Raw genomic sequence first — 72089 nt, 5'->3', positions numbered from 1 at the left:
TAGCCTGATTGAGTTTTAAAAGAATTAAGGAACTGTGGGAAAGGTTTGGAATAGATGGATAGAGACAAATTAGCAAATGGCAGAGGAGAAGTAAAAGATACAGGTAGTTTGGACTAAAGCTAAACTCCGAGGATTTCCAGCATTTGAGTGTTGCCTGGAGGAAAGAAAACAAGCCAAATAAGCCCCTTGAGGAGGAGTAGCTAAGAGGTGAAGAGGTACCTGGACAGGGTAGTGAAGCCAAAGGCAAAGCTTCAAGGAAGAAAAGGCTAATACTACCAAGTGTAATTTATTTATTTATTTATGTATTTATTTATTCATTCATTCATTCATTCATTCATTCATTCATTCATTTATTTATTTAAAAAGATTTTATTTATTTATTCATGAGAGAGAGAGAGAGAGAGAGAGAGAGAGAGGCAGAGACACAAGCAGAGGGAGAAGCAGGCTCCATGCAGGAAGCCTGATGGGGAACTCGATCCTGGGACTCCAGCATCATGCCTTGGGCCAAAGGCAGGTGCAAAACTGCTGAGCCACCCAGGGATCCCTACCAAGTGCAATTTAAAGGTCAACTAGATTTGGAAATAAAATGTGCCTTTGGATTTAGGGACAAGGCATTTATACAATGAATAATGACCTCTTTATTTTTATTTTTCGCAGGGATTTAGGTTTTTGTTCTGTTAAAAGATAAGCTGAGGCATAGGAAAAAAAAAATTTATGAGTTTCTTTAAGCAAGCATAGATTCCAATAGGGCAGCACCAAGTTGGAAGTGGTTAGGAGCAATCCACTGACAGGAGTTAGGGGCTCTCGTTTATAGAGAAGGTATGGAATCAAGGCAAGAAAACTATTTGCAGGGTTATATACAGTTTGAGGTGTTGCATGGTTTGGGACAGGAGAGCTCACTTTGTCTCCTTTACATTCTAGGTTGGTTCTCAGATGATTCTGTAACCCATGATCCAAAATACAATCCTAGACCAAATGGTTGAAGTTGAATTCATGCTGATATCCATGTTTTCTTTTCTGGGAATTCCAATCCTGAAAGAGTTTCATAACTCTGACTTGATTCTATCGTTTGGTTCCAAGAAATATTATTTTCTGAAAAGAAATTTCATACTTGTTAATCTATAAAGAATATCACTTTTATCTTTACTCTGTGAGTTACTAGTTAATCCAGTTGGTAGCCCTTTGGGAGTCTTTACATCTTATTGTCATTGTTTATACAATTTTGTAACAAAACTAGGGCTTCGCCCCACCCCACCACCAGTATTTCAATTCTCTAAAGAAAATACTCCCCAAATCAGAATTCAAATTTCCTTTGGAAGAAGTCATCTTAATATCTGAACTGTACTTCTAACCTTTAAAATATATTGTCATAGCTGGTAATCTTCCTACAGGCAAGTGGTAATTATTGGGATTTGTGAGCAAATAAAGCCATGCTGCACCATTAGTAATGGGTTTCCAATCTTGAACTAACTTGACCTTGTATGTTCTGTATAATGGCACATAGTAGAGAATAAACTGCTAAAGTAGAAAGAAAACAACAAAAAGAGAGGACAGGAACTTAATCAGTCAGACATGTTAGTGCCTTGAGGAACTAAACTGTCTCATTCTTCATGAACTGGATGATATTTCTAAAAGTGCTGCTCTTCCTCCTGGTCTTGGGATATTTCTCCTTGTCAGCTTTTGAAGCAAGGCACAGTCTTGTGCTTTTGTTGTGGTTGCTGTTATTGTTCCAAAGAAGTTGTCACATATTATGTGGCAGTCGTGAAATCTAAAACTAACACATTCTTACAAGTCGGTTCCTGGTTTCCTGATGCTCCCAAGAGCCTGAGCAGAGCTCTTTTGAAGTTTAAGTTATAAAGAACCCAAAACTGGTGCACCTGCATGGCTCAGGACTTGAGAGTATGCCTTTGGCTCAGTGCATGATCCCGGGGTCTGGGATCCAGTCCCACATGGGGCTCCCTGCATGGAGCCTGCTTCTCCCTCTGCTTGTCTTTCTGCCTCTCTCTTCGTGTCTCTCATGAATAAATGAATAAAATATTTTTAAAAAACCACTAAAGCACTGAAAACTAAGCGTGAGGGCATGTTAAAATCTGTCCTCAGGTGAAACCATGCTGGTATTTATGCCCATAGGTGTAGAACTTGTATGATTAGAAATGAACATCAACATGATACCAACTTAATTATCCAGTATCAATAAATAGCAAAATGTGGAGGCTATATTAATTTTTTTTTCCAAATTTGTACAGAGCATAACAACGTAGTACGATGTATTCCACTTTGTGATTAAAAAAAAACAAAAACAACAAGATAATGAAAGGAGAGAAATACTTGGCTGTCAGTTGTTAAAAATTGCATTTGGGATAAATTTTCTTCATTTTCTTTCTTATTCTTTCTTTTCCTGTATTTGCTAATTTCGCATTTCTTCATTTATAGTTTCTTTGGGGAAGATAGGGCCTTCCAAGTCATTTACTAATCTCTCTCAACAAATATTTACGGAGCATGTGCTACTTGTCTAGTGCTCTGCTAGGCTCTGGGGATACAGCAGTGAACAAAAGCCAACATTGCCCATAACATCTTGGCACTGGCAGGAAAGTGGTTAAAAAAAAAAAAAAAAAAAAGAACCAATCAAATCACTTCTGAAATAAACCTCAAATTGTCCTTTTGCAATTGCTACAGAGTAAGGGTATATAGGGGAATTGAATGTGACCAAACAAGTCAAGGAACACTGGCCAACTATTCTGAGGAATCTGCTCTACTAAGAGGGCAGTGGAAGAATACCTGGCAAATGGAGCAGATGCTGCAAAGGGGTAGAGTGAACACAAAAAAAATCAAAACAATTCTACTATGCTTTGAGCAGAGGAAAAATGAGGGCAAAAATCAAGCTGGTCTCTAACTTGAGTGAAATATACTACATTTCCCCAAAGATTTGTGCACATTATATTTAAGCACCATTGCATGTCTCTGATAGTGTTAGAAAGTAAAATGGCCAGTTGGTAAATTATGAAGAAAATACAATTGCAAGGCTAGTAGCTGGAGGCAAAAAATGTTTAAAAAAAAACAAATCTTCTGATTTTCAAGCCATGGATCCAATAATATTAACTCTCTTTATAATATAGCATAGTGTTTGTTGTATACTTCCATTAATTATGAACAAGCGATGCTTAAATGCGTTCAGTTTATTGGTGACAAATGACATTGTGAGTGACTTTAATGAACATGAAAATGTGTTCATGAAAAAGCAGTGTCTTCCCTCATTTTTGTCTTACCTGGGGTGTTGAATTATCCTAGAAATACTCTCACAAAGAGATTTGGAATAAACTGGATCTCTTTTATTCTTGTCATGTTTTTACAAAATGTTAAATCTTAGCATCTTCATCTTTATCATTATTATTATTTTTTAAGTAGGTTCTATGCCCAACATGGGGCTTGGACTCATGACCTTGAGATCAAGAGTCCCATGCTCTACCAACTGAGTCAAGCAGGTGCCCCAGTGTCCTCATCGTTTTATTAAAAACGGAGTTATAATCTTTTACTTTACTCACTAAGTACTAATTTGTATTTGTAACAATAATACCTAACTTTGGTTGAGTGTTTCCTGTGAGATAGGAAGCTTGTATCTGCTAAAATGATCTGATTAAAGCAGGTCCTATTAGAGTTTTCATTTATAGATGAGAACTTGGAGGACCAGCACATCGAGGACCCAGTAATTAGGTCAAAGGCCTTATAAATAATAAAAGCATAAGTAAGAATCACTCCCAGACAATCCAGTATTTGAGTTGAAGCTTTTAACAACTAAGCTTTTAACAACTTTTAACAGCTTTTAACACATCCTCCTCTTCCGAAAGACACTTGGTTTGGCTTTTTCATCTCAACTAATATGCTAACACTAATACATTGGTTCCTCTGATGCCACCAGATTTTGATTAACTCCAGTTTCTTCTCTGTCAACAAATCTGGATAGGCTTTCAGATGCAAAGAAATTGATAAATTCAGCCAATCATCTGCTTATAGTTGTAAGTGCTTCTCCTTGACTTGATTACAAAGAAATCCCACAAATGATTTTGTAGGAAACCTATCTTGTCTGCTGATAATTTGACTTGAAACAAAGCAAAAAAGAAGGAAAGCTTTTTTCTTTTTTCTTTTTTTCTTTTTTTGGCATATTAATCCTCAAAATGTACATCCTGCTAGGAAGCTGCAGGGTACTTTAAACCAGGTTATTTTAACTAAACATAAATACAGCACAAATTGGATGTCCCCTCAGGCCTTTGAACTGACTTGAAACTTAGGCTGTACCCAGGCCTTCAGTTTTATCTATGCATGTTCTTGGAATAAAGCCAAATTCTCAGCAGAAACACACATTTGCAGGCATAGGACCAGCTGCAGACGGTTTTGAAACTATGAGCACTAGCATTTTCTAAAAGCTGAAAAATACAGACGATCTCTGAACTTTAATTACTTGACTTCTCCAAAGCCACATGGAGAAACCCCCTATTGTCTATGCCTAAACTATTCATCGCTTGGGGTGTGATGGAAAAAAGATAGGTTGGAAGCTTGACTGGTTTTACAGTCCTGGTCTACCATTTAGCTGTGGCAAATTGTTGACGTTTTATTTTCAGTTTTATCATACCTTTATGTTTTCATGTGTCTGTTCCTGGAATAGCACAGAATACCAACTTATCATTGTTATGTTGAAGCTGACGACTTTGAATTGCCAGTATTTGGAAGTGTGTCCTGGATATTCGTTTCTCTAATAAGTTTTAAAACACCTTTCTCCCTTTGTAGGTTTCTTTCCTTTTTTTCTGGGAAACAGCCTTCCATCTTAGCTGTCGTTCTAATGATTGCATCATTTTACACTATCATTGTATGGAAGGTTCATCTTTCACAGCAAATAAAATGCTCAGATTCGTGGAGCATTCATAAAATAATCTTTCAAAGTTTTTTAAGCTGAAGTAATATGGCCTCCAGTACCTGAATCCTAAGAAGACTAGGAAGGTTTTGGAGTTAGGTGGGGTAAAAAAGTGTTCCCCATGTCTCATCAAAAGAAATGTGTGTAAACACTGCAATTAAGACAAAACAGATTTGCTCTTTTAAGTATGACAAGGGAAACAGGTATCTTGGCAAGTAATGTCTTCTGAATTCAGGCACATTTATTGATTTGTTTTTTCAAGATTAGCTTATCTTGCTGAGCTCTGCAACCGTATTGTGTAATATCAATCGGTGGCCCAAGTTTTATAGCATTGAGGATATATTCCCTTTCCTTGGGAAAGCATGAATAGGCTGAAAAGGATGGTCATCAGCCTACATCCAAAAACAGAGTGCCATGTCCTGCTTCAGCCATGTGAACACCACTCCCAAGCCTGCCTGTTTATAACACAAATTAAAAAAATGACAAATATCTTTCTTTGGAAGACTACAAAAAAGAATGAATTTGAAACGAATTACAGAAAGTCTGTCTATTTTCTGTTTCTGGGTTCTTGGCGCTAAATGTGATGCTGAGAAATGCAGACATAAGTATACGGGAAGCCTTTCAAATGAGCCCAGTAATTTGCAGTCACTTAATAACTTAAGATACCTGAACCAACACGGATGAAAAATTTTGGCTTCCAGCTGTGCTAAGTGTTCTGGAGCTTAACAGAACTTTCCAGCATATACAAAAAGACATTCGCATCTGAAACTTTGAGACACTGAAAAGAAGACCTTCAAAGTCTGATGAATTATATGCCAACCCAAGGCCCTTGTAGCAGCACACTAGCTCACATTTAGAGGGATAAATCAAAACATTAATCGGTCTTGTCAGTAAAGCAGGTGTTTTGGCTGCCTTTGTGGTTCATTTTCATGCAAAGGGGTTGTGGGATACAGAAATCACAAGGGACTGCAAATAAATGGCACTGACAGGACTGATCCCATCAGGCAAGGGGGCCCAAACCAGCCTGTCTTTTCATATTATGAAACATACCTAATAGCAGTTCCTCCTTAAACTCTAGCTCTACAATAGTCTGTTTGTGGGCTCAGGATTTCTCTCTCTCTCTCCTTCTCTCTCTCTCTCTCTTTTCTTCATCTATTTCTTTTATTTATTTGTTTGTTTGCTTGTTTATTTTTTTTTGATATGCCAAAGGCATTTCTTTTCTATTCGTGATAAACTTTCAGCAACCATATCAGGTGTAGAATTTTAAAAGAACCATGGCACACATGACTTGACAACAGATTTTTGTTTTTAAAAGATTTTAAAACCGGATTAACAAACTGTGTAATGTTGTTGCAATATGAAAGGGAAGGAGGAGGGGAAGAAACACATCTTTCATCCCAGTCCCATTTCAAAATTCAGTAACAACAGAAATATCATTCAAAAGGTCCAGCAACGGGATCCCTGGGTGGCGCAGTGGTTTGGCGCCTGCCTTTGGCCCAGGGCGCGATCCTGGAGACCCGGGATCAAATCCCACGTCGGGCTCCCGGTGCATGGAGCCTGCTTCTCCCTCTGCCTGGGTCTCTGCCTCTCTCTCTCTTTGTGTGACTATCATAAATAAATAAAAATTTTAAAAAAGGTCCAGCAACATAAGCAATTCTAAATGTATTGGTTTATTAGGAACTGTATATTTTGGAAGTGTGAGTAAATTGGTAAAGATAATTTAAAACTTGAAAATCTCACATTTTGGTCAATCTGACATCTCATAGAAGTTCTAATTTCTTATTTTGGGATTTTGTTAGATTTGGTAAATGAACAATCAACGATGTAGTAAAACATAAGTTGAAAACATAAATGAAATTACTGTTGAAAATTCTCTAGTACATCTCATGATTTTTCTCCTATATAGTAGTATACTTTTAGATAAATTCCAAAATTACATGCCAACTAGTTAATAAGCAATTATTGAGCACTTATTTTGCTCTGGAAATTATTTTAAGTACTTTATATGTTCAGTACTTATAACTGTATATGGCAAATAACATTATTATCCTCATAAGAAAATATAAGCACAAAAAAAAAAAAAAGGAAATATAAGCACAGAGAGGATAAGTAATTTGTTCTAGGTAAGCTGAAATTCAAACACAGACTGAACTCCAGAGCTCTTGTGCCCATCCACAGTGCTTTTCTGCCTCTACAGAGGAACTTACTAGATTCCTTGACATGAATATTTTGCATTGTGCAATAAGCACATAGGTTTTTTGCAATACAGATTTCTGTTTTTAAGGAAAACAAGCTAAGCAGGAAGTGAATTTCTTAAGCCAAATTATGTTTCCCACATGACTTTATATGGATCATAGAGTTCATAATATATAATAAAATCTTGCTAGAGAGTTCAAACTATTGATACAGGAGAGCTTGGTTCTCCTCTCACAGAGTCAAAGAATGAATCTCGCCGACAACAGAGAGTAAGCAAAGAGATAGAAGTTTATTAAGCAGAGAAACAGAGAAAGCTCTCAAAAATGAGAGGGGTCACCACAGGGTTGCAACTGAGAGCTTTTATGGTCTGTCTTTTATGGGAAACTGACCATGGAACTTGGTAAATTTCTTGTCAATATCAGAGTGGGTTTGTAAATATCATGTCGATTTTTAGAACAAACATGGTGGACTTGTATCAAACAAGGTGTTTCTTATTTATTTATTTATTTATTTATTTATTTATTTATTTATGAGAGACACAGAATGAGAGAGAGAGGCAGAGACATAGACAGAAGTGAGAAACAGGCTCCATGCAGGGAGCCCGACATGGGACTCGATTCCAGGACCCTGGGATCACACCCTGGGCCAAAGGCAGACGCCCAACCCCTGAACCACCCAGGCATCCCAACAAAATGGTTTTTTTGTAAATAACATGAGCCGGAACAAGGTGCTCCCTTCTCTCTGGTTAATCTCTCTTCCTCTACATCTGTGGTTTCTGTGAGCCTAGTAGCTATTAAAGGGGGGTTACTCTCTAACAATTTGGAGCTAGAGAGACAGGTTTCTTTTTATGATTTTACTGTCTTATCTCTGTTTCCTTGGGATGGGTAGGAAACTGACTCTAATGCCTTTCCGTTATCTTTCCCTGCCTAGCCTCATCCACCCCTAGCTTGTTCCTACATCACTCTTTCCTAATAACAATTTTAAAGAAAATCAATTTTTCTCCTTTCCTAGAATATTCTAGAACCAGTGGTTCAGGAACAGATAGTTGCCTTGGGTGACAAAGGTGGTTTGAAGAAACATTACTTCAGCTTGCATCCTGATATAAATAACTGTTTAATCTCTGTGTTAGCAAGATTGGCAAGAATTATCAAGATAAGACTTCTAGAGCAATAAATTTCCAAGGGAATAAAATGGGTCGCATCATCTGGCAAGTACATTAGTGCCATGCAGACAATCTTCATGAAAAATCCGCCTAAGTCAGGAATTTTCTTGCTGAATATAGATCTCCAGAGCAAGAGTAAAGTTATCTGCACAATAACAGTTGTTTACACGAAAATGTTTCGTGACATCAGTTTAAGAATACCTCATACCTATGATGTAGGAACAATCTAGGGGCAGATGAGGCTAGGCAGGGAAAGATAAAGGAAAGGCCCCAGAGTCAGGCTCCTACCCATCCCAAGGAAAGAGAGATAAGACAGTAAAAACAGAAAAAGAAACCTGGCTCCCCAGCTCCAAATTGTTAGGGAGTAACCCCCCTTTAATAGCTACTGGGCTCACCGAAACCCCAGATGTAGAGAAACGTTATGGAGGAGAGATTAACCAGAGGGAAGGGAGCACCTTGCTTGTGCTCATGGTATTTACAAAGAAACATCTTGTTTGTTACAAGTCCACCATGTCTGTCCTAACTATAGATGTGATACTTGCAAATCCACTCAATATTGATAAGAAATTTATCAAGTTCTTTAGTCAGTTTCCTATAAAGACAGACCAGACCATAAAAGCCCTCAGTGGCAACCCTGTCGGGGACCCCTCTCACTGTTGAGAGCTTTCTCTGTTTCTCTGCTTAACAAACTTCTCTAGCTTTGCTCACTCTCTGTTGTCGACGAGATTCATTCTTCATCTCTGTAAGACAAGAACCAAGCTTTCCCGTATCACCCACATCATACCATCACCATGAAGGGAGATGAAATTTTTGCCTAAGATCGATTTTTTGTTGTTGTTACTATTTCCCCATGTGACTCACCTCTCATTACCATCTCAGGTTGATTAACCTCTTTTAGTTGTAAATACAGCATATAGAATCATATAGCATTCACATCTTATTGGCCTGGATATATTTTCTCTTTTTTGGAAAGAATTTTTTTTTTTTTTAATTCATGAGAGACACACACAGAGAGAGGCAGAGACACAGGCAGAGGGAGAAGCAGGGTCCCTACAGGGAGCCTGATGTAAGACTCCATCCCGGGTCTCCAGGATCACGCCTTGAGCCAAAGGCAGGCAGTCAACCACTGAGCCACCCAGGCTTCCCAATAATTCTTAACACAAACATTCATAGATAGGTCTCAAAGGCCCTCTTTGTGTTGAAGTCATATATTATTAATTAAAATTGAATATGGAATTTGAATATTAGTTAAGAGCTGATGAACTTGTGCATTTTTCTGGAAGCATGATCCTAAGTTGCAGCATATTTCCAGAGAACAAGTATTTCAACGAAGCAAGAAAATCCAAAAGCAGTAAGTTTGTAAGACTCTGTTCTTAGCCATTCATTCTGTGTTGTTAATACATTGTAATACCCATGAAGGCAATCTAACAGTGACCCACAAAGAAGAAACTGCAACTATTATTGATAGTCATTTTTCTTCTTACTGATGAGTAAAAGCAGAGAGATACACTTTTTTTGTTGTTTGTTTTACTGGAGTAATATATACATAATATCTTAGACTTTTAATAATTTTTACATGTACAGTTCAGTGACATCAAGTACATTCGCATTGTTCTGACAGGTATGGCAACTATCCATCTTTTAAACTTTTTCAGCATTCTAAGAGATTAAGGATGATTTTTAAATAACACTTTGCATTCCCCATTTTACATATGGAAAAAAGTGAACTTTATTATTTTGGTTAAGGCTATAACTAACTAGTTGATGTTAGTGTACACCCTCCCTCCAAATAAAAATGTATTCTTATGTACAAATTACTTCTGAAATTGTGGTAGAAGATGACTCAATCTTAGCATTTATATCATTTAAGAATTTTTAACATGAGCCTGGCTTAAAATGACTTAATGTGAAAAATATATTTTGGGGGGTAATGGTCTTAAATCAGAAATAGGACTATGGTTTTCAGAGAATTTAATCCTTTGGTTAAAAACAAAGGTGAGAGTATATTAATCTGAAAAGCTTAAGAAATTAACATGAATATTCCACTAATATTATGAAAAAGCTGTTATTTTATTTCTTTACTTTGTTAAGTTTTATATTGTTACAATAGCTAATCTCATTAAATTACAGAGTGACTCCTCAATTAAAAACAAAAAAATAGTTTTCTGCACTAATAAAAATAATTATAGATAATACACAAGATGAGTAAAAGTGGAAAGAGAAGAAAAATACAGTCCATCCATACCATCTAAAAATGTGCTTTTAGGTGATTTTGTTACAATTTAAAAAAAATATATTATGTCCTGTATAAAAATTGTATCTTAACTTTTCTGGTAGCCTCATATTTTAAGCCAAAAATTAAAGTCAATATTCATATATTTCTATTGCATTATTTTAAAGCACACTATGGGCACATGAATTGTTTATCATTTATTCAAGAAACATTTCTTGAAACACATGATGTGTCCTTGTCCTGTAATTATTGCAAAAAAAATCTCCACTCTCTTTGTTGCTTACATAGCACACAAAGTATGGATATAAAGAGAATGGATCAAGCATTAGTTTACAATTCATGGTAATGAATTGAAAGCAGCCCTGAGGACTTTATGGCAGCATAAATATTTCTAAATATGATTTGGAATGCTTTCACAAGATGACATGTAGACACTTTGCCCAATAAAGTTGGTCAGGCAGAGATAAGATTTGGAAATTGTCTCTTCTGCAATCCGTTCCAGAAAGTAGCTTTTAAGATAGAAGGAGCAGAGGGGACTGCTGTAACGCCTTAGCATTCATTTTTACACATAGGATTTCTGCAGTCATGTTGACTTTCTAACTTTATTTTTATGTAAAGACAAATTGATCAGGGCTGTAGGAAGCAGAGTTCCTAACTCCACAAATAACCTCTGTAAATAATGCATCTAGGTAAATTCAACTACAACTTATATGAGTGTAGAGGAGATATACATTGATTTTTCTTCTAAATTTGAACATTCGGAGAGTAATATACATATAATAAGAATATTAATATGAATGATGATGAGTTAAAAAATCTCATCCATAATATCCATTCAGTTGGGCTACTGAAACACATTTTCTAGCAACATTAATGGCCAATTTCAAACTAAAGGTATCATATATTCTTAGCAAAACAATTTCTTTTGGGAAAGAAAGAACGATCAAGGGCAGTTTAGAAATATATTTACAAATGTTTGGCTCTCTTATGGGAAAATACAAATCTTTTAACAAAACAGTATTTCTCTCAGGGGTATTAAAATGTCTTAAATAGATCACATTCACAGCCATCACTCACTGACATAGAGCCACCTCATTGCCGGTTATGGTCAACTTACTCAACCAAGAACAACTTAGAGGTTGTGTTGTGGGCTGCACAGATATCCCAAGTTCTTGTTTTTAAATTGGGTCCAATGATAGCCATACATGGCAGTTTAATCAAAAACATTCTGCAGATACAGCTACTAGTCTGTGAAATTGGATATTAGCTATTGTCTGCCATCAAGAAGGCAGGGAACAAAAGGTCATACACCCTGTATACTAAAAAGAGGAACTACCAGATTGGCAACTGTATTAGTTTCTGAGGGCAGCTGTAGCAAACTCATTGGCTTAAATACACAAAAATCCATCATCTTATAGCTTTGGTTGCATCTACCAGCTTCTGATGACTCCAGGTATTCACTATCTGCTAGCTGCAGAGCTCCAGTCTCTACCTCTGTCTTCACATGACTTTCTTCTCTTCTCTGTGTCTTCTCTTATTGACACTTGTCATTGGATTTAGGGTCTACCCAAATAATCTAAGATGATCTCATGTCAAAATCCTTAATTTAATTACATCTGCAAAGACCCTTTAATAAGGTCACATTCACGTGGCCATATTTTTGAGGGAGCCACAATTCAACCCAACGCAACTACTATCACTGGTTGTGCGCTGTATTATGCTATTTACAGATTTAATGGTCATGTTATATTTTCTTTTGTAAGAGCTCCCTGCCTATCTTCTCCAATACAGTGGTGTGCAACCAACTCAACTATTTAATGATAACAATAATAGCTATGGCGGTTAATATATATTGAATTTCATTATGTGCAACACATTGCTTTTTAACCTATTAACTCCTCACACCAACTCCAAAAAGTATCATTATCTCAGTTGTACAGGTGAGGAAACAAAAACATAGAAATACAAAGTGATATGATGATGAAGGAGACAGTCAAGATCCCTGCTACCACAGAGTTTTCATTCTAATTTGGTAAACATACAGTTCCTCCGCTACCTACCTGCATCCAAGGACATGGGGCAGGCAAACTAGGAATGATTTACCTGGTTATACTCTGTGCAGGCAGAGCCAATGACTTCCTTTTTCACATCTTGCCCACGGGGGTAAAAGAGGGGGACCTCCAAAAGTGTGTTTTATACTCTTTTTTACCTATTTTAATGGGGAGAAGTTTCTAAATGTCAATCTCAGTTTAAACTGAGAAGTAATGATTAAATATAACATATCAAGAAGGGACATATAAGGGACCTTCACTTATTTCAAACTGGTCCCATAGTATGGTAAGAAGAACCAGGCTTAGTGCTAATATTATAATATAATATAATTCATTTTGATTTTATTTTCCAACAAAGAGATGGACTCATGCTCTTCACTTTTTGTTACATTTAGATGAATGAAAAAGTCTTCATGTCAAAAAAATAAATATTGTTATTTGCTGATATGCTTCCATTGAATAAGTTAAAAAGGTGGTATCAATAAAAACCAGTCATTTCATAAAACAAAGCACATGGATAGAGCTAAATGTGACAACATAAATATAGTTATATTAGTTATCTATCACTGCGTTAAAAATTACCACTGTTATTGTGGGTCAAGAGTATAGGCATGGCTTGCCTGGGTCCTTTGCTTCAACTTCTCTCACAAAGCCTCTGTTGATAGAGATACACTGCACTGTGTAGTAATGATACCCAGCAGGGCTGAGGCCTCATCTCAGGCTCAAGTGAGGAAGGGTTGATTCCTAAGCTTAAATGGTTTTGGGCAGGATTCTGTTGTGCTCTGTCCATTTGAGCATCTCAGCTCCCTTCTTGCTGCCACCTAGAGATCCCCCTTAGTTTCTTGGCACCTGGGCTTTTCTATTTGGCATCTTATTCCATAGCAAAAGCCAAGAGAGAGTGTCTTCTAGCAAGATGGAAGGCATGATCTTAGGAAGCACTGTAGTCATGGAAATAGCATGCCATGATCTTTACCATATTCTACTGTTTTGCAAAGGATCACAGATCCCACACACACTCATACAAAAGCCCGGACAACAGAAAGGGGAAACACCTTAGAGTCTTCCCACCTCAATAGCTTATATGGTGATAAAATATAAAGAGGAATAATTTAATTTGTCCTGAGGCACCTGGGTGGCTCAGTTGGTTGAGCATCTGCCTTCAGCTCAGGTCATGATCCCAGCATCCTGGGATGGAGCTCTGCATTGGGCTCCCTGCTCAGCAGGGGAGTCTGCTTCTCCCTCTCCCTCTGCTTGCTTGTGCATCCTGTCTCTCTCTCTCTCTCAATCTCTCATAAATAAATAAATAAATAAATAAATAAATAAATAAATAAATCTTTTAAAAGAGTTTCATTTGTCCTAGGAGTTCAAAATCTAGTAAGGAAAATATGTTAAAAAGTCTAAATACTGCAACATCTGAATAATAATATCTTTAATGTTGATGCATTCTCATTTCATTCTTGAGTTATGCATAATAGGTATAATTTCTGAAGATGTGAACAGCCACCAGCATGTCACCTTACTTATGCAAAAAGACTATTAAGCAAAGAAGGCTGATTGACTAGCAAATAAGCACATGAGACCTGAAACAATATTACTGGGGAAAATAAAGAGCCAAGAGCAGCAAGTATATAGTTTCCCTGTTGCTGGTTACACTCACAGTCTGCACATGGGGACGAGAAGCAGTGGGACGAGAATTCGGATTCTGGAGGAGATCCAGTTCTCTGGACTGAGAGTTTCTATGGCTTCATAGTAGAGGAAGTGCAAGGACTTCCACTAGCTTGCTCACAAGTGGCATCCAAGCCTTGAGCTTGTGGCTGCGTGATGGCTGTACCAGTGGCTTCCAGCCCTAATCCATCACCTCAGCACTTCATTAGAACACACTGTCTTAGCACTTAAATCTATCGCTGGCTTCAACTATTGACTGGAATGGATTTCAGTGCCCAGATATTCTGCAAGAGGCAAATTCCCCGTGCACAAGTTAATTCTTAAGCCTCGGTCAACCTTCTAGATCCCAAAGGATGGCCTCTGTGTTTCCCCATATGCAACCCTTACACCTCAACCTGTGTTAGTTAACACTCAGTGTTGTAACTTTGTCACTGATACACATGAGCCTGAGTTCAGTTTGAAAAGTGGTTATTTGGTCCACGTGTAGAAGGTTCCGCGTAATCTATATCCTACATAATTTTTTTGCAGAACAGATTTTTTTTAAAGATTTTTTATTTATTTATTCATGAGAAACACAGAGAGAGAGGCAGAGACACAGGCAGAGGGGGAAGTAGGCTCCTTGCTTAATGCAAAACTTGATCCCAGGACCCTGGGATCACGACCTGAGCCAAGGCAGATACTCAATCGCTGAGCCACCCAGGCATCCCTGCAGAACAATATTTTAATTTCAGAAGCTTTTATTATCCTAAAAATGGTTAATCACCCAAATATCATCCTTTCCCTTTACATTCTATCCCTGCTAGCAGACTCCACAGCCTCTAAAAGAACTATTCAATTTAACTTGAAAAATACATACCTTTATTTCTCTTCATGCCATTTTATTTCATAGCTTTAGATAACACTTTTTAATACATTCTATTGAATGGGGTTGCCTTATAGGTAGGAGTGTTTTATTATGAAGTTGTATTAATTCCTGATGAATAGCACTGTTTTTAGTTGGTCCAAGAGATATGCTTCTTATTCCAAGTTCTGTCTGAAGCCAATAATCCTAGAACAGAGTTACAATATATTTCTTTTTTGTCTTTTCTAAAGGTTAATGGTCTAGTTTCTGAAATTATCATTTAGGAAATGTTAACTTTATGTTAATTCAAATGCTTCTCCAAAAATATGCCCTGAAATAACCTCTTGCCATTTTTATTCTATATCTAGAAGAAAATAAAAAGGCTAAGATTCCCACGGTGGATCTTGCAAATGGAAAGAAAATGCATTAAACATACATTACTAAACTGAATAAAGGAAAGTTTGTGGGTTTTTGGGGTTTTTTTTTGGGGGGGGCTTTTTGTTTGCTGGAGTTACTTTGGCATATCTCAAGACTATTTCTTTTAACTGGAGAGAGTTAAAAATAACCATCAGTGTGCAGAGTCAACATTGTTGCCTTGGTATTTGTGCTGGAAAAAAAATATACCCACTTAGAAAACAAAGAAATGTTCGGTTGGTAATATGGAGCCTGCAGTTTGAGCGATGAAGTGTAGCAACTTAGAAGCGCAAAACCCAGAGAACTGATGACCCTCGGCTGGTTTGGAGTATAAATTTGAGGCTTGTGTCCTTTGAAAATTCATTGAAAAGAGATAAATGGATAGTGATCTTTTCACAAAGTTTCAGGGATCTGGGATATCAAGACAAAATATTGCCTGAGGGGAAAAGGTTAAATTTTCCAGATGCCTTAGCATTAAAATACGAGAGCAGGGAGGCAAAGGTTTTCACAATAATTGCTAACTACCCTTTTCTCTACTGTGAGACAATTTGTATTCTTCAGACATTTCCTGGCCCATTCTAAAGGGTAAATTCATTAAGGTCTACCCATTTTCTTTAAGAAAAAAAAAAAAAAGGAATACGCATAATATTTTGTTATTATTTCCTCCCAAATATTGTCGCTTAAATAATGTGTAGTAGTCTCAAAAAAAAGAGCAATTAGCCTTGGCAAGCAACATTCTTTAAGTCTGTGCTTTTCAAACTGGTCTAGTCCATGTCTCATTTTTGAAAAACAGACAAAAGAAATTAGAAGTAAAACCTGCTCACCTCTTATGCTTTGAATTTTCTAATTAGAATAAATACTGTGACTTCGAACAAATAAAAGGAAACAAATCGTGGGATGGGGCTTTTATGCTTATATGTGGTGTGTGTTATATAAGGTATATTGTATTCCCCTAACTCTCCCTGTCTATCCAACTTGATGCCCTGCATGAGGGTTACTGTGATGATACTATTTGGCTGGATTTCTCATTTTAGGTAGATACATCTAAACCACGAAGATAATTTGCATTTTCTTCCATTTAGATATTATATAACATAATACCAGGATGGATCCTGCAAGATGGATAGATAGTCAAAGAGCACCTGGAGCAAATCTCTAAGGTGGATCAAAGTTCCGTTAGTGTGTAGAAAAGAATAAGTGAGAAAAAAAGAAAAAAAGAAAAGAAGAAAAGAAAAGAATAAGTGAGGAAAAAGGTACATATGGAAAGCGAGCACCCAGAGATTCCATAAGAGTTCTCAGAATGCTATGATTAGAAGATTGTAGTGGTTTTAAAATAAGTCCAAAGATTCTTTGATAGCCCTTCCTTCAAGAGGTAGAATCTGATTCCCTTCCTTTAAAGTGTAGCTAGACTAGGATAAAGCTGAAGGAATGTGGTGTGATTTGGGAGATTAGGTCATAAAAGGTACTGTGGGTTCCTAGTCACTCACGTGTTCTTGAGTCACTCACTCTGAGGGCAACCAGCTGCCATATTATAAGAGGATGTTCACAGAGTAAGGAGTAGTGGCCTCCATCCAATAACCATGCAGGTAAGCCATCTTGGGAACAAACCATCCAGCCCTAATTAAGCTTTCAGATAACTGTAGCCCCTGCCAACATCCTAACCACAACCTCATGAGAAATGCTGAATCAGAACCGCCATCTGTGCCACTCCCAAATTCCTAACCCACAGAGACCATGAGATAATAAATGTTTGTAGCTCTAAGTCACTAAGTTTTGAGGTAAGTTGTTACACACAATATATAATTAATACAAGAACCAAGGGAATAGTAAGATTTAAAGAGAGATGGGTTAGTGGACAATGCCAAATGTGCTACAAGGTCATATAAGAGGAGGACCAGAAAGCATCCACTGGCTTGATCAGCTTGAAGGCTATATATATAGAAGGCAATATATAGAGCCGTTTGATGAAAAAATGGGAATGGAAGGTAGAAGAAAAACTATCAAGAAAATTTCTAAAATTTTAGAAAATGTGGCTAATGAGTCTGAAGAATGAATTTAAGAAATTTAGTTGCAAGGATCTCTAGGTGGCTCAGAGGTTTAACGCCTGCCTTCGGCCGGGGGCATGATCCTGGAGTCCCAGGATCCAGACCCTTGTCGGGGTCCCTGAATGGAGCCTGCTTCCCCTCTGCCTGTGTCTCTGCCTCTCTCTCTCTCTCTCTCTCTCTCTCTCTCTCATGAATAAATAAATGGAATCTTTAAAAGAAAAAAAAAAGAAAGAAATTTAGTTGCAGAATATGGGGGGGAGGGGGAGTGTGGTAACTGGGGTAGTGTCTCTGTTCCAGAGGATTTAAGATGAAATACACAAGAGAATATATTAATAACATAGGATTTGACATGTGGAGAGCCAAAATATGGAGTCTATAAATACCAGAGGGAAAAAAGTGGCAATATTCCTGGGAAGAGAATGTTGTAGAAAAGTGGTGGTGACCCACCAATTTTCATTTATTCATTCTTAATACAAAGGGAATATAGATTATGATTGCAGACAGAGATAGATTTGCACACAAAAAGTTAAAGTATGTCTATTCTATTGATTGCATTATTTCTGTAAAGTTTACAACTAATGTGTTTAAAAAAGGGAGACTAGGGGATCCCTGGGTGGCTCAGTGGTTTAGCCCTGCCTTTGGCCCAGGGTGCGATCCTGGAGTCCTGGGATCAAGTCCCACGTCGGGCTCCCAGCATGGAGCATGCTTCTCCCTCCTCCTGTGTCTCTGCCTCTCTCTCTCTCTCTAATAAGTAAATAAATAAATCTTAAATAAATTAATTAATTAATCAATTAATTAATAAGGGAGACTAGGAATTTTAAAATAGTGGCTTAGTGACAGAAGTCTCTCCTTTTTTTTTTTTTCTTATCACTTCAAACTTAACAGAGGTGCTAAGAGAAGTCATGATGTCATCAAGAGGGTGGAGTAGGAGACCCTGGCCTCCTTCCCCCCACAAAGAACAATTAGACAACAATCCACAACTGCACACAGCTCTGGGAGAGCTCAGGAGTCTATTTAAGAAGTTTCAGGGACACAGCAGAGCAAAAATCCCAAAAGGAGCTGCATCAAAAGGGTGGGAAGAACAGTTTCACTATGGCGGCAATGCCAACCCCAGGCCAGCACCGCTCAGAAGCAAGAGGGACCTCCTGGCACAAGAGACTTCTTCCAACCAGGAAAGTGAGAACGTGGTGAACAGCCAGCTTTCCCCGTTTTTCAGGGCACTGCACTAAAGCCTGGCTCACTTCTTCCTCACCCAGAGACTAGCAAAGCTGTGGAGAGACAGCTAGGAGTGAGGAAGATTGTGGGGGGGAACAGTAGTGGGAGCCATGGTGGGTCCCTCTGGCCCACTCAGCAGGAGATCCCAGCAGCCCACCCTGCTGAGGACCTGAATAGCTTTGGCCAATGTGCAGACCTCCCTCTTCCCTACCTTTCATCACCATCGCAGACTGCTCCACAGAGGACCTGGGCAGCTTCCACCACTCCTGAAACCAATGGCTGCCACAGCCACTCCAGATCCCTGCAGATTTCACCAATCAGATTTTTGCTCCAGAACTTTTCTTTTACTTGCAGACACCACCTGCCTCTGTCCCTTCCTGTTCCCTCTGCCACCCTCACACCGGGGCCTGGAATCAGTACCAGTAGCTAGGCCAAGCCTCTGTGACTGTGCATGCAAGATGCCAACTCAGGCCCTTCCACTGACCCCCATGGCCTTGTGTATGCCAGTGGCTAGCACTTGGGGTTGTGTGACTGCATGTCTGTGGCCCAGGGCCACCAAAGCTGCTATGGGCCTGGATCTGGCCCTACCTCTTATCCCTGGCCTCTGCAGCCATGTGCACACCCATGGCTAGTACCCACTGCTCTACCAGTACATGTCAACCACCCAGACCCACACAGTTGCTTGACAGCTGGAGATGGGCCCAACTAGCCTGCATCAACACATGTGCCAGCAACCAGCCCCTGCAGCTACATGCTTGCATGCTGCTTGCCCTGACTCCCATCACCAGCCACTACTCTCCTATCTGCACCTGCAGCTAGCTCCTGGAGTCATGCAAGTTGGTACTTATAGTGAGGGCTCCCACAGCTGCTCTCACACTCCCAGTTGCCCCCCTCCCTGTTGTTGGCCCCATCCCTTGCTACTGCACCTGAGCCTGCAGCTGGCCTTGCCACCATCACACAGGCACCTTCAGCCAGTTCCTATGGTCAAATGTGTGCAGACCATCAGCTCCAGCCACTACCACTGCCTGTTCTGCCCCCACTGAGTACATCAACAGCCCTTGCAGCCAAGTTCATGAAACTCATATGTCCCCCAAACAAAGTCAATGCAAAGGAATTTTCCTCAAGATAGATTATAATAAAACTGTAAAAAATCAAAGATAAAGTGAAAATCTTGAAAACAGCAAGGAAAAAGTATCTAGTCACTTGTAAGGGAATCCCTATAAGGCTGGCAGTGATTTTCTCAGCAGAAATCTTGCTCATCAGGAGAGTCTATGGATATATTCAAAGTACTGAAAGAAAAGCCTGCCAACCATGAACACTCTCTCTGGCAAAGTAGTCCTTCAGAAATGAAGAAATAAAGACTTTCCCAGAGAAACAAAAACTCAGGACATTCATCACCACTAGACCTCCCTTATAAGAAATGCTGAAAAGAGATTTTCAAGCTGAAATGAAAGGAGGATAATTGGTAACATGAAAATAAATACATGCAAATACATGGTAGAGATAAGCATATAATGAAATTCAGAATACTCCAATACTATGTGCTAAGCACTTAACTCTAATATAAAGGATAAAGGACAAATGTATTAAATATAGCTCTAGATACAATAATATTAATGGATACACAATATAAAAGTATGCAAATTATGATATCAAAAGCTTAAAATGTGGGGGGGCAGATAAAAGGGTATAGCTTTTATATGTAATAGATTTAAGTTGCTATCAGCTTAAATAGTATTTCTATAAGATGTTTCCTGTAAGCCCTATGGTAACCACACAAACACACAAAATCTACAGTAGACACACAAAAGAAAAAGAGAAGGAAATTTAAGCACATCACTGTGGAAAATCATAAAGTCACAAAGAAAGATAGTCATAGAGGAAAGAAAAGAGCAAGGAACTATAAAATAGCTGGAAAACAATAAAGAAGATGAAATTAGTAAACCCTTACCTATCAATAATTACTTTAATTGGCAGTCTAATGTACAGAATACTGATTATTGATAATCATACTATAGTGTATACCTGAATGCTCTGGAGAGAGAATATTAAGTGTTCTCACCTCAAAAAAGAAATGGTAATTATAAAATGGAATGGAAGTGTTCATTAGTGTTATGGTGGTAATAGTTTTGCCATATTTACTTGCAGCAAATCAACGCCTTGTACACCTTAAAATATATGCTGTTATATGTCAATTATATCTCAATAAATGCTTAAAAAGAGTAATAAGGAAGAAAAATAAAACTCATTTTTTGATAAAACAGACATATTTATCTCAAACCATAAATTATGAAGAGAGAATGACCATTTTGGCAAAGTCAGAAAGGCAGATAGAAACATACTAAGATCCTATAGTTGATTGAATAGTGGACCTCAAAACAATATGTTGGCTCAGAACCTGTGTATGTGACCTTATTTGGAAGTCTTTGAAGATATGATTAAATTAAGGATCTCAAGATTAAATCCAACTCCAATGATAGGAGTCCTTTGAAACCAAGGGAAAAAGACCAGAGGGAGAAGGTCATGAAGGCTAAGACTGGAGTCATGCTACCTTGAGCCAAATGCCAGGACCCACCAGAGCTGAAAGAAGCAAAGAAGAATTCTCCTCAAGAGACATAAGAGAAATCATGGCTCTGCTGACATCTTGATTTCAGACTTCTGGTGCACAGCGCTCACAGATAATATATTTCAGTTGTTTTAAATCAACAAGTTTGTTGTAATTTGTTAGAGCAGGCTTAGGAAACTAATATAGATTCACTCAGTTGTAGAATTCAGAAAAAGAACCGAAGCACATTATACAAATAATTGCCTACTCTGTGAACAATTGACCAATCAAACAGCAGTTTAAAAACTTGGTTCAACAGCTAAACCTTAGCGGAACTACTTTGGGAATAAAGCCTTAGGATTCATACAATACAGGCCTGAAAGAAGAGTTACAAACACAAGCTATATTTGCAAAGAAGCATTCTCAAACTTAGTGAAGTGGTCACTTTAATTAAAAAAAAAAAAAAAGTATAGTTAAGAAAGCTCAGGGACTTATGGTAAGAATTCAGAATAAAATAAAATATGAACAGGCAAAGCACAGGAAGAAAACCTAGGAACATAGAAGCATACATATACAAAACCATCAAGAAAATAAGCCCTTGGGATACCTGGGTGGCTCAGTGGTTGAGCATTTGCCTTTGGCTCTGGTCATGACCCCGGGGTCCTGGGATTGATTCCCACACCAGGTTCCCCACAGGGAGCCGGCTTCTCCCTGGGCCTGTGTCTCTGTCTCTCTCTGTGTGTCTCTCGTGAATAAATAAATAAAATCTTAAAAAAAATAATCCCCACTGGATTTAGCAATAAATGAATCATTCACTGCTGAAAACAATAACTGACATTGAAGATAGGATTGGAACAAAAAAATGTAGATGAATGATAAATGGCAATTATTATTTTTAAATGACAATTAAAAAATAGAGAACAATGAATGATAGGAAAGAAAGAAAAATGGTATTTCATTTTGCAAATCTGGTGTCCCAAAGAAATACAAAATAATAAATTACTAGACAAGAAAACAGTAAAATTATACTAAGATAAAATAAAGCAAAATCTTCCAAAATTAAAAAAAAATCAGCTTTCCAAAAATAAAAGATGTGAATATATAGATTAAGATAGACAACTATCATGAAAGAAACTGATACAGAACAATCATTAATATAAACACTGAAATATAGTTTAGTATATCTTACTACACTTTGAACAAATAGGAAAAAATAAATCTTCTGGAATCCAAGCACAAAAGATCTAGTCATATAAAAGAGGAACAAAATTATTCTGGGCTCCTGATTCCTTGTTGTATCATCCAACACTGGAAACAGGAAAGCAATGTGTACAAAGCCTTGAAAGTAGGAATATATAATTTAAATGTTCAATGTCAATTTATTTAAGCATTGAAGACACTATGGCAAAAGAACTAACAATGGGCATTAAATTAATATACCTAAATGGCCAGGATAAAAACAATTGTGGAGAACATGATTATACATAAAATAAAAATATTACGTGCTCTGAAAATGTAAGGATGATATGGCTAAGCTGATAGTAGAAGGAAAACAATGGAAATTATGGTGAACAGGATGACTCTTTGATCTCTCATAAATATAAGTTAAATGAAACCATTTAATGGTATAAATAAGGTTACATGTGTATTTTAATGCATAAAAATCAACAAAATAGGGAAACACAGAGAACAAAAAGAGAAAAGGAAATAGAAACACCAAATATGGGCAAACTTCCTACTTTGCCAATAGTGGGAAGTTAATAGGCATTGTCTAAAAAGGAGGTTAAATTAAAAAAAATTAAGAAAAAAATTAAATTAATATCAAAATCACAAAAGGAAATAAAAAAATAGGATAATCTAACATAGAATTTGAAGAGCCACAGCAAACACATATGTCAAACCACTAACTGTAAATAGACTACACTTCTTTATTAAAAGAATAACATTTTCAGGCAGCCCAGGTGGCTCAGTGGTTTAGCATCACCTTCAGCTCAGGGCCTGATCCTGGAGAACCTGGATCGAGTCCCACATCGAGCTTCCTGCATGGAGCCTCCTTCTCCCTCTGCCTGTGTCTCTGCCTCTCTCTCTCTCTCTCTCTCTCATGAATAAAAAAATAAAATCTTAAAAATATGTATTTAAAAAAAGAATAACATTTTCATGTTGGACTACAAAGCATAATTTTTTTAAGATTTTATTTATTTATTTATTCATGAGAGACACAGAGAGAGAGAGAGGGAGGCAGAGAACAGGTAGAGGGAGAAGCAGGCTTCCCACAAGGAACCTGATGTGGGACTTGATCCCAGATCCCTAGATCATGCCCTGAGCCTAAGGAAGATGCTCAACCGCTGAGACACCCAGGTGTCCCCAAAGCACAATATTTTATAGTGAACATTCTTAACACAAAGATATTTATATTGACCAAAAATTAATAAATGGTATATTAGTCAATTATCTATGCACCAAAACCAAAACAAAACAAGACAAAAACCATAATCAACAACAAAAACATAACCTCAGCATAATGGAGAAAAGTTTAGAGAGAAAAACAAGAAATAGATAGAAACACAAAGTAACAAATCTTAAGAGTCACTTCTCAGTATTAGAAAAATTATTATATCTATGTGTAAAAATGTCTGTGCATGTGTACATATTGGCAAAAGATAAGAATACATATTCTTTTCAAATTCCCAAATAATACTCAGAAGTTTATCATTTATTGGCCCCCTTACTAAATTCCAAAGAGTAAAGTTAACATAACCACATGCAATAAAACAGAAGTTAATGACAAAAAGGAAGGAATGATCTCTCTACCAGAAAATATAAAATTTTTCTTACTCATGACTTATATAAAATGCAAATCAAATTAAAATTGGAAATGATTCAGAAAATTATGTCACTTAAGATTTACATTTCTCAACCCATGAAAAACACAGCTAAAATAGTGTACAAAGGAAACATAATATATAATATCAAAAGCAGCATGCAATCAGTTTTGAATATTTGAAAAAAGATAAAATAACTGTGGGGAAAGAAGTGGCAAACAAAAAAAAATACAAAAAATAATTAAGTTTAAGCAGTTAAATATTAGAACCAATAAGTAAAGCCTGTTGCTCTTCTTCATGAATAAAATTGGTCATATGCATAAAAAGGGCAGTTTTCTAACTTTATCAATGACAATTTAAAAAATAACAAAAATCATAGAAATTAGAAGAATTCTAAATAACTAATCTTTTCAAATATTTTCAAATTACTTCAACAACATGAATGAAATGAATACTTTTCTTGGAAAATATAACCTACCAAAACTAACCTGAGAAAGTGGCCCTGGAAGACTACATACGTGATTCACCATTCAAGAAAATAAAGTTGCCAAATACCCATTACCCAGATGGTTTCACAAGGTAATTCTTCCAAAACTTCAAGTAATAAATAACTGCAATTAAACTTCAATTGCTCAGAGCACAAAAAAAGAATGGAAGAAAGGAGGAAAGAAGGAAGGAAGGAAGGAAGGAAGGAAGGAAGGAAGGAAGGAAGGAAGGAAGGAAGGAAGGAAGGAGAAAGAAGAAAGAAAAAAAAGAAAGAAAGAAAGAAAGAAAGAAAGAAAGAAAGAAAGAAAGAAAGAAGAAGAAAGAAAGAAGGAAAGGAAAGAAAGAAAGAAAGAAAGAAAGAAAGAAAGAAAGAAAGAAAGAAAGAAGGAAGGAAGGAAGGAAGGAAGGAAGGAAGGAAAGAAAGAAAGAAAGAAAGAAAGAAAGAAAGAAAGAAAGAAAGAAAAGAAAGAAAGAAAAGAAGGAAGGAAGGAAAGAAAGAAAGAAAGAAAGAAAGAAAGAAAGAAAGAAAAGAAGGAAGGAAGGAAAGAAAGAAAGAAAGAAAGAAAGAAAGAAAGAAAGAAAGAAAGAAAGAAAAGAAAGAAAGAAGAAAGAGAAAGAAAGAAAGAAAGAAAGAAAGAAAGAAAGAAAGAAAGAAAGGAAGAAAGAAAAAGGAAATTTCCTCTTTTAGAATATGTGCATCACATTGGTACCAAAATCCTATTAAAGATACACACAAGCAAACCACAGAACTTTCAAACATATTAAAATAAAAACATTTAAAAAATAAGTTAGCAAAATTCAGCTTTATTTAATAAATAGTAAAGCAAGTGCAGGTTTATTCCTGGAATGTTCATGTGGTTAAATATTAGGATAACTATAAATCAACGTATTTAGTAAGTCAAAAGAGAAAATCACATAAATCTCATTAAAGGTAAAAACCTTTAGTAAAATCCAACATCTATTATTGATTTTAAAAATCATAATATGGGAGCCCCTGGGGGGCTCAGTGATTGAGCATCTGCCTTTGGCTCAGGACATGATCCTGGGGTCCGGGATCGAGTCTCACATCAGGCTCCCCACGAGGAGCCTGCTTCTCCCTCTGCCTATGTCTCTGCTTCTCTTTGTGTCTCTCATAAATAAATAAATAAAACCTAAGAAAAAAAATCATAATATGGGATAATTTCTACATGATGATGTTTATATGTATATGCAAAAATAGTATACATGTGCTAATACAGGAAACAACAGCATTTTCTTTGAAATCAATAATAAAGCAACAGAATTCATTATCAATACTCTGGTTATAAATTTTTCTGGAGGTATTAGCCAATGATATTGGAAAATACATTGAGGAATGAATTTAGAAACAAAATTGGAGAGAAGAATTTCAAATTATCAGTACTTGAGAATAATATATTTTTTTCCTTGGAAAATCTAAAAGGATCAATAGGAAGACTCTTCTATGTAGTAATTGTCTTACACTATTAGAAATAATAAGACAAAGCAGTTATAGGGCTCGATATAAAATTGGTGTAAGGAATAAACGGGTTGCTCATGGACAATAAATAGCCAGGTATGAGTAAAATTTCAAAAAATAACATATGAAACTTAACAAAAAACATATAAAATCTTGTTTGAAGAAAACTATTTATGCCACTGAGAAACATAAACAAGGGCTTTAGCAGAAGGAAAGACACATTCTTGGAGAAGAATATGTGACTCCATAAGAACGTAAGTCCTCCCTCAAATTAATCTATAATTTAATATTATCCTAGTAAAAATACCAACAGCATATTTTTGGAAACTAGACAAATTGATTCCAAAGCTAAATCAGGAATAAAATTGTCAGAAATGTTCTAAAAATAGAGAGGCAGAAAGAGAGAGATTATGTTTCTCTAGCTCTATCATTTTAAAGTTATAATAATTAAAACAGCATGATACAGAATAGAAAGGCAATTTATGTACTGCTAAACCCTACAAGCATCGATATTCTTATGTTATTGTTATTAGCTTTTCAAAATCCGAAACTAATCAATTGCTCACCATCATGTGTTTCATTTTTTATGAGTTTTTAGTCAAAAGATTGTTTGAATGAAAAATACAGCTGAGAGCCTGAGAGAAAAAAATATACTATACAAATTGAAGAACACTTATCAGCAGTAGCTTTTTGCCTGAACTAGAATCAAATACAATGAGGAAAGTGCGAAGAGTCAAGGAGAGATGGGATTTAATCAAATTTTCTTTTCATAGAAGGGGCGATATTCAGGATACGACGCCCTGAACAGTGGTTCACTTTTTGAAGGCATGTCAGCAGGAAAAGAAAATTGAAAAGCACTCAGGATAGAAACTGATGTAAGAAAAGTTGCTCTATCATGGACTCAACTGGATTATTCTGAGTTATATTCAGAATCACCACCCCCCAAAAAATCTGTGCAATTAGTGAATTTGGATACTGTCATTGAAATCCAGAGAATCCAGTATCAGTGGAGATTTTTCATGCTAAGGACAGGAACTATCCCTTCACATTAAAAGAAATTACATAGTTGAGAGATTCTTTCTATGGAAGGTCAGATATTCCGTGAATCTGTTGGAGTATATGTTCCTTCATCTGGGACATTAGTTGACTACAGGGCATGTCTGAGTTTATCGGACTGCGTGCATTCTACTAAAAATGAAGGCTCTGGAAGGGATGATGCTTTTGTTCTGGGTTGCCTGTGGTTTATTTGCTCATTTCTTGTCATAAAAGAGCTAATGCTGTAAATCACAGACCTTCAACCGATGACTTACTCAGTAGGGGAGGAAGGAGTCTGCAAATACTTTTCAGTGGTGAGTGGCATCGTCATTAACGTCATGTGTATCCCCTGACACTCTGTGGGCTGGATGCTTCATGCATGGTGTAAGCTCTAAACTGACAGGCTGGGTCTACCGCTCATTCTGGCAGCTTCTCTGGCTGTCTCATTGTTATAATTTTGGAGCAACAATCTTGTTGCTTGCTGCTCAAAGTCTTCATGTGATGGTTCTGGATAAGTCTCAGGTTTCTCTTGTATTACAGCTGACGGGAAAGGTTCCAAACGTACTTTCAGACAAGTTGGTAAGAACTCTACCTGTTAAACACATCATCATACGCACGCACAATATACTTTGGGGGAAAATACACTTACTTTTTCTCAATAGTTGCTACCCCGTGGATGCACATAGATTTCTATTGGTGTGACAATCTGGGTTTCTGTCAAAACAGAACAAAATCATAGTTTTGTTTTTGTTTTTGTTTTCCTAAATATGGGAAGGGTCCTTAAGTGAAGTTTCATCTTTGGTGTTCGTGTTGGTCGCTTTGGCACTGCTCTCCTTGTCACAGTCGAGGGTACAGGGATTAAGATGATTAGATCTAAGTGGATCCTCTCTACCCTAAGAAGTCTGAAGTCACAACAAGTAGGTAGGTCATGTTCTCATTCATGTGGGGAATATAAATAATAGTGAAAGGGAATACAAGGGAAGGGAGAAGAAATGTGTGGGAAATATCAGAAAGGGAGACAGAACGTAAAGACTGCTAACTCTGGGAAACGAACTAGGGGTGGTGGAAGGGGAGGAGGGCGGGGGGTGGGAGTGAATGGGTGACGGGCACTGGGGGTTATTCTCTATGTTAGTAAATTGAACACCAATAAAAAATAAATTTAAAAAAAATTAAAAAAAAAGTCAAAAAAAAAAAAAAGTAGGTAGGTCATGGAGGTGAGTCACTGCCAATGTCGCTGGGGACTTTCTCCAAACTGACTTGTTGAATTAGGAAAGATTTGACTGGCTTCGGTGAGAAGTTTCCATATTCTTAATTTTTGCTTCATAGCCATATTTCTTTATTGTGAGTTTTTTTCAATTTTATTGTGGCGCAATTTGAAAACAAGAAAATACACAGGTATTAAATGCGCATTTAGAGGAGTTTTGACGAATGTGATCTACTACCCCTATTCAGAAGAGAAAGCATTTCCTCTACCATAAAGATTTGCCTCACTTTGCTTTGCAGGCAGTCTCCACCCGCTCCACTCCCCACCTCCATCATCAGGGTAGTCTTTGGATATCTAACAGAATTTGAGAATGAGTCCATATTTATTTGGAAGAAAGGTTGATTCTGTTAATAACTATATCCACTAACCCTTCCCCATTACACTCCCTGCCTTGTCCCACCCCCAAGCCATTAAGGGCGATTGGGTGGCTCAGGCAATTAAGTGTCAGATTCTTAATAGTTTTGGTTTAGGTCATGAAATCATGGATTGTGAGATGGAGCTCCGGTCTGGGTTCCCTCTCAGTGGAGAGTCGGCTTGGGGATTTTCTTTCTCCCTCTCCTTCTGTCTCTCCCCCACTCTCCCCTCACACTCACACTCTCACACTCTCTCCCTCCCTAAAAATAATTAAACAAACAAACAAATCTTATAAAAAAGGGTTACTGTGGAAGATTGAAATGCTATTTTATTTTATTATTTTATTTTTTTACTTATTCCTAGATTATCTTTAACAGGCCAAAAACTGTACTTGTCTCTGGAGACACAAAAATAAGTGAAAAATAAAAATCTATGGGATGCCTGGGTGGCTCAGTGGTTGAGCATCTGCCTTTGGCTCAGGGTGTGATCTCAGGGTCCTGGCATCGAGTCCCACGTGGGGGTCCCTCCGGGGAACCTGCTTCTCCCTCTGCCTGTGTCTCTGCCTCTCTCCATGTGTCTCTTATGAATAAATACACACAAATAAAATCTATAAATAAATAAATAAATAAATAAATAAATAAATAAATAAATAAATTCCTTCTGTCAAGGTGTCCAGATTCTGGTGCAGGAATTGAAGGAAGAAACGGGAAATTACCAATAAGAATTACACAAATAACAAGGAGTGACATTCTGAGAGTGTAGGAATTCCTAAAGGTTGGTTGGTAGAGACTGTGCTGCTCACCACAAAACAGCAGGCGGCATTTAGTAGCCTCTCTGTGTAGCCATACGACTGTTTCTAGCCAATGAGTTATCAGGGGAAGTGACATATGACACTAATGGTCCCTAATGATCTCTTCGTTGTTATTACTCCATGGCTGGAAATCCATGTCTGGCTGGAAAGGCGATCTTTCCAAGGATCTCCTTATTTCAGGGTAACCCTGGAATGATGGGCTAATGCTGGTTGGGTCTCTATGAGACTGATCCTCAAACGAACTTCATTGAAGACTTTGATAAGAAGAAAGAAATTTCTGCTATGCTTGAAAAGTTGTTCATTTTGAGTTTATTTTTGTGACTGTCAGCATTCCCCAACCAAAAGTAACAATACAAACTGTCGTTTCGCTTTTTCATATAAAATAATTTTTCCTTTCACTTCATCTGGTAAAATCACCAACAGGGGAAGAAACTTATTTAAATCTCCATATCTGCACCTGAGCTGATGGAAAAATGACATAAGAAATGCACCGTTCCTGTTTTTAAATTCTTCTGTGTTTTCCTCATCTAATTTAGAGTTTGTTATTTGCTTCAGTTGAGGTGAATAGTGTTATTATTATCAACATTATAGTACAAGTGTGACAACCCAACCGCTCCCTTGTCATGTGACTTATTTCAAGTTATTCGGCTGGAAGGAAGTAGTGCTGGAACATCAACTCTGAGATTTTTGACTGCACCACCTAATCTAGAAAAAAAAAATGCTCAAGGAAAAGGGCAAAATATCCCCCAAAAGCTAATTTAAGTGGTTCTGAGAAAAGTGAAAAATAAATAGCCATATATAGTCATACCCAGTGTCAGTTTTTCTTGATTTCCAGTTCCTGCTACTGGCAGAAAACATTGGATTTGATTTGACTTTCTACTATTCAAGTTCTCTGAGGCTTAATACTTCAGTGTGTTTGGGTCATAATGCAGATCTTTATGGTCACATCGCAATATTTCCTCAGTCCTTCTCCCTGGGTAGTATTTGGGTTCAGAAGAAACATAGAATCAACCATGCATTCCACAGATATTTCTTGAGCATCTGTAATGGGCCAGGTAGTGTTTTAGGTGCCAGACATGTACAGGTAAACAAAGTAGGGCCTCTGGTCGTTTCATCCTCCTCCTCTTGCTCATTACACTGAGTAGGACGTATCTGACTTTGCTCTTCATCCCCACCCCCTCTCTTTAAGACTTGATTATTTTAGAGCAATTTTATATGGACAGCAAAAATGTCAGAAGAGGGATCCTTGGGTGGTGTAGCGGTTTGGCGCCTGCCTTTGGCCCAGGGCGCGATCCTGGAGACCTGGGATCGAATCCCACATCGGGCTCCCAGTGCATGGGTGCATGGAGCCTGCTTCTCCCTCTGCCTGTGTCTCTGCCTCTCTCTCTCTCTCTCTCTCTCTCTCTCTCTCTGTGACTATCATAAATAAATAAATTGAAAAAAAAATTTTTTTGAAAATGTGAGATTTCCTGTATACCCCCTGAACCCATACATGCAAAACCTCCCCCAGTAGCAACCTTCCTACAAGAGTAGTACATTTGTAACAGTTGATGAACCCACTTTGGCACATCATAATTACCCCAAATCCATTGTTTGCATTACTGTCCACCCTCTGTGCTTTACTTTCTAGGTAAAAATTCTAAAATTTTTACCTAAAAATTTACCTAAAAATTACCCTAAAAATTCTCTGTGCTCTGCTTCATCCCTCTTCCCATCCCTGCGTGATCCCTGACAACCATGGTACTTTTTATTTTCTCCATTATTTTGTCTTTTCCAGGATGTCTTACAGTTGGACTCATACAGTGAGAAGCCTTTCCAGATTGGGCCCTTTCGTGCAGTAATATGAATAAATTTAAGATTCCTCATGGCTTCCCATGGCATGGTAGGTCATTTCTTTTTAGCACTAAACACGATTCCATTATCTAGATGGGACCCGTTCTACATTTTATTCATTCGCTGACTGAAAGACATCTTAGTTGCTTCCAAGTATTGACAACTATGAATAAAGCTATCATGAACATCTTTGTGCACGACTTTGCGTGGACGTGTTTTTAAAGCCCTTGGCTAAATAAATACTCAGAAGCATGACTGCTGGATCATATGATACACTTCTGTTTACGTTTTCAAAGAAATCTCTAAGCTGTCTTCCAAAGTGGCTCTACCATTTTTGCATTCTCATCAGCAGTGTGTGAAGAGTTTCTGTATCTCCACGCCCTTACCAGCTTCTGGTATTGTCCGTGTTCTGGATTTTGGCCATTCTAAAGGTGAGCAGCAGTTGTTGTCGCCTTTTCTTGTCTTTTTTTATTTATCAATGTATTTCAAACACCTCAAACAGCCTCTGATACACAGTAAGGGCACAATGAACACTTGCCGAATAGAGAATGATTGATATGCTGGCCCTCTACTCAGTTGCCATCCAAGGAGAAAGTGAGGAGAAAGGGAGAAAATGCAGTGAAGAACAGTCAGTTGTAGCTGTTGGTCCTTTGTAGACTTTCCCTGCAATGACACTTTGGTTGTGGTCAGGTGATCTTCTTGTGTATTCACCACCCGACACCCAGCAATTATCAAAATTCTCTAGAGGAAGTTCATGCAACCCACACGGACAGCCTCCAGGCATGAGTTTGCAGAACAGATTCAAACTGCAAGGCAGGGACTGACAAAATGTTTTTCTGGTTAGAATTCATAACATATTCTTGCTTTTTTTTTTTTTTTTTTTTTTTGGATGTTACATTTCACATAACAAGATTTCCTGCAAGTTGTGTAGATTATTTGGATCCTAAAGCTCTGGCTAACGCAGAGATCTATTTCCAAAGGAGTCAATGTCTCTTCTGTTCAGAATATTGTGTGGTCAGTTATTTTAAGCCACAGATTGTACCTTTTAATAAAACAAGAATGTACCTGGGCTCTTAAAAGCTTTCCTTCATTTAGGTAAAAGCACTTTGAAATGTTATCACAGTTTATGCCATCAGCCCCTCCCCTGTTTGGGCAAGAAAGAGTATCGGAATCTTCTGCAGGCCATCCCAAGGCAGTGAGGAGGAGAGACGCTACGTCAGAGGCACACACACCTTGGCACTATTTTTTATAATCTGCACTCGTGTGCAGGGAGAGTCAGGGAAAGGAGAAACGTCTTCCCCCAAAGCAGTGCTTCGTTCTACAGGTTCATCTAAAGATCATGGGAAGTGAGAATAAAGAAGATACTAACATCTGAGATTTTGCTTTTCTCCATTTATTATTCACCTTTAGGGCCCGATGCTCTCAACAATTGCTCGATTTGTCTTTCTTTTCTGTGGCTAATGGGTCTCTCTTACTTTCATACTTATTTCCTTGCACTTAACTTTGCCTTGTACTAAGATTCCAAGCTTACCTTTCCTAGCCCAATCCTTAATACATAAGAAGTGTTTTATATTTAAACCAAAAAAATTCCTCCCTTAATAAATTAAGTTTTCTACACTAATATCTCCCTAGGCACTCAAAAACACTTAATTTAAAACAGAACAGCAGAAATGACCCTTTCATTCTTAGCTGTATAAGTTTATCCTTCCATTAAAACAGTGAATTGGAGGAGCAAGCTTTACTGAGAATGAATAGATATTAGTTTCATATCTCAAAAATATGATCTCTATTGTATTAACAACAAAGAAAAGATGTTGAAAAAATTGATAAAATCTAAGTGGTTATATAAAGAGCTATATACATGCGAAAATTTGGAGATCGCTATAAAATGTGGACAGTAGGGTAAATTATCAAGGAAGAGCGTACCATAAAATAAATAAATTGAAAAGATAAAATCTGAAAAAGCAAACAAGAAAGAGGAGCAACTTGCAGAAGTCATAAAAGGAAATAGAAAACTATTATTTTAAAGTGCCAGAGTAGGATGTTATTGCAATTTTAAAAGTCAAGAAGTATGTAAATTTTGGTAGCAATTTTTGCAATGCCAGCCCCTCATAAACTTCTTCTAACAGTTCCATAGGTTGTATAAGTTAGCGTATAATAAAAATATGAATTAGAGAGACACATACCTATCGTTTTCAGATCTGTCATACAGTGTTTACCTATTCTGTGTATACACATATATATATAAGTCTAGAGTATATCCGGTGCCCTATTATTTCTGGTACACAGATTGTATACACTTGACTATGACTCTGGTTACACAGATGAAGACTGAAGCACAACTTGGGCACTAAAGGGTTTTCAACTGCATTGTACTAGTTCAGGTATTATTTATTATTTACTTATTTCAGAAAAGTGACTTTTTGTTCGTCCTGGGCACTAAACTGAATGGCAGGCATCTTCAATGGTTCAAATAGCTTAATTCATCAAATTAAAACTTTATGTGTCCACATAAAATTATTTCTAGCCTTCACAGAGACATCCTAATACATTAAAAGTGATGACACTCAGTAAGGCGACTCATACTTCCACAATATATAAAACAGCTTTTTTTTTTTTTTTTTTTACGTAAGATAGCTTTGTCTTATGAACCTAACTCGCAATTAAGGAAGTCAATACACTGGGTCTTTTAAAATGCCTGTCCTGTTTTTATTCTTTTTAAAACTCAACATAAATCTTTAAGACTTTTGTACGGTTTGAATTTACATGTATATAGCAATATTTATTGCTTTTCAGAGTTCAGCGCATCCCCAGTCTTTGATACTGTGATGACGCATTCATTATATATTCGAAGGGAACATCGAAACCTTTTCAGTAGTTTGGCAAATTACCTGAACTGTGGTTGGACTAGTTCTAGGAGTTCATGCAGGGATGAAAGTTGCTATGTCAGGCAATACCTTTTTCACCCACACAACTAATTTTTAAATAGAGTCACATTTTTGAATTGTCATGTGTCAATGGTTCAAGCTCAGTTTTGAATATTTTCTGACATTAGCTGGCATCAAAAGAATGACGCAAGGATGCTGAGATGATTTTCACAAATGAGACTTCTTCAGTGACTCCAGTAAGGGTAATTTAACCATTTTTTTTTTTTTTTTTGGCCTGAACGGTTATTATCTATTGGTAAGCGGTAAATTTGGCAGCTGTATGACAGGAGGAGAAAGAGTTTAAATGATTAATACACTTATAAGTCTCATCTGCTAAACACCAAGGAAGAAAGAAATTATAAATGAATAACACTGTTAATAACCTGTAAGAATTTGAAGAAAGCCAATTCCAATCATCCTATAAATAAACATGTAAAAGGAAGACTTACTAAGCAACAGATTCAGTGTTGAGTTTACATTTTTGGAAGATAATCCCATTAAGAGAAGATTTCCACTGGGTTGCCTGGGTGGCTCACTTGGTCAAGCATCTGACTTTGGCTCAGGTCATGATCTCTGGGTCCTGGGATCCAGCCCAGTGTCAGGCTCCCTGCTCCCCTGGTTGCCAGCTTCTCCCTCTCTCTCTGCATCACCCCCTCCCTCTTCTACTCCTCCTCCTGCTTGTGCTCTGTCTCATTCTCTCAAATACATAAATAAAATCTTCAAAAAAAAATGTATTATCACTGAAGACCATTTAAAGCAATCAAATGGAGCCAAAGGGATCAAGGAGTCTGAAAAATGGAATGTTTACTATACAGACAATTCACAAAGGTTGTGTTTAATATAATATTACATTTTATTTACTTCACATTATTTAAACATCAATTCCCAGCTTTGTTTCCTAATTACCAGTGGTGCTTTAAAGTAAGAACAGTGAAGAAATTTTCTTTTAATGATAATATGTACTGAAAAGAAGTGAATTTGAAAAAAAAAAAAAGTTTTCAAATGTGGCTAGCATTTATGTGTGTAATCTACTGAAAAATAAACGGAAATTTCCCTTGGAACTCCAATCCCTCCTACAAAGGAAAATGTGCCTTTCGGAAGACATACACATCTGTTTGATGTGGTGCTCATTTGAGATTTAAAATATCTGAGTTTAGCCTCTTTTAGGCTCTTTCACTTTCTTTGTATTTCAATTCCCTACTAGTGAACCAAGGAGGATAATGTTTTCACCACTTGGAAACACTGTAAGGCACATTTTTTGGAACCAACTTAATACAAAATGTTCTGAGAAGGGATTTTTTTTAATTTGAAAAATGTTCAAGCAGTTACTATTTGATTATTCCTTTTTTTCTTTCTACTTCAAATGCATTTAAATTCTTTAATCTACTGGGAATATGGTAGGCTTCTTTCATTCCCATTACAGGTCTCAAAGTCATTTTTTTTTCCATTGTGTTTTTCTTGTTTGCCAAGCCAGCCGAGTGTTCCCTCTTTATCGTTCAAAACTCAACACAGAATTATCCTCTCATGAAGAATATGCTTCATGCAAAGCTTTTGAACATCTATGGAGGAAAAGGGACTCTGATTTATGGACAGTTCTTTAGCTTTACTTTTAATTTTCCTTTTATTTTCATTGACAGCAAAATTTTCTGGAGAGTACAATCAAGATAGTGTATTCATAGAAATAACGTTACTAGAAGCTTGGTCATAAATGAGAACAGTCATAATAACGATCTCCTTTACCAAGGCATTCCACACAGAGCGATAACAGCACAATAATTAAAGAATTTGTCGTCTGTCACACAACAAATACAACAGAACTGCAATAACAAAATCATAATTTTATAAATGTCCTTATACTAAATATAAAAGCAAAAATATGAGGTCATGCACTGAGACAAAAGCTAAAAGTGAATAGTTATAGCAAAAACATTGCAGAAGATAAAAATGTTCAAGTATTGTGAGAGGAGAGGGGAAGAATCAAATAGAAGAGCTTCAGAATAAATCAATTCTATTTACTACCCTAGGACGGACACGGACATAACAGTCTTGGTCCACGAGTACTTTTCGCTGTTGGGATACATACTGTTACCCATTCGAAGGACAGATTCCATTTCCTTGGAGCATCTCTACTGTTACGAGGATGGGGTGCAATCCATTGTTTACCATGATTACAAACAGACAATAATACTTCAGGAGAAATATGCTCAAGGACAGGCCAGCGTGATGCTCCACAACAGTAGGGCCCCGGGGGTTAGGAAGCATGGACTCCAGCCCTATTTTCATCATTGTCTGTGAAAGATATTTCCCAGTCCCAAAATGAAATTTCACTTCCTGCTCTGACTTTGCTGCAATCAGGACTAGCAGAGAGCAGTAAAAATAATGGCAATAATAAAATAATTGAACATTCTCACTGATGCTTCATTTCTTTTTCTTTTTAAGGATCGAGAAAAGAAACTGGATCACTTAATGAAACTAAGGACTGTATAACGTTTTAGTGGGGTTGTTCCGACAGCATGGCAACGTCTTCCCCGACGTCACTAATCTACACAGTGCCCTTACACTTTGTGGTTGACTGGCATGATCACATTTGAACAGTGGCTAGTTTCTACGTGATTAGGAAAGACATGTTTCTCATGGGAGTAAAAAAATAAAATTTGTCTGTTAAATTACACATAAATATAAGGTACAAATGTATTTTTAAAATACAGATTAAAATAATCACACTTGCATTGTGTACATACGAAAATACAGTATTTCATATTCAATATACACAGACACATTTATGATAAATGCAATTATTTGGCAATGCCAGTTCTTTCAGGGGCTTTCTCTGTCCCCTATTTCCACAGATATGGAAACAAAAATGCGTGGCCAGCATCATCTCCTAGCTCTGGCGGACGTCCTGGAGCAGTTTGTTAATCTCAGCCACCAACTCGCTGGCATCCATGAGTTCGTGCTTCCCATCGTTGAGATGATTGAGCACATTGTCAAAGTCATCTTCTTCATAATTCTCGGGGATCTCCTCCATGGCCGGCAGCCACTTCGAAGAAGGCTGCACGCTGGAGTGGGTCCCAAGCGGGGGACCAGAGCTGTTGGTGGGATTTTGGAAATGGGTACTGGCCGCCCAGGCGGCCACACCTTGGGGGTAACTCACCGTCTTGGCTGGCAGGGGTCCCTTCCGACGTTCCAGAGAGTTGGACCGGTCCACCTCGCCACCCTCGGGATAGGTGTCCAGGGAAGGGGGCAAGAGGCGCTGGAACACACTGCTCATTTCCGAGAGCAGAGAGGATGTGCTGGTGTCCCCGGAGTCCTCCTCGTTTGGGGAGTCCTTCCCAAAGGTGGAAAAACTCTTCTTCTTCTCACCAGAATCTGCAGGCGGGGTGTCCTCCTCCAGACTCGGGTGCGGATGCTGCTGCTGGGGCTGTGCTGGGAAGTCCTCCCCCGGAATGAACATGTTACTCCTATAGTCAGAGGATGGCGAGGGCAGTGGTGGCATCCAACACTGGTCAGAGTGTCCCAGGACCCTGCACTCCTCCGTGCAAAGCCTCATCGCTACACCAGGGAAAGCAAACGGGGATTCGTTATCAGACCCAACATGGCTCAAAATGATACAGCAAATGTCATTATACTTCTCAAAAAAAAAAAAAAATGAAACACTTTTAAACTACTACCATGACACTGGCCTGTTATGCTACACACTAAATGGACTACACTTCTGGGTTTCATTTGTATATCGGTTTTATGGACTGTCCTTTCTCCCCACCCTCTTTACCAAATAAGGAAAGGAGGGTTATGACTCACACACTTCTCAGGGATAAGATATCTGCTCCTCAAGTAATGAGAAAGTGGATTTATAACTTACACATGAGGATGACTGAAAAAGAGCAAAGATATGGGTGATGCAATATTTGCTGAACATAAATTCTAAAAAACTCAGGGCTATAAGGTGAAATCCACAATTTTAGAACACCACCAGATAATTTTTTTGAGTAATACTTATGCGTAGCTTTCTAGATATTGAGGTCTATCCGAACAACTTTACTTTTAATGGAGGCATATGGGAATATAAGCTATCAGGTTGTTCTCCTTATTAATCTCTCTCAGATGAATTCTAGATTATTTACTGATTTGTTACTTAATATAGCAGGTGTAAATTATCCCCAACTACCAGGCATCCATAGTTAGTCTGTTAAGAAGTCCTCTTTTAGAGGTCTGAAATGCAAATAGATGGAAAAGTCATCAAAAGCTGAAGAATATAAAAAAAAAAAAATCCATTGGTTAGTTCTTCCAGTTGTTATAAAGCCTTATTGGAATGTGAGTGGCCATACTCATAGAAAATGATAGATGATACTAGAAAAACAGGAAATAAAAGAGGAGAAAAATCTCTAAATTTGCCAAATATAATAACTAAAGTACGTAACAATGAGGGAAGGCAAAAAATGTAAAAAATACTCCACAAATCACCCATATCTTTTAGTGACAATTAGGTCTCTTTGGTATCACGATTTTGTTTTAGAGCAAGTGACAGGATGCAGAAAATGCAAACTAATTATCTTACATTTGAAGAAAAACTGGATCGATACCAAGCATACCTATCTATTCAGAGCTAATTCTCTAGATCTAGCTACTTAGGAAAGATTTCTCTTCTCCCCAAATGATCCTGGAAAAGGATGATTCTTGAACAATGCCAAATCCTTTGTTGGGGGAAGCAAGTAGTCCATTATGTTTATCGCTGTATCCCTAGCACCAGGTAAAATGTCTGCATAGAATAATCAGTTACTATACATTTTCTAATCATCAGAGAAATGTAAATCAAAACCACTTGAGATTGCATTTCAAATCTGTTAGGATGGCTGTTATAAAAAAAGTAATAACAAGTGTTGACAAAAACGTAAAGAAATTGGAATACTCATACACTGTTGCTAAGAACACAAAATGGTGCAGCCACTATGGAAAACAATTTGGAAGTTCCTCAAAAAAATAAAACTATAACCACCATATTACCCAGCGATCCCACTTCTGGGTATTTAACCAAAAGAACTAAAATCAGGATCTCTAAGAGACATTATCACTTCCCTGTTCACTGCAGTACTATTCACAGTAACCAAGATGTGTAAAAACAAAAACAAAAACAAAAAACAAAAAACAAAAAAACAACCAACCTGAATGTCCACTATTGATAAATGGATAGAGACAATGTAGTAGACGCATACAATGGAATACTACTCAGCCTTAAAATAGGAAGAAGAGTCTGCAATATGTGACATTATACTCAGTGAAATAAGCCAGTCACAGGATAAACACTCTATGTGACTCTATGTATAGAAGGTATCTATCTAAAATGAACAAACTTGTGTAAAATCCAAGAGTAGAATGGTGGTTCCCAGGAGGTGTGTGCGTGTGGGAAGTTGAAGCAATGGGGCACTGCTAATCAATGGGTATCAAGTTTTGGTTAAGCAAGAGGAGCAAGTTCTGGAGATCTGCTATACAACACTGGGCTTGTAGTTAACAATACTGGATTGTACAATTAAAAAAGTGTTAAGAGGGTAGATCTTATGTAATCAAATAACATTTTAAAGATTTACATACAAAAGAAGGAAAGTGAAGAGTAAAAGTTGTCTCTCAGAAAAAGAGAAATAGGGCACCTGGGTGGCTCAGTCTGTTAAGTGTCCAACTCTTGATTTCAGCTCAGGTCATGATCTCAGGGTTGTGAGGTCAAGCCCCACATCAGGCTCCAAGGCCAGCTTAAGATTCTCACTCTCTCTCTCCCTCTACCATGCACCCTTCCTTCCCTCTCTCAAAAAAAAAAAAAAAAAAAAAAGAAGGACTATGTTGAAAGGGATGGAAGTCACTGCCTTTCATCACTTAAACTTTTGGAGATGGTTCAGTTTTAAACCTACCAATTCTGGGCCTCAGTTCTTATAGAGAAGAGGTTAATCTGAGGAACAAAAATGAGAGCAGAATGTTGGACTGGTAGGAAAGCTAAAAATACAAAGAAAGCAGGGAAAATGCAGAGAGGGCGTGAGTGCTGTGGGTACAACAAAGGGCAAACCCTGAGAATCCTTGTGTACTTTTGCCATGAAGAAGGGCTAAGCTTAAATAAGGGTGGATGATTTAAGAACAAAAGCAGGTTTAGATGTACTGACTTCATGCATTATTACTGCCTGGAAATATTTGCTAACTATTGCTCATCATTTAATGTGGACAAAACCAAAAGGAGTTGAAAGTAACTGGAATGCCTTAATTAGCAATGAGGTTTTTCTCAGCAGCGAAATAATTCTCCAAGTGGTAATGAAATTTTTTTCCCTAATTCCCTGGGTCTCTGAAAATGGAAAGGAGATCTGTCTATCTTGTCTTACACACATCCTGTTTAGAGGGAAGGGAAACAGATCTGATGACACCTTTCATTTGTTTTCCGGCCTTTAACTCTGTGGGAAGGACTTAATTGTTGGATTGATTATTTGATTGGCTTTGTTTTTCTCTCAATATTTAATGACAGAGTGGGGAAAGAGGAAAAATCACACAGGCTTCTAAGGATCCTGAGTATGTTCAACTTTCGAAAGACCTGAACGTAATCAACATATAACCAAAAATACAATCTGGACGACTACAATGAAAGTTCAGGTTCACAAGTAATCTGGTTACAAGAAATTTTTAGACCAGGGAATGCTATTTCATAACTCTGCAAGACATAAGTGGAGCTTTAATTATACAACGGCAAATTAACATTCAAGTTCTGTAAATCCATGAAGTAGGAAACACTGATGAAGAAAAGCCAATGGAGAGAAGTTTGGGGAAAGTAATAGAGATGGGAGGGGGGCAGGGGCACAGAGTAGGGCATTGCTGTCTCATTGAGATTTTCCACCTTTCCCCTGGAGACTCAACTATTTAAAAACATTCTCAGTGCATATACATAATTCAGTGCCCCAGACGCCTCATACCGCATCCAGTAAGTTGGAGCTTATTGGCAAGTGGTGCACATGGCTAGTCTTTGTGTCTCCACTTGAAAGCTGCCAGGGGGTTAAATTTCCTCTGGGAAGAGGCTGGGGTGAGGAAGCAGAGAGCTCTTCCTTCCCATCATATGACTGTCAATTTTGTGACTGTACAATACCTTCTAGGTAGGACCTGACATAAGGAGAAAAAGTAAAAAAAAATATATATATATATATATATATTTTATATAAAAATATATATATATATATATATATTTGTGCCTAATTTCTTGCAGGCCATTTGTTCTTAAGTAAACGATGGGTTGCGTAATCAGAGGCTGCCATATGTAAAGTGAGATGATCGCTCCCCCTGTCCTCAAATAGTTTGGGATCCAGTTCTGAGTCAAGTGTAACAAAGGTAGCCCTAAGCCCCCAGCTAGTGTGCCAGGCTACGTGATGCTGAAGGCATGTCAAGGAAAGAAACACTAAGAAGGCAAGTGGAAGCTGCTGTAGTTAAAGAGACACCTGAAACAACTTTTGAGAGAGGAAGGGGACTCAGACATAGTGAAGAGAAACCAGTTTTTTTCAGGAAGAAAGGCCCCATGAGCAAAGGACTGGTGGAGACACGGCTCTGCCTATTGCAAAAGACACAAGAAAAGTTGGAACGGAGGAGAGTCAATAAGCTAGGACAGGATTTTATGGGCCTTGGAATGTCAAGGGAAGTCGTTTTATTAGGCGTTGCTGGGCAACAGAAGTCAATTACTGATTTCAAACCCCAAAAATGTAAATTAAAATGTCCTGAGAAAGTTATGCAAGCTGCATAAGAGAAATATTTGACAAAGGGAGGAGGTGCTAGAGAATGACTATCAGGCTGTGCGCTGGTACAGTAAAGTGGCCGTGGAAGAGAGGCCACAACGGGGATATAGGCCATGACGATGGACAGAACACGGAATTAAAGAGAAATGTTGGAGTTAAGTAATTGCAGATGGCAGATTAATGAAAAGTGGAATGAGCCCAATAAAGGAGTAGCTCAAGACACAAAATCTGAAGCCTTGATAAATCATGCTGGCGCAGCTGATAGACTGGGAGAATGGAAATGTCGCAGGAGCATGCGTGGCCCTGGGGTTCAAAGCTGAATGAGTAAGGAAGAAAGTATGTTGACAAACATGAGCTAACAGACAAAAATGCTTGCTGGTCTCGCTGCTCAGAATGAAGGATGTTTCTGTGGGAATTAATAGAATGAATGACCAGAAATGACCTTGCTGGCAGGCAATGCAACGAAACATAATCTATATTTGATCACAGTTTGATGCAGGAAAAATAGTTGGAATAAGACACTCAAGTCCTAAAAATATACATGCTCTCGAAAACTGCACTGATTTCTGTTAATGGCATTCAGATGTGGACTTACATTTTTTTTTTTCTTTTTGGAGTTGGGCTATTTCCTGGGAATATAAGTTTACAAAGCACAAGTTTTATGCCCTAATGTGCTGGCCAAAGCTGCCAGAATGAATAGCAAGCCAGAAAATGGTTGAAGTATCATCAGAATGATGGTCATAATTAAAGGATGATTATCTCTGTATAGATACTCAATATGCACATTTTTCCCCATACTAGCCAGACATGAATAAGGTTTAAAATATTTTATAAATCACTGGTAATATCCCAGTGCTCTATGCCACCAGAATGCCTTCCCCACATGGAGGCAGGCAGCAAGGAAGAAAGAAATGTGTCTACTATAAAACAACACCGTATACCAGCAATATAGCTCTCCCACTACACGCCTAGATTAAGATTGCGTAACTATGGAGTTTTTTAAAGGACTATCTATATATTAAGTGGTGTTATTACTGATACCATAAAAGTGAACCTCTAACTTTGAAAAGAAATGTTCACTTCTAAGAAGTTAATTTAAAGCCACTCACCACGTAAGACTGTTACCCTAGACTTTACATCTACCTATTGTTGCCTCAATGACTTTATTAACACTTATTTTTATTTTATTTTATTTTTTTTAATGCAAGGGTTGGATAACTCTACTGCCGTCAACATGTCTGGCGTTGGTAGCTCTGAAAGAGGGAAAGAGAAGTCTTGCTTTTTTTTCTAAACCAGGTGGGTGAGCTGTTATAATTACACAATTTCAGAATTAAAAAGGATTTTAGGGGACACCTGGGTGGCTCAGTGGTTGAGGGTCTGTCTGCCTTTGGCCCAGGGTGAAATCCCAGGGTCCTGGGATCGAGTCCCGGCACCAGGCTCCCCACAGGGACTTTGCTTCTCCCTCTGCCTGTGTCTCTGCCCCTCCTGTGTCTCTCATGAATAAGTAAATAAAACCTTTAAAAGTAAATAATAAATAAGTAAATAAGTAAGTAAGTAAATAAATAAATAAATAAATAAATAAATAAATAAATAAATAAATAAATAAAAAGGATTCTAGGCATCATATAGGCCCCCAAATGGAAAGGTTATCGAAGTAGGGACAGTTACTTTCCTTTTAACTATGCCAATAAATTAAAATCTCAGTGAATAGACACCATTCAGTTTAACATATAACTTCTATAATAAAACACGGATGTTATGCCCATTATGCTACTTTTCTGTGTTACTGAAATAATGTAATTTGGGATATCTATCACCTGATTCAAAATTAGAGATCAATATTCAAAATCGAGTCCCATCAAGCATCACTGAGTCATAGAAATTCAGCCGGCTGGTTCTTTCATTTCATTGGTTTAAATAATAAAACTGGCTCTCTTTGAGTAAGCTTTCTGAGGCTAGATATAGTCCACTAGATTGTCAGAGATTTATTTCTTCCCTTAAATAGGAAGTCTATGGATCCCTTGGTGGCGCAACGGTTTGGCGCCTGCCTTTGGCCCAGGGTGCGATCCTGGAGACCCGGGATGGAATCCCACATCGGGCTCCCGGTGCATGGAGCCTGCTTCTCCCTCTGCCTGTATCTCTGCCTCTCTCTCTCTGTGTGACTATCATAAATTAAAAAAATTTAAAAAAAAATTAAAAAAAAAAAACAAAGAAACAAACAAAGACACTGCTGTGCAAATATTGGTTCTCATGTACCTTGGAGCCCTTGATGCTGTTAGAAGCCCTTCCCATGCATCCATCCTGCCAGAGATGCAGGACCTAGTACTGTGGTGACATAATGGAATCAGCAGCCTGCAATCACTTCATAGACTCAATTAACTAGTGGGACTCAATCAAGAATTTAGAAACAAATACATTGCTACATTTATTTATTAAAAAAAAAAAAAACCTGTTGCTTCATATTACTCTAGGTTGGTGTTTTTTTGTTTTTTGTTTTTTTTTTTTAGATTTTGTTTATTTATTCATGCAAGACACACAGAGAGAGAGGCAGAGACACAGGCAGAGGGGGAAGCAGGCTCCACACAGGGAGCCCAATGTGGGACTCGATCCCGGGTCTCCAGGATGACGCCAGGCGAAGGCAGGAGCCAAACCACTGAGCCACCCAGGGATCCCCAGGTTAGTGTTCAAGAGTATGAGGATTGGTCCAAATCTCGCCTCTACCACAACAAACTGCCTGATTTGGGAACACATGTTTTGACCTTTATAAGCTTCAGTTTTCAAACCTAAAAGAAGCAGAAGCAGAGGAAGAAGGAGGAGGAGGAGGAGGAGAACACTACCTTTCCTACCACCCCACTCCCATTTTTTTTTTTTTTGTAAATTTATTGGTGTTCAATTTGCCAACATATAGCATAACACCCAGTGCTCATCCTGCCAAGTGCCCCCCTCAGTACCTGTCACCCAGTCACCCCCCCCCGCCCATCTTCCCTTCCCCCACCCCTAGTTCATATCCCAGAGTTAGGACTCTTCATGTTCTGTCTCCCTTTCTGATATTTCCCACTCATTTTTTCTCCTTTCCCCTTTACTCCCTGTCAATATTCTTTATATTCCCCAAATGAATGAGACCATATAATGTTTGTCCTTCTCCGATTGACTTATTTCACTCAGCATAATACCCTCCAGTTCCATCCATGTCGAAGCAAATGGTACCACCCCACTCCTGATTCCTAAGTCTGTTGAAGTGTTGGGAGACAGAAGGCAGGTACCCAAGTCCTCATGGACCCTAGGGAAGTGTAGGGACAAAGTGAGTTAATATGGGCGGCAACTATCACCATCAGCACTAGAACTTTCTTGGCAGTGCTTTCACCTGCATTTCCGTGGCTCTCTGAAGCTCCTTCACGACTCTTTCCTAAACTCCCTTTCTTATCCATATTTAGAAAATAGACGTTTGATGGACACATATGGGTAATTGTTTTGTTCTGCCTTTTTTGCATTTATCAAATGGCAGTCATTTTATCAACATTCAGTGGACTTTAGAAACGTTAAGTAGGGGATCCCTGGGTGGCTCAGCGGTTTAGGGCCTGCCTTTGGCTGGGGGCATAGTCCTGGAGTCCCAGGATCAAGTCCCATATTGGGCTCCCTGTGGGGCCTGCTTCTCCCTCTGCCTGTGTCTCTGCCTCTCTCTCTCTCTCTCTCTCTCTGTGTCTCTCATGAATAAATAAAATCTTTAAAAAAAAAAAAAAGAAAAGAAATGTTAAGTAGCCAAAGCAACACTGATGTGCCCCTAAGAGTCGATTTAATTTCCCCAACTCTGGCAACAGGGTTGCTCCAATGAGGTAGTCAGGATCTACCCAGTTGATTCAGAGAGTTTCTATTGCACAACTTGGGGGAAGGGGGGGCTCTAAGGAAAACGTGGCTCATAACTTCCTAGGATCGCCTCCACCTGGCTTATGTACCTCTAAACTCCCCTCTTAAACTCTTGTTCTTCTTCCACTACAGTGGAGATAGAAAATGAAAGGTGGCAAAAAATATTCTGTGCTCACCACCCACCAAGATGCATTCTTTGTCTTATTTTTGGTGATTGAGGTGGTACCATTTCCTAGCGTATTTTAATCTCTGATTCTGTGAGTTGGTTCCCATCACAGGAAATGTGTGTCCTCCAAATTATAGTCCAGTTCACCACCAGGCACCAAAACAGGCTGTTTGAATAACAACCACCACCCAGTAATTTCATAAAGAGTTGCCCAAGACTGTCCTGTGGCAGGTCTGGATGGAGGGGGCAGGAAGAGGAAAGAAGTGGTGTGGCTTTTTCTAGCCTCCTCCCCTCACTCCTTTCTTCTTGTTCTGCTAAGCTCTGATGGCTGCTCCTTCTCTACCAACAGTTTAACATGAATTTTAAAGGAAAAGATTCTGGGGCAGCCCGGGGGGCTCCGCGGTTGAGCGCTGCCTTCAGCTCAGGGTGTGACCCGAGGTCCTGGGATCGAGTCCCGCATCGGGCTCCCCGCATGGAGCCTGCTTCTCCCTTGGCCTGTCTCTCATGAATAAATAAGTAAAATCTTAAAAAGAAAAAAATGAAAAAAAGAAAAAGAAAAAGATGCTGAAGTGTTCCAGGTCCTGTTCATTGTTAGCAGTGTACACACGACAGGTCCTTCAGGGCAAAGGACAAAGAAAAATACAAGCATGGGAGAGACCGTTACTTCGTGGGTGTAGCAGGTCTGGAAATAAGGACCTAGCACCCCCGCCACCCTCTTACCTGCCGGAATTCTTCCATCAGTAAGAAACAGGTCACTGAATCCTTCACCCAGCAGCCTGTCAATTGGTGAATCTCGCCCCAAATCATAATCACTGTCTCCTGCTTCACTGTCACCACGGCCACTGTCTTTCAAGCTAAATTTGTCCATGTCTTGGAGGGCGTATCTAGAAAGATGAATCAGAGAAAGCTTGGGTTTTACTCTTCTGCATTCACGTTACTGGAGACTCAACAGGCAATAAACAGAAAAGTCATTCATACCTATAGCTCCTGGAATATTTGTTGCCTCGAAAACTTGGCCTTGGCTGATATTGCCCCTGGTGGAGCATTGAGAGAAGCTGGGAGACCTGCTGGAAACCAAACAGACAAGAACTGATTTCTTGGAAACAAACCCCACCCCACCCCCCATACTCAAAAGCTGCAAGCAAGGGAAAAACAGTTGCTCACTAGTTCGTCCCAACTGAACACGTCACCTGTGTGTTAAAGGGCTGCATTTGCTGGAAGGTGGCGGACCTATGCAGGCAGCCACCACGTGGAACTGAACACCCCCCAGAGAGCTTTCAATGACCTCATACACTGGCTTTTTCTTTTGGAAAGAGAACTCCTTGCTAAACAACAGCTTGTTTTCCTTTATCTTCTAGGGCAGATTAAAGTGACCAGCTATCAAAATATCTGGGAAATGTCATGAAATACAACAACTCGAACACACGCAGCTGAAATCATGCCAGAAAAATCACAAAAGTCGAACAAATGTGACATGCATTCAGATGGCATTCTGGAGGCCTCAGTTTTTTGTTTTTTGTTTTTTCTCCTTGTGGTTTTATTTTGGTTTGTTTTTTTTTTGTTTTTGTTTTTGTTTTTGTTTTTTTTCTTTTCTTTTTTTTTTTTTTTTTTTTTTGGTTAGGAAGGAACCACAACTATGCAAATAAAACAAGCCCATTTATACTTGGCCCCCAGTACCTTAATCTGGGAAGTAACGGTAATTCTAATTAGACAGTCACTGAGGACCTTCACATTTATTTTTCAGTATTAGACATAAACCCATGCAAGCAAATTCTTTAAGGAAAACCAAACAGCAGGCTGAGGTATGCATACCTGCTACGTACACACAACGCAACCTGTATCCAATGTGATTTGAATATTGTTAAGAGTTGCTGTCTACTTCTCAATGGAAACATGGCTAACCCATAAGGCAGCTCGTGAACCCTAGGAGCTGACTGGGTCGGTGAAGGGATGCAGAGAATGATCTTACCTCAACAGCCGGAGTGGCATGGGTGAGCTCTAGGGAGAAATTCTCTGGCACGTGGTTGGACGAGATGGTCACCAAACTGTTGAGGGACTGGTGACTGTGGTGACTCTGCCGGCTGCCCATCTGCCCTCTTTCCAAGGTTGGAGAGGAAGACGGAGATGACCTGTGATGAGACCTGATGGGCAGAGTGCCATTCATGGTAGGCACCAGCGTAATGTCCCCTTTGTGAATCTGCCTGGATGGCCTCTTCGGGTGGTGCTGGTAAGTGGATTCGGCCACCCTGCAGTTGTAGGATCTAGTGTCCTTCTTTTCTCGGTTACACCGAGTTGCAAACAGCACCATGATGACCAACAGCACGGCACAAATTGCTCCTAGGGAGATTATTATAATCATGGAGACATCCAGAGACGCCTGGCTTACTGAGGTCATTGCTGTACTGGTCACGGACTCGGCGTACTCAAAGATCACGCACTTCAGGAGGACTCTGGTGTGCAGCTGAGGACTGCCCTTGTCCTGGATGACAACGGCGAGCTCCCACTCCGTGTGGGGAACCGACTCCATGCTCACGTTGGTGTGGATGTCGCATGACCGTGGGTCAATTAGGAAGGTGTTCTCCTCGTTGCCCGCTACTATGGAGCAACTGAGCTCAGCATTCACCCCGGAGTCTCTGTCAATTGCCCTGATCCTTGTGACGTGGAAGCCGCTCTCGGCCCCCTTGGGTATGGAGATTTCCGCAGTGTTGTTGCGCAGCGCGGGCCCTATAACGACGGGGACGTTGTCATTCTCATCGATGACGGTGAGCACGACTGTGGTGTTGCTTGCCAGTTGCTTTGGGCTTCCTCCATCTCTTGCTTCGACCACGAAAGGGATCTGACTCACCTCCTCGTGATCGAAGATTCTGAGGGCGTAGATGGCTCCATTGGATGGGTCGATGGTCACGTAGGTCGTTATGGAGCTTCCCAGGATAAAACTCTCCAGGATGGTGTAGGTCACCTGCCCGTTTTCTCCCAGGTCGGGGTCTGTGGCTGTGACCGTGGTGATGTAGGCCCCTGGCGAGTTGTTCTCCGAGATGGCAAATTCGTACCGACTCCTCTGGAAGCGGGGTGGGTTGTCGTTTATGTCATTGATCTGAACGGTGAAATGCTTCACCGAGGACAGGCTGGGCGTCCCCTTGTCCTCGGCGATCACGGTCAAGCTGTACTCGGACCTCTTCTCCCGGTCCAGCGTGGCGTTGGTCAAGATCAGATAGTTGTTCTCGTACGTCTTCTGAAGCTTAAAGTGGCCGTGACCGTGAAGCCTGCACACGATTTCCCCGTTCAGCCCGGAATCCTTGTCCTGAACCCTGACCAGGGCCACGAACGTGTCAACGGGGTCCCCTTCAAAGACGTAGGATATTTCCTCTTTCCCGGGGGACATGAGGTTGATGTTAATCTCCGGCCTGTTGTCATTGACGTCCACCACCTTGATGATGATCTTGCAGTGCGCCGGGATGGAATTGGGGCCCAGGTCTTGGGCCTGGACGTCGATCTCGTAGGATTTGGTGACTTCGTAGTCCACGTGCCTGAAGAGAGTCAGATGCCCCGTTTCTGAGTCGATCTTGAAGGTCTCTAGGATTCTGGGGGGCACATGACTGCTGAAGGCGTAGACGACCTTCCCGTTGGCGCCCTCGTCTGGATCGGTGGCGTTGAGGTCCAGGAGCAGCGTGCCCAGCGGGGAGTCCTCCGGGAGCTGGATGACGTAAGAGGGCTGCTCGAAGGCCGGGCTGTTGTCGTTGGAGTCCGAGATGCTGATCTTGAGGACGGAGGAGCCGGACCTCTGGGGCACCCCCAGGTCGGAGGCCGTGAGCAGGAGCTCGTAGCTGGCGCGCAGCTCCCGGTCCAGCTCCCGCACCACGATGAGCTCCGCGTACTTGGCCCCATCCGTCCGGGTCCGCACCTCGATGGCGAAGAAGTCGTTGGCGGAGAGCGAGTAGGTGTGCAGGGCGTTGTCGCCCACGTCCGGGTCCGAGGCGCCGTCCAGCGGGATGCGCGTCCCCACGGCCGCGCTCTCCGAGATCTCGATGGGGATGACGGGCCGCGCGAACTGCGGGGCGTTGTCGTTGATGTCCAGCACCTCCACCTCGATGTGGAACAGCTGCAGGTGCTCGGTGGGGAGCGTGATCACGTCGAACTCGATGCAGCAGTTGAGGTTCCGCGCGCACAGCTGCTCGCGGTCGATGGGCGCGCCCACGCTGACCTCGCCCGTGTCCTCGTCCACCCGCAGCAGCGGCGCGCTGCCCCGCTGCATGGCCCGGAAGCGCACGGCCGCGCCGGGCAGCCCCCGCAGCGCCTCGGCCGCGTCCTCCGACAGCCGCGCGACCACCGAGCCCACCCGCTGCTCCTCGTAGATGCGGTACCGGAGGTTGCGGCCCAGGACGGCGCAGCCCAGCGACGCGGCGAGCAGGGCGCACAGCAGCCGGCAGCGCATGGTCGCCGCGGGGGCGCCTGGCCCGGGGGCCGCGGGGGGACGCGGGGGGACCGCGGGGGGGGGCCCGGCGCGCTCGGCTCCCGCTCAGCTCCCGGCCCCGCCGCCTCCCGCACGCCCCCCGCGCCGGCTCGCGCCCCCGAGCCGCATACGCACCGCGACTCCCTCCCGGCCGGCGCGGTCCGCGGGTGTAGCCGGGTCGGCGGGTGTAGCCGGGTCGGCGGGCCCTGCTCCTGCTGCTCCTGCTGCTCCTGCTGCTCCTGCTGCTCCTGCTCCCTCCTCCCCGCCCCGCTGCGGACCAGCCCGCGGCCGCCGACTCCGGGCTCCGAGCGGCACAACTTCACTTCAACTCACACAAAGCTCCGCTGCCCGGCGTGTGCGGAATCGCCGCCAGCCAATCAGCGGGGCCCCGAATCCCGGGCGGCCCGAGGCCCCGGCGCGGGGGCGGGGGGGAGGGGGCCGGACCCGCCGGGAGGGGAGGGGAGGGGCGGGGCGGGGCGGGGCCGGGGGAGCGGGGAGCAGGGGCCGGGGGAGGAGGGCTGCGGGAGGGAGGAACAAGTGGGGAGCTGCAGGGGGAGCGGGGAGCAGGGGCCGGGGGACGGAGGAGCTGCAGGGGGAGCCAGGGGGAGCAGGGAGCAGGGACCGGGGGAGGGGAGTTGCGGGGGGAGCAGGGGGGCAGGGTCCGGAGGAGGGAGGCTGTGGGGGGAGAGGTGGAGCAGGGTCCGGGAGAATGAGGAGATGCAGGGGGAGCGGGGGAGGAGGGTCCGGGGCAGAGAGGAGCTGCAGGGGGAGCGCGGGGGAGCGGGACGCAGGGTCCGGGGGAACGGGGAGCTGCAGGGGGAGCGCGGGGGAGCGGGGAGCAGGGTCCGGCGTAGCGGGGAGCTGCAGGGGGAGCGCGGGGGATCGGGGAGCCCGGTCCGAGGGAACGGGGAGATGCGGGGAGAGCCGGGAGCAGAGTCTGGGAGAAGGAGGCTGTGGGGGGACGGAGGAGCAGGGTCCGGGGGAGGGGAGCTGCGGGGGGAGCAGGGGGGGGAAGGGTCCAGGGGTGGGGAATTGCGGTGGGGAGCAGGGGGGCAGGGTCCGGAGGAGGGAGGCTGTGGGGGAAGAGGTGGAGCAGGGTCCGGGGGAAATGCGGAGCTGCAGGGGGAGCGGGGGACGAGGGTCCGGGGCAGAGAGGAGCTGCAGGGGGAGCGCGGAGGGAGCAGGGAGCAGGGTCCGGGGGAGAGGGGCTGCGGGAGGAACAAGTGGGGAGCTGCAGGGGGAGCTGGGAGCGGGGCCCTGGGGCCGCGGGGAGCAGGGCCGGGGGGAGCGGGGAGCGGGGCCCGTGGGGAGGGGCTTGGGGGGCCGCCCCTTCCCTGCTCCTCCCTCCTCCCTCCTCCCTCCGCCTCCGCCTCCCCGCCCCCCTGCGTCCGGTCCGCCGCGTTCACCGTCTCCGAGCGCGCCGCGACAAAGGGGCGACAAATTGCAGAAGAAAAACTTTAAATCAACTTCGGGTCGCCCTGATTTCTGTGGCGTTTGACATCGGGCCGGTTTCCTGAGGGGCCCTTTCTGCTTCCGCAGGCACCTCCTCCCGGGGCTCCTCCGGGTCCGCCCGCGGGTTTGACGGGAGATGCCCCCGGGGCCTCCGGTAGGGGAGGGACTGGCCGGGCTCCTCGGGCCCCGCGCCCCCCGCCCCCCGCCCGGCGCAGGCTCGGGCCCCCGCCCGGAGCGCCTGCAGGTTTTCTTGGGGCTCTTGTTTTCAGGAGCAGAGCCAGTAAGGAGCTTTCACGTTCTGGGTTTCTTTCATCTTTACTCTTTGAGGAGAAGAAAAGGGCTATTTTCCACTCTTGATTTCTCTTAATGAGCGAGATTTTAAGGGAACACCTTAGGATTTGAAACTAATTACCAAGGTAGTTCCTCCCATAGAATATGCACTTCTTCCTGGAGTTGGGGCAAAACTGGCTATGATATTTCTTTGCCTTGGACCTCAAAAAAAAATTAAAAAAACAAAACACCTATTTACCTTGAGTAAAAGACATTTCATGCTTTAGCATGCCAGTTCCTACCAAAAAGCGTTGTCTGTACATGGTGAGTCCTCATGGAGAATACTGGGGGGACAGGGACTCAATCGTTTACAAGTCAAATTTGTATGATGTATGTATTATTTATGAAAGCGCTCTTCAGATATGTATTTTAAGAACCCAAAGCTTGTTTACATTGAAGCATAAAAATGCCTGAGCTGAAAATTGCATTTTGTGTGCATCAAAATGCTAGGAAATACCATGGGAGGCTGGTGCTCTATCCAGGTCACAGAAACTGATATGGTATTCTTATTTGAAAATATGATTATTTATGATGTTCTTTCTTCTCTGCAATTCCTTTTAAGTTTATCATCACGGCTCTACCGCTGCGTGTGTGTGTGTGTGTGTGTGTGTGTGCACACGCGCGCGTCTGTGTGCAGGCGCCTCTTGCATTATTCCTCAGCTGTCTTCATCCACTTGCAGATTTGCTGTTTCACATAATCTCGCTGTCACTTTTTCCCATTTAGTTTCTCCCACTCTCTCTTTTGCCCCCCAGAAACATATAAAAAAAGGTAATTTTCTGATTTTTCCACTTTGCTTACTCTCAGCAGAGTTCAGCTAAAGTCAATAAGAAGGTTCCTTCCAAGAAAGAAAGCAGAGGAGTCGCAGCGTGAACTCTCCTTCTTTTTAGGCATTCAAAGGCATTTTATAAGCCATTGTCTTTTTTCCCCCTCCAGAAACCAGCGCTGTGTGGCAAATTGTGCAGAATAGAAATGCCCATAATGAATGTATTTAGCGCTGGGTCACGCTGATGAACACTGTGTCCCCATGAATAACACTGTGCTACAAGGTTGTAGCCCTTTCAAATTGCTGATCCCCAAACCCTATAGGCAAACTGGTAAGACTACCACAAGCAACTGGGACTTTAGAAATCCATAGCCATCTGGCCTAGATCTCTAACAATCTGAGCCAATAATTCTATCAATTCAGGCTTTAGCGAACCCCTCTGCAAACACCAAAAGAGCAAAGAAAGGAATTAGTGACTATTCAAAGGCGGGGTGAGAATTCAAAGGTAATCTAATTCCATGAGTTCTGGGACAACTTTCTTTATGGATTTGATAAGTCTACCCCAAAATCCCTGAGGGCCATGGACTTGATTACCTGAAGGTAGAGGGCATGTTTTTCCCTAACGCTTCACAAAATGAAAACCTAAATTTAAGGATTTTCCTTTGATTTCTGACAATGCGTGTGAATAGACTTAACCATTGTCAAAAGAGCTTCAGACTGCCTTACAGAAATACGTTGAACAGGTTGCAAATCCATATATGCTCATGAAGCCTGTGTTTCTGTGTGTACATCTTTACGTAGTCGGGAATTCTTTCGTGGAGAAAGAATTAACTTGTTTTCCCTAGTGGGGTCATCCTTAACAAATACCACTTCAAGTTCAGCTGGTCAGTCCCTCCCTGAGAAATTACACGTACCTGCTTCATAGTATTGGGCTTTTGATTTCTCCTTAGTGTACTCTGCTGTTTTTCAAACTTGTTTTCAGAAAGTACAAAATAGGAAATAAAATCTTTCCTTTGCACTTTTAATTAGCTCCAGCAATTCCAAATGTCCTTATCTGGTAGCCCTGCAAAGAAAATACCAAAAACAAAAACAAAACAAAACAAAACAAAACAAAACAAAACAAAAAACCCAAACCTCTCTCATATCATTTGCTATGTGTGGAAGCAAATTAGAGGACAAATACTGATAAGTGTCTGTCAATTGTCATCTCGTGGTGATTCAAGGGAACTTTCTCGGTCTTCTAAAATTTTACAAAGCTATGGGTAAGCAGTCATGAAGAAGTTTAGACTCTCCAGAATTGCTTTCAGATACCCAGTGAAGGAGGATTGAATGCCCCTTAAAGCCCATCCACCTTCGGGATGGCAGGCTTTGTTGACAAAGACAAGAGATGGCTGCACCTCTTGACGCATTCTAGGTGACATTAGGCATGACAGCAACGTGCTCCCAACCTCCTGGAAGAGAATCTTGGTTATTTCCATCCTGTAGTGTATATTTTAGCCACCAAGTTCCTCTTACACCGGGTCAGCCTCAGTTGGCTGAAAATCGCTAAACTAGGGAAAAGATACTAGTTGACAATACATCCTGTCACCTCTAATCACAGCTTTATGATGCCATTTATTTTTATTACTTTTGTTTTAAAGAAAACGAAGCTTTATAATTCTAAATCTTTACTGTTTTCCTTGCTTTTGAAGAGGAAGGGGAATGCAAGGCTGAACTCTAAAATTCAAATGTTATTCCATTGCATGAAGAGTGTCTTTTTTTGTGAAATACAAAATTAAAGTCACTAAAATTTCTTTTTAAAGATTCTTGGTTATAGGGCAGCCCTGGTGGCTCAGTGGTTTAGCGCCTGCCTTCAGCCCAGGGCCTGATCCTGGGGAGACCCGGGATCGAGTCCCACGTCGGGCTCCCTGCATGGAGCCTGCTTCTCCCTCTGCCTGTGTCTCTATCTCTGTCTCTCTCTTTCTCTCTCTCCGTGTCTCTAATAAATCAATAAAATCTTTAAAAAAAAATCTTAGTTATTTTTATTTCATTAGAGCATATGAAATGCAAAGAAAAGGGTAGATGAATAAGCAAATACATAAATAAAGGGTAATTTCTGTCTGACCATATCATATCTTTCCCACCATCAAAAGGATGATAGGAATCTCACAATCTGCTTGTAGATTAAGGTAACATTGCAATCCTTCCTCTTAGTATTGGCAGTGAAATGCTTTGTAGGAGGAATTCCTGGTCCTGCTTGATACCACATGTCCCTAACAAGCCTAAATAATTACTCTACTGTGTGTCTTGGGAAATTAGATATGAGCAAAAGTTTTACCAGATGAAAGTTGGCCTCCTGGTACTTTGGAACTATTTAGGATAAAGAGTTTGACTTTTATATAAGCCTAATATATGTGCGAAGGCGGGTACCACCACTAATTGGTAGCTGTGTAATCCTGAACAAATTATTATTATTTTTTAAAGATGTTATTTATTTATTCATGAGAAACACAGAGAGAGAGGCAGAGACACAGGCAGAGGGAGAAGCAGGCTCCATGCAGAGAGCCCGACGTGGGACTCGATCCCGGGTCTCCAGGATCAGGACCTGGGCTGAAGAAGGCACCAAACCGCTGGGCCACCAGGGCTGTCCCTGAACAAATTATTTAAGTCCTCTGAGTCTGTCTCATCCCCTGGGAACAATAATAACATACCATAAAGAATTCTTGTAAGAATTAAATAATCAGAGCTTCCCACAGAGGCTGGCCAAGAGTAAATATACAACCAAGATTAACTTCTTTTCCTTAGACTATGTGGGTCTGTTTTCTTCCTAACTTGCAGTGATGAAAAAAAGAAGTGGATCGTATTCACAGTCCTTTTTTTGCTTTTCAAACTTTTGGTTTAGATGCTTATATAATTTTATGTTGGAAAGATGAAGCTCTCTCCATTTCTGATTTATGAATGTCACCTTTGAAACGTAATCGACAAAACTAATAGTACTGATCTACGATGTTTTTGAAGACTTGCCGGCTCACTGAAGAAAATTTTGAAAAATCTATCAAATACACCTAAGAGTACCTCCAGACCCCGACTATAGAAATATATCTAATAATACAGTTGAAAGATGGTAGGATACACATCTAGTATTTGCCTGTTCTCAAATAGTTTGAAATGAACTTTTTTTTTTTTTTTTTTAAATCATGTCACACTATACTGGGTAGGCAAAAGAATGTAATTTGATGTGATATCTTGGCAATGACAAGGAAAGAGAAAACTTATCAAGTAAGATTTTCATTTAGAAAGCACCGTTAGACCTTCTACCCATCATATTACATCTCTTTATGTTGTATTCCATTTACCCATCATATTACATCTCTTTATGTTGTATTCCATTTACTAATCTATTCAATAATAAAAAAAAAGTCTCTGAACAATATAAGCTCTTTATTGGAACAAAGTTATCAACATGCGATCAAGGGTTGGGATATGAGAATGGGCCGTAAACTCACATTAGACTTGTAGAATAGAAATAGACTTCGTACAATTCTGATCAATTGGATTGAATGCCTGTGGGAGGGCCACACACCAGGAGGTATAACTATGCAAGTGCCAAGAGTGGGCCACCAGCGTAGGGCCGGGAAGAGTTGGAGCCCTTGAAATGCAGTGACAGATGCTAGGTCAATTTTGTCTGAGTAGGCAATCAGTATTTGGGATGTCCTGCCAAAGATAGCACGCCAAGTTCCAGCAAGCGACGTAGGGTCTGGCAACAGGTAATCAACTAAGTGTGCACGTGAGCCATATAGGTGAGCTACTGTTTATCTTCGGACTTCAGGCCTTCCCAGCCAAACAGGTTAGAAAAGTAGAGATTAAAATGAAAGGATAGAAGAGAGGCACCTAAGATCCAGTGTTCTGGAAACAGATACTTTCTGGGAGCCAAGTCAGGATTTGAGACCAGGTCACAGAATTAAACTAGATGGCAGCAAAGCTGATTTGAGAATGAATAGTGTGAGCTATCATAGACTCTTAAATTCCTCTCCTCCAGGCAGGATCCTGAGGCAGAAAACTAAGCCTATAAATTGTGTTCTGAAACCTGCTGCTGAGGAGACCTGAGGGGCTTCGCAGGGAGGTGGGGTAAGCCCTTAAGTGAGCTGAGTCTCCGTTCTTAGTTTCAAGCATTGCTACACAGGGTAGGGTCCATAGAGCAGCAACATGGGCATTCTCTGGAAGTTTCTTAGAAATACAGAATCTCAGACAGCACCCCAGACCTACTCAAACAGATCCTGCATAGCAATAAGATCCTCCGCTGATTGCTATGCACATTAACGTTGGAGACACGTCGTTACAAAGAGTAGTTTATTGTCTGAAGTGATAGAAATTGTGAAGTAGGAGACGGTACTCACATCCCATGTGCTGTGAGGTTTTGCTGCTCCGGGGAGTTGAAGCGATTGGCATGTGGCGAAGATTACCACAGAAAAGGCCAGGGTTTAAATACCGTTTATTCAAGAATATAAGTGGAAGTGATAAAAGAAAACTTCTAAAAAAAAAAAAAAAAAAAAGAAAACTTCCTTATCGGCTGAATTCATAGAGAAGGGAAATTAAGCTTTCCTTTGGAGCCACTGTTTTATATCACTTACCACCCCGTCCTCAACCATTTAGGCAGTACAGATTGCATTAGAAATGGAAATAGTTAGAAAAAGAGATCTAGTTCTTTTGGAAGAGTTATTCCTGGAAGCAAAAATATTTCCAATGTCATTACATTCCTGTGCATTCGTATACCTGTGAATGCGTAGGAATCTCCTTTTGTGTGTTTTTGCATCGAGCGAGTGTATATGAACGAAAAGTTCACCTTATGTTTTCTTCATGTCGGTATTCCTTCACCATTCAGTGGTGTGGGAAAGCAAATCTTGGTACCCTGTTTATTTACCCTTAAGTATTCCTAGCTCAGGATTAAGAAGAGAGGTTGAAGCGTGACAAAAAGATTCTTTTCAATGCTTCCATTTCATGTACAATATTTCTGGATGCCTCCAATAAATATTTAATATATCCAACCTGTTTTTCAACTAGCAGCATCCCATACATAAACTGGGGTCTATTCTTACAATGAAATTTCCAAAAGTATAAAGGAGAATAATGGGACTTAGAGCTATAAGCATCTATTTAAGTGATGCAAATCAAATGAATGCCATTTGGGTTATATAGATGAGATTAAAACTTTTTGAAAGGAGGCTTTAACAGAGTATATTAGGCTTAAATAAATATCTATTGAATATTAGCTTCAATTATGTACAAAAACGGGATCCCTGGGTGGCTCAGCGGTTTAGCGCCTGCCTTTGGCCCAGGGCACAATCCTGGAGTCCCGGGATCAAGTCCCACCTTGGGCTCCTGGCATGGAACCTGCTTTTCCTTCCTCTTGTCTCTCTGCCTCTCTCTCTATGTCTACAATAAATAAATAGATAAATAAATAAATAAATAAATAAATAATAAATCTTTAAAAAATTATGTACAAAAATGTACTGTTAATAAGTTCAGCTAGGTTAAGTGTGACTTCAAAGTCCAACTTCTTATTTACTGAGAAGTTGTGGGAAATTATTTAGTTTACGGTTACTATCCACCAGTTGAACCACATTCAGTGAGGAGCAATCTAGGATTTGTAGTCCACTAGGAGGAATGTTTATCACGTCGCGGGATGCCTAATTTTACAAGGAAAAGAGAAGGTTCAAGGTAGTCTCTCGAAGAGCAACTGTTTATCAGGAATAGTTAAAATTTTACAAAATTAAAGAAATACTTGATTTATAGATTTAGAACATAGATGCCTAGTTTTATGGCTGGTCTCTGAAATGTGTGTACTTTTTATTCCTTTACCAACCTACGAAGAGAAGGAACAATTTGCACACACTTTTTCCATAATAAATGTCTGAATGTATTTTAATTATGCTACAGAAAATGTTTCAGTTGGAATAAAACTGAGGAGAGTCATGAGGCCTTCTTTGAAAATGCTGCCTTTTTCCTGCAAGGCACATAGCAGGCTACCATTTGTGACAACACGGTGCCTCTTTATTATCATCTAGTATCTATTTTGAATGTGGATAACTCAATTTAGTTATAATAAGCTAATCAGTTATGGTCGCTGTACTCTATTTACAGGAATTTAGTTTCCAAAGAACATTCTCATTTAAACAGTAAGGCATTTAAGGAAATATCTGCCTCCAAAGCAGTAAAACATGTTAGAAAAGATCTACTCCAAAATGTAATTAAGAGCACAAATTTAAGAGTTTACATTTAGATTGATAAAAAATGCCATCTAAAATAGTAACATTTCACATAGCAGTTAAATGTCAGGGTCTTGGAACACAATAAAAGCACAGACAACAGTTATTTCCAAGTGCTTTATTTATATTTCCTTATTTAATTTTCCCTATCATCTCAATAATGAAATGTTTATAATTGCTAGAAATGTACGCAATACGAGTACTGGAACCTAAAGCGTCAACAAGGAGTTTGTTTTTGTTTTTAAGATTTTATTTATTTATTCATGAGAGACACAGAGAGAGAGAGAAAGAGAGAGAGAGAGAGGCAGAGACACAGGCAGAGGGAGAAGCAGGCTCCACGCAGGAAGCCCGACGTAGGACTGGATCCCGGGACTCCAGGATCACGCCCTGAGGTGAAGGCAGGCCCTAAACCTCTGAGCCACCCTGGCTGCCAACAAGGAGTTTGTTATCTCAAAACACTAATCCATAGAGACAGGACATATCTGACATAGAATAATTAAGCAGCTCAGTGATGCCATCATGATCCTGGTTTCTCTCATTCTCTGCTCTTTCATCTTAAATGTGATGTCTTATCCTTCTTGCATGGGTTCCTTCACCTTCCCAGGATGGTTGTTAACAGTTCTAGGAACTATCTCCCCACTCAGCTGAAGAGAGTTACAAAAAGGCAGTACTTCCTTTCTAGATCTTCTTTCACAAAGAAAACATTACAGACCAAGAAAGTATTATGTTAAGTGAAACAAATCAGACTGAGAAAGACAAATACCATAGGATTCCACTCTCAAATGAAATCTTAAAAAATAATAATAATAATAAAAATAAACAGAATAAACAAAAAAATAGAATCAGACCTATAAATACAGAGAACAAACTGATGGGTTCCAGAGGGGAGGCAGGTGGGTGGTTGGGCAAAATGTGTGAAGGGGAGTGGGAGATACAGCCTTCCAGCGATGGAATGCATAAGTCACCTGAATAAAAGGCACAGCTTAAAGACTACAGTCAATGATACCGTAACAGCGATGGAATGGGACAGATGGTAGCTCCACTTGTGTACACAGCATAATGTATAGACTTGTCACGTTGTTAAGTTGTACACCTGAAACTAATGTACCATGGTGTGTCACCTGTAAATTTAAAAAAAAAAGAAAGAAAGAAAGAAAGAAAAAAAAATGTTCTAGGAGTTTTCTAATGACACTCTCTTAACGCTCATTGGTCAGATTTGTGTCACAGGACCATTCTTTAATCTCCAACAAGGAGAGTGGAATTGTTGTGATTGGTCTAGATTAATAGGGTTTTAGGCCTGGATTATAGGAATAGCTCCTTCACTTCACACAAAATGTTACAATATTGGGGTTCAGTTAACAAAGTCCAGTGGGAAGTGGACACTTGAGTGAGGAGCAGAGGAAGTCTTTTCTGCCACGTTAGTCCTAGAACAATTTTATGGTAAAGAAATTAAGACACACAAGTTTAATTAAATTTTTCACAGCTCGTATATCGTTGATATTGAATTACATATCTCTATCTGCCTCCAAAATCTTCCTGTACAGTAATGACTACATGTTTTTTAGGTATTAAATGCAAAAGGCTGTCCCGTTTTAGAATTCTTTCTTTTTTTCAAAACTATGGAGCTTTGGGAAAAGATATCAGTACACATCAAAGTGAACTGCCTCATGGAAAAATATTGTTACCCATGCAACAACAACCAAAAATTACACCGCTTTGTCCTTTGGATATTGTCCTTGAAAATCATCAATGCTACAAGATTAATTGAAGTGATTCTTAGGCAGAGCTAGGGAAAACAGAAGAGGCAAAAGGTGAGGTGATATTTTTCTGACTCTCAAAATCTCAGATCTCTTAGAGCATCTTGACCTACCAGGTGATATTTCTTTTAGGCCAGGATCCTCTAGAAGGAAACACGATTGAATTATCTGTAGAGTAAAAGATACAAATAGAAAATCTGGAAAAAAAATAAAATAAAAAGAAAACCTGGGAAACTGAGAAAAGGAGAGTAGACGTTCAGATTCACATGTAGGTTATAATCAGAAACATAACAGTATTTGAGCAAAGGCTAACCAGGGGATTGACACAGGAGAGTAGCATAATGCAGAACAAGAGATACTGACCTGAGATGAAAGAAACCCACTTCCCACTCAACAGCTCTTTGATGTTTCATCATTGTCCATGCTATCATCAGTCTTCCCAGTGATAAGTCTCTCTCCACAATTTTTTTTTGTATGAAGTAATGAATCCTAAATTTGGGAGGAAGACATAAAAGTGCACCTGGATATCCTGCTTACACTGAGTACTCAAGAGTATATTATTTATTTTGACAAACTTTTCTAGAAACTCTGCTTTCTGTTGTGAAGCTAAATGAAAGACACTAACATTCCTGGCAAAGAGAATAACACGATTTAAGGCAAGCAAATGTGCTTCATTTTGCTCTGACATAAGTATTGAATTTAACCATCCAAATAAGTAACTATAAAAATATTTCTTTAAATTTTAAGAAGCATATATGGTTTGCACACCAATGCTGCACATCAAATTTCTGAATTTCTAACATTAACTCGATGAAATGAGACAATAATATTCACTTTCTTCACGACCCCAGGGCAAACTTTCCTAAACAAAATGGCTGTATGTTTCTTTTTAATGGATTCTTCTAGTTAATAGGAATATGGAAAAGCAAATCTCATCCCTCTCCATATTTATCCACTGTAGTTTTACCAAAACACAATGAAATTGTCTGAAAGCGATTTTTCTGGATACTGGTAAACTTCTAGAAATCCCTCGTGTGCAAAATAAGTAAACGTATTTGAGCTTTTTCACAAATAATCAGCAACTCCAACATTTGCTGTGGTTCTGTTTTGCTGTAACTCTACAATGTTTTAAATTCAAGAGGTTTCTGCTAGAATTGGATTATGATTATTATGCAGGAGCATATCCCAGTATAAACAGCTTGCTTGGCATTTACATATTGCTCCCACATGCTTCCATATCTGACTTCTCAGTAAGTCAGAAGCACATATTTTATTGTTATGAAAAGAACACTGTTTTTTTTTATTATTATTTACTATAGAATCTTGGGTTTTTACAAACAGAATAATCCAGCACCATAGAGTTTACACAGCCAAAGCCTGAACCGATAGTAATGATACGCTAGATTGTAAATATTTCAATCTAGAATCTGTATTGTTAATGCAAGATCAACAAAGGTTATCCACGATGGATGCAGAAATTCCAGCCTAACTGACTGCTTTTATAGGAATGAGGGTCAACCAGCTGAACAAAAAGTGAGAATCTAAGCAGCTTTTGTGTAACCTCCACAGAGACGTTGAGCCTCTGTCTTCCGGCAGTATAAACATGACAAATCTACCAGATTTGTGGTCACCGTTGAAACAAACCCTATATCCCAATACTAGAAACAAGTTCACTTTTTTGCTACAAGGAATATAATACCACTATTTTTGCCGAGCAGGTATATACATCTTCAAAAGTGAAAGCAAGGAGTACATAAGAGAGTTTCCTACTGTTTCCTACAGTTCTGCTGTCCTCAAGGAGAATTCTAAACTGCCATATGGAAAATACTGCCACACAAACCTAAAATGCCCAGTGTGTGACAGTCACTTCGAATTTTGCTTGCCTCCATTCTGATCATTTATTTTTCTAAGACAGGGGCATGCTGGCCTTCCTGGTCCTAGATATCTGACAAATAAAAATTGCTAAACGAATTGGTGAGCGACAACTCTTCACTCCATAAAAGCAGAAGGTTTTGGCTAAGGCTATTCAAAAGGTCAAGCGCTTTTATTTTTATTAAAGAAATGAATATTAATAGCAATCTTACATCCTAACCTTTTTTTCTCTTTTTGATTTTTCTGGAGGGACAAAACTGGCTTCTTTTGCTTAATGTCATCAAAAACCGTGCAGCCTTGCAAAGCTGCTGTAGAATAAACAGCCTAAGGGGGAGTTACAAGAGGACAAGGCGGGCATGGCTTATCAGAAGAATATGCATCATACACCGAACATCAGTCTTTCCATGTAAGTCGCTGTTTTGGGTGCAAATGTGCCTCCCTACAGAATCAGATGTTCCTTTTCCTTCCATTCCTCCGGCATGGTGAAACCAGTGCCATAAAGTCATTGCAAAAGACAGCAAACAACTTTGTTATTGTAATGGGCCTTTTTTTTTTTTTTTTAACAATAGGTCTAGCAGGTGGCATGTGGCTATGGCTGGGTCTATCTCCATCTCCAGGGTGCCAAGATGTCCCTCAAAGTTTCTGTGGGAGGAATTTGTTGGTGGGATTTGGATTGTAAAGGCACGCGAGCATCTGCTGCCTCCCTGGTCTCATTACCATTCACACAATTAACTCCTGTGGCTCTCGGCTCAGCAGCCAGAACCAAGGACTCAATTTTACTGCCTCTTTGACAATGCTCATTATCATTCATCTGAACTTAAGAGTTCTCAGGCTTTGAGCTCACTGCAAAGTTTTCTCAGGGAAATAGATCACTCACAGGAAAGCAATAGGAACGGAAGAGGGAAGGAGCAGAGAAATGGCTAAGGACCCAAAGAAACCCCTTGAAAGGAACTGAGGCTCTGGAATGTGGAATTTTAGTTCACTTCATAACAGCATGTCACATCTTTCAAGACTGTATCGTATTTCAAAGGCCTAGCTTTGGTGGCCTCATATTTTCAGTTAAGGACCTATGATGGGTCAACAACAGTTGTTTCAACTGTTCTCATTGAGGCCAAGCTCCAATTGTGCATCTGGTAGCAGCTTTGGTCACGACTAAAACTCTGTTCCTAGGAGGGTTTTGAGTAATTTTCAGTAGAGATTAAACAGAGTATTTTGAAATGCAAGGAGGGAAAGATGCACGAGCGATATGACAAAATCAGGCATGCCCATATTGTTAAAGCCTCAGCCCATCTGATTTATCAGTGTTAAGTTGCGTAATTATCAGGAATGCTACGTGAAAATTAAAACTGTACTGTCTCTTTAACCACTTGTCTCACAGTAAATATTCATAAACTGCAGTTATTAACAAGTTTATGTTGGGCCAGATCAAGGTGATAATGTATGACTTTTTTTCTAGCTTAAATAGCAGAAATCTGTCATTTATTGACACACAGACGACAAAGAGGTTAAAAGAAAATCTCCTTCCTTATTACTAAACAAGCCATATAAAAACTGCACCTTCTCTTAAAGATAAAACTTAATTCTGAAGAAGCAGCATTAAAACAATCTGGCTCAGATGGAATAAGGCTTCTTTGTTTGAAACAACAAAAGAATGATTAGGCTGTTAAAAGTGAGGGAAGCTGTGTTATGTGGTGAAAGCTGTGAAGCTTTATTTGTACTTTTATGAAAAAATTAGGTTTTGAAAGAAAAAGCCTACAAAGCTATATTTCTGCAGTAAGAACAACTATATTCCAGTGACTCCCATTGGGAAGAACTTATAACATGCGTGATATCCCTATTAAAAATTTTGCATTTAGGGAGGTGGGCAGGGGGTTGGGGTGACTGGGTGACGGGCACTGAGGGGGGCACATGGTGGGATGAGCACTGGCTGTTACGCTATATGTTGGCAAATTGAACTCTAATCAATTTTTTTTAATGGCACTAAAAAGGCAAAAAAAGATCTGCATTTATTGAGCTTTATATTGTTTTAAAAATGGGAAACCATCTTATTGATCCTGATTTTAGTGTTTTTCCTTTGCATTTCACAAGTCAAAACATACAATTTCATCTCTCCCTCTCTTTCTGTCTCTCTCTGAATATATATTTAATTTGGTATTAGGGATAAAGATATTTTCTTGATATATCATTTTGTGTTGTCTGCCAAATACCCTTTTTTTTTCAAGTAAAACACAGGAGAAAATACATGTGTAGGATGTGCTATAATTCACAGTCACCATCGTGTGAATGGAGATTTAAAAAAAAAACACTCACATTAGGTATTTTAATGCTTATCGTTTGTAATAATTCAATCAATGTTTGGGGGATGGGTAGTATGTAGTGGAATTTGCAGAAAATGCACTGCCCCCAGGCTGCTTGGACAAAATAAAAGTATCTGAATTCCTTATATCTTGTCTTGATGTAATTGAGAACATTCCACTAAGAAACTTTATTCAGCTAGAATTTCTTCACAGCTTAGAATAAAATGCTTGAAGTTATTTCTGTAGGCTAGGGGTCAAGTGTAAATCTCTGGTACCTGCAGACTCCACATAGGCTCTCACAGTAAGGCTGTGGATTCAAATCCTGTCTCTGTTCTGTAGAAGCGTGGTGGCAGATTGTTCTAAAACATGCCGGTACCCATATGAAATGTTGTTCGGTTCACAACGTTGGCATTTCCCTTCGTCCCCTCCGCCACCACTTGAATCCTGCCCTTGTACCTCCCAGAGCTTTGCCCCAGTATATCTGGAACCAATCTTGTCCTGAGTCAGAAAGAGTGTATGCGAGTTGGTGGCCACCAACAACTGATGCTCTCTTGGGTCTGACCCTAAGCCTGCTCTCTGGCTCTAACTCAACTTTTTTCTTGTACCTGATGTGTCCTCTACACTTACTGTCCTGATTCTGAAGTTGACCCTCAGATGCTCCTTAGTTTTGCTAGTTTTATCCTCATGTCATTCCAAATCCAAATTACTCATTCCTGCTCCAGACTTTTTTGGTTGTTGACTTTTCATCAGCTGGTGAAATTCCGTGATGCTGATATTCCTTTGGGAGTTTGCCCTGGAATCCTCATGGTTTGCACCACCTACTCAAGAAAGTACTAATGGTCTCATGTCATGCAGCCAAATGCTCGTGGAATGGCAGTTTGTGGTCCACTGCTAGACCCACTCATGTTCTTTTGCCCACTGCCCTGGATCTTTGTGTTCTGGATGGGACTCCTAGAACTTGCTATGCTCTAGTAAGAGGTTGTTTTTCTTTTCTTTCTTTCTTTCTTTTTTTTTTTTTTTAACGATTTATGTATTTATTTATGAGAGAGAGAGAGAGAGGCAGAGACACAGGCAGAGGGAGAAGCAGGCTCCATGCAGGGAGCCGAGGCAGGACTCGATCCCAGGACCTCAGGGTCATGCCCTGAGCTTAAGGCAGGTGCTCAACCACTGAGCCACCCAGACATCCCAAGTAAGAGGTTTTGTTTATAGATTTCCCCCTCCTCATTGTCCTGTGCTGTGTGGTTAACCAAGCCTTACTTGTCATGCTTGCCTATGTCCATTACATAAATGAGATTTTAGACATATTTCTATTTGTTAATGAATTACAGAAAATGTGAACTTTATAGAAACTGAACACATGCCAACCACTTATATTCTATTTTAGGTATTTCAGAAGTCTATAGTATGGAATATCGTTAAAATTATGGGACACAAGCATGTGTTGATTGAAAATTAGATCTTCAAAAGCAACAAATTCTATCTTATCTTTGTGAATCATGTTAGTGAATTTCAGGTATCATTTTTCTCTTTGTAACTAAAGTGAAGCAAACATATATCCATAAGCCAGGGTATGTCAATTAAGTAAATTTCAGTAGTTGGTTAAATTATTATGCTAAAGGAAATAAGAATCAGGTGTCATCATTTGAAGAAAAATACTATATTTTCTCTCAGGATTTTAATATAAGTGTAAATGTACACATATAGATATGCATATATACACATATTTTTTATGATTTCTTTAATTATATATATCATATATCAGTATAACTCTTAAAAGTAATGACATACAGCCACATGCTAACATATAATTAAAATAATAGAGTGCACTTTCTCTACAGAGTTATAAGTATGACAACATCCAAATGTTTATGAAAATGTTTTCTAAAAAGCATATGCTCCCAGGCACATGAGTTAAATCCCTAAGCAGATACAGTGCATAATGAAGCAGCTGGTAACACCTCTCACAAATTAAAAATATACAAATTTTAAAAGTTTCATGATGAGAATTGGAAGTAACCAAATTTTCAAACTCTAGCATATATGCAAATATAAACAAATGTTACCTTATTCTTTATGTGTGAAAAAAAAAAGCTTTCCTTATAAAAAAACCAAAATATTAACATTTACGTGGGAAAAATTTGTGTCTGCCACTAACAAAATTGATGTGCTGAGTTTAGTTTTCACATGGAATATCTACATTATACTCATGTTGCTAATCAATGTTGAAATGTCATATTCACATTTTGCCTTTGAGTGCCCTTTTAAAACCATCATGTTATTAAGATATTGCTTGACTGTTTTGCCCTTACAAAAGTCCCCTTAAATCATGGAATATGGCTGTTAAGCAAATGTAAAATAAGTCAACCATGCATTGTATGGCATATGGGCAATTTCCATTAAAGAAGTTTGTATGTGGATAAAAGCAAAACTCTATAAAATGGGATATCTGGGTATAAACGGATTTGGAGGATGACTATGATAAATGCTACACAAGTCAAATTCCTTGAGTATAAGCTGCCTCTAATTCCTAAAGTTTGCATCCTGTATCTTGAAGAGATAGTTTACATATTAGCACTCAACCCTTTAAAAAAAATCATAACATAGAGGCATTTTATAGTTTACTCTTCAAAATAGTATTTTATCTTTGCTGTTTTTAGATTATACATAGAATATTGGTCAATGAGGTTTTCGAAGGATGGTTATTTTTAGAATGGACGACACTGATTCACACACCTGTTTCTGCTCAGGGTGATGATAACCTTCCTTATTAACCACGGCTCCTCAACTGCTAGTGTATGAGCCTTGGAGAGGGCATTTAGTGAGTGGCTCTCTCCTTGGTTGGACACTGGAATCACCTGAAGAGATTTACAAGTCACTGATGCCTGGATCTCACCCTTAGAGATTTTGACTTAATTGGTTTGCCTGGCTTCCTTGGTGTCTTGAAAAACTCCCCCAGCTAATAATAGTAATATGCAAAGTTGAGAACTACTTCCTTTGACTTCTAATGACAAGCAATTGGACTATAACGAAGATTATGTTTGTATTATGTGTGGAATATTGAAACAAGTAAACATTTCTGATTCGATGGCAAAATTTGTGCTACTTATCTCTCTGTAGTTTTGAGTACAGCACAGAAAGGATGCTGGTCCTGGTGCGGAAACAGAGGGGGAGGGGCATGAGCATCTTCTGGAGCAGAAAGTGAAAATGAGCAGGTGTTTAATGCATGGAGACGAAGATATGGGGGAGGGAAAGCATTTCTCTCCAACTTTTTAAAAAAGATTTTGTTTATTCACTCATGAGAGACACAGAGATACAGGCAGAGGGAGAAGCAGGCTCCATTCAAGGAGCCTGATGTGGGACTTGATCCCGGGCCTCCAGGATCATATCCTGAGCCAAAGGCAGACACTCAACCACTGAGCCACCCATGCGTCTTTCTCTTTCTACTTTACAATCCTCTGCCTTCTTATGATTCACATAAGAGTACAAATTATGTATAATTATGATCATATACTGGAAGGAGAAAAACAACAAAATGCCAGCACTAAATGACAGGTATTTGCTTCCCTGCTCTTAAAAAAAGAGAGAGAGAGAGAAAGAGAGAGAAAAAGAGAGAGACTAAATTGGAAACAGATCCTGGGTTTAGTGATTCTCTAGAAATCAGTCGCTTTTTGGTTGAGGAGAAGTCAGGACTCATAGATTCATAGCTGATGTTGCACATTTCCATGCAAGCATTCTAGCAGTATGAAAATCAGATCCTTGAGTCTGGCTTAAGAGTCACCTTCAGTCTCCCTGAAAAATGAACTGTCAATTCAGAGCCAATCCTGCAGAGGAATGATGATAGATGTGTTACAATACAAATGTTACACTTTAAATAATTTAAAATGTTATGAAATGGAGACAAATACTCTCTGAGACAAATTGGGAAGCCACATGTCCCTATCAAACATGTATTTAAGTGCAGTGGTTTTCTGAGGAAACCAAATTAGGCAGTGCGTGTGAGGGAGATGGGATCTCTAGCTAGGCCAGGTGAACTTGGCAGAGGGTAGAGTTTTAAGTAGTTAAAGAGATTTTTTTTCCCCATCATTATGGGGGAGTGCCTGGAAGACTATTTAATACCTTTAATGTATGCCAAATTGCTTGAGTAGTGTGAAATTGATATTTCACTCTATAGCCCAAGTACTAAAATTATTAAACACTAATTTTTCTCTTAAATGATGTATTATAAACAACGATTGACAGAAAAGTAAAAGGGCAAGTGTTAAAAAAAAAAAGAAAAAACATAGATGAACGCAATGGAAGTAGAGGCATGGTGTTTTGGAGAACTAGAAATGAGTCTGAGTAGGGAAGACTTCCGATAGACACCGTGCTGGGGGTGGTCGGTCTGAGTTCCTAAAGGCTTTGCCACTGATTGGAGATTGGATCTTCTAGTGAATTAAATGTGAAGAGATCTTTCTTTCTGTCCTAATTTCTTTCACCAGTATGTGTTACCATTTTTTCGTCTAGATCAATCAATTGATCAATCAATTCTTAGAATTTCGTTTTCTGGCCAGTAGTTCTCTTGCTTCATTAAATGAAGTGATTACCTACCTTAAAATGATTTTTATAAAAAACAAGTTATTAAATGACAATAATACAAAATAAACCATTTGGACAAAGCCGTTTATTGCAGCACTATTATAATCACACACACACACACACAATATCAATTTAAAGTAGAAATAATACAAAGACCTACCAATAGTGTGCTGTTTGAGTAAACTGTGAAAAAAAAATCCATCTCATGTAAGACTTCATAGCTGGAATGAGCAGCCATTCTATGAAGAGACCATCAGGATAGAGAGAAATTGAGGCAGACTATGTTGCAGGTCATTTCAGAGGTAAAATTCACAAAACTTAGAAAGTTTATGATGGAAGAGGGAGAGAAGAGGGTGGAGGTGAGAAGGATATCAGCTGCATTTCTTTGTATTCCACCTATTTATTTATTTATTCAACTTTAAAATCATGTAAATATACTTTATCATTATAAAATAGAAGTAAAATTTTAAAGTATTTTCAAATAAAAATAAGATGAAACAGGTGACAGATAATTTCTACAAATTAAATATGTATTCAATATTTTCAAAATCACACACACTCATTCATACATATATTTCCTATTTCTTGTCACTAAAAAGACCCAGAATCAATAACCAATCCAGGAGGGATGAGTTCCTTTAGTGCCCTGTGATTTTGCATTAGTGTTTTCTATTGAAACAACCTAAATTTCCTTGGTCTGAGGTAGGAAATGTGTAAGATGAGCCTGGACCATCTTGTCATTACAGAAAGCAAAAGTATCAGCAAAGCCTTGATGGATAATGTCTTTACGACTCAGGAGCAAACTGGAATAGACCCCCACTAGCCAAAGATGGAATCATTTGAACACTAATTTTGATGTATTGAAATACATAAAAAATGTTTAAATCCATGAATTCATAATGACAATTAAAAAAATAAAAACCTTCACTGGTCACCTTTTAAACATGCTAAGCAACCAAATAGCTATACTTAAAAAGGAAAAATTGGGATTTTTTTACCCTCCTTTTTCTAAATAACCTCTACTTCTTATTAATCAGAGTTGATATGGGAACTGTTTGAAGGAGCCATTCTATCTGATAAGAGAAGTTAAATGTCAAAAATAGAATATCATTTTCTTTTGATCTATAATGAAATAAGGGATCTAGGCAATAATCATCAATGACCAATAATAGTACAAAGGGACAACCAGAGCCATTATATGCCTCTTGATGGGACTATACACCACCACTTAGAAAACTAACTTGCCAAAAACACCTAAAAGGAATCTGATCATGCCTCTAGATTACCAAATATAAGAATACAGGAAAAGATACTGCTAAAGGCACTGTTGGAATGCAATCAACAAATCCTATGGTGTGGAGACCATAGGGTAAAAGTAACTTGGATCTTCAAGGAAAAATTTGTCAAAATTATATAGATGAAGTGGTGAACTTCATATTAAAAGGCATTTCAATTAATTATAAATTATGGCCCAGCTTTTTATTCACATTTCAAGGAAACAGTAAACCTTAAAAAAGAGAAAACAATTGGAAAATTTTTATATTAAAGAATTTTTTTTTTTAACACGCGATAGTAGCATTGTGGCTAGGTTTGATTGAAAGATCCTCACAACAGAAATCAATTCAGTAAAAAAGCATCACTTCATATCTTGGAGGGTTTTTTTTTTATATATATATAATCACCCTAAAAGATAATTTCTACAAAGTTAATTAAATATGTGGTAATAATTTTATATTTAAAAAAACTATTTGCACAATTAGTAGCACAAAAAAATCACTATTACAGATGCCACTTAAGCTTGTAGATTATTGTTGTTGTTTTAATCAATAAATCAATATGGCAATATGCAGTGCCAGTAATTCAGAATTTGTTCCAAGCAATGTGGCTTTCTGGCAACTGTCCTTCCTGAATCTGACATACAATCCGAAAGTACTAGGAATTTATAATCTCTTATTGATTTTTATGCCAACAAGTAATTTTTAGGCTGTTGGTACCAGCATTTGTGTTTTGGTTGGTACAAGTACAAACATCTGATATTGTGTAATTAATAGGTGGGAAATAGATCCCAGAGTAACTGGAATACAAGAGAGTAAAATGGTAAATGATGGCTGAAGCATATTCATTATCAATTAAGCTCCTCCTTTAAGTCATTGATTGAATAACCAAGCTCATGAGTTTATAAGGTCTTTTTATGTTATCTCAAGGTATTTATATTTTTGTAAATACCTATATGAGTATGCTTATACATATTTATATATGTATGTGTGTACATGAGTTTGTAGAAATA

The 72089-nt window shown here is 39.6% G+C and overlaps 1 protein-coding gene across 2 annotated transcripts; it reads right to left on the bottom strand.

Annotated features, from left to right (window-relative positions):
- Nucleotides 1–35884: 35884 nt before the first annotated feature.
- Nucleotides 35885–50530, bottom strand: PCDH18 (protocadherin 18). Of its 2 annotated transcripts, none has more exons than XM_077861019.1 (4): nt 48030–50530; nt 47039–47127; nt 46781–46944; nt 35885–37834 (listed from the first exon to the last, which is right to left on the bottom strand). In XM_077861019.1, the coding sequence occupies exons 1-4, from the start codon at nt 50490–50492 to the stop codon at nt 37167–37169; spliced, it is 3384 nt and encodes a 1127-aa protein (XP_077717145.1). In that variant the 5' UTR covers nt 50493–50530; the 3' UTR covers nt 35885–37166. The 2 variants fall into 2 exon arrangements, with proteins under 2 accessions (XP_077717145.1, XP_077717146.1); XM_077861020.1 differs by having other exon boundaries at nt 47039–47124.
- Nucleotides 50531–72089: the final 21559 nt, after the last annotated feature.

Source organism: Canis aureus, chromosome 20 (assembly GCF_053574225.1).
Source record: "Canis aureus isolate CA01 chromosome 20, VMU_Caureus_v.1.0, whole genome shotgun sequence".
Lineage (NCBI taxonomy): Eukaryota > Metazoa > Chordata > Mammalia > Carnivora > Canidae > Canis > Canis aureus.
The sequence above is the reverse complement of the archived record's forward strand: the minus strand, read 5'-3'. Positions and strand labels throughout refer to the sequence as shown.

Excerpts from the sequence above, each read along its gene's own strand:
- PCDH18 (XM_077861019.1), bottom strand. The coding sequence starts at position 50,492 with ATGCGCTGCCGGCTGCTGTGCGCCCTGCTCGCCGCGTCGCTGGGCTGC. Across the intron at positions 47,128-48,029 it reads ATGCCACTCCGGCTGTTGAG|CAGGTCTCCCAGCTTCTCTC; the intron begins GTAAGATCATTC and ends TTTGGTTTCCAG. Across the intron at positions 37,835-46,780 it reads TGATGGAAGAATTCCGGCAG|CGATGAGGCTTTGCACGGAG; the intron begins GTAAGAGGGTGG and ends TCCCTGGTGTAG.